A 72,089-nucleotide genomic window follows, 5' to 3' on the forward strand; every position below is an offset into this window, starting at 1 on the left:
TGTCTTCCCACGGGCCACATGCGTGGCAGTAATGGGCCGGGCAAATAAATCCTTTACCGGAGGCACCGTGAGTCGTAAGTTGGTTGGCAGCCAACATCAAATGGATGAGATTGTTTTGAGATGTAGCAGGGATAATAAAAGTGACCGTATGTTGCAAAATAACAGCGCAAAACCTATGATGACAGTTGCATATACACAGAAATACATAAACTAGTTTAAAGTTCAAACTACTTAAGCTAAAAAGTCAACATAATCTATATAGTATACCAAACCCAAAAAAGCCAATAGAAAACAGACCCGAGCGAAACTGTTGCTGCAACTGAAACCCAAATCAATGTAAATTGTAGAAGCAGCTAGAATCTAACAAAGTTATTAAGCTAACAAATTCATTTCCCATATACGTAACATGAAAAAAGGAAAAAAAATATCGTTTGACTATTCAACTGTCAATGTCAAATTTTCTATAATAAGTTTGTCTAAGATACTTTCATGTTACGTTTAATCTGGTCAATTTACCTTTAAGTGTGTATATAAAAGTATGTTAAAATCTTGACCACAATAATTATGCTTACGGTGATGAAATTGATGTGAAGAGGGCCATAAGAATACCCAAGGTACATAATCAGATAATACATTTACAGTTATAAATGTTATGTTTTTTTTATCATTTGGGAAACATTGATATTATTGAAAGTGTATAACGTTTGCAGGATCAAAGTACCAAGGGCCATTGTGGAAATGGTATTATAACTTTTGCAAATAACGGTAATTCACTCGAGACTGAATAATCTTATAAGCTTGATAAAAACTTCATCTGTAGATAATTTTGACAGCTAATTTTGACAGCTGGTAATTAACTAAATTGCTTATTTATAGATTTTGTGGATGAAGTAATGTTTGAGACCCATGAACTCGGGGGTTCAGAAGTGGTTGTTAACAGAGCAACACCTAAGGTAACATGTAGTTAATATCTTAATAACATTGTATTCTTAACTTATGTCGGCACCTACTGTATCAGCGTGTTAAAAATAATCTGAATCCGAATCCGAATCCGAATCCGTATCCTTATCCGAACTATCCGAAAAACCGAATCCAAACTATCCGAAAATTCGAATTCGGATAGTAATTTTTAGATTGTTCGAATATCCGAACTATCCGAAATATTAAATTTAATATTTTAATTATTATTATATATAAGTAAATATATATTGATAACCCTAAAAACCCTTCTCATATCAACCATTCATCCATCATAGGTCCAATAGTCAGTTTCATATACCTTCTGAGAAACCCAAATAACAGTCATCAATCTTTGACTACTACCAACAATAGATAAAGTAATGGTTCCTTCTCCATAGATGCTTTCCAATTGCAGATTCAATAGTCAGTTTCATAAACCTTCTGAGCATATCCATGGCCGTTAAATGCTTTCCAATCAATATCAAGGATGATTTATTGTTTTTTTATTTTGTAAAAAAAATTTGCATCAAACTTCGTTTGATTTAGTGATTTTTTAATAATGTATTACATGGAGCTTATGCATCAAATTATTCCATCCCCAAAATGTGTTTTTTTTCCCAGATCTCTAAGAAAGTGTTTTTGTTTTTTTTGCTTTATTCTATTTTTTTAAGGTTTCGGATATCCGAGTCACTATCCGATCGGATATCCGAACTTCGGATACCCGAAATTTCGGATTCGGATAGTGAAATTCACTATCCGTAAGGACCGGATATCCGGTTTTGAACACCCATACTGTATCTTATAGCTGATAGTTTTAGTTTGATAACCAGGGACTTAACGAGGTGGTAAAAAATAAAAGTTTAAGTTATTGAGACGTACCTCCAAGGGAGGCTCTGTTTTTACCAGTTTACGCTGATGCGTGGTAGGGAGTTGGGCCTCATGATAGTCACACTCAATTCATGCAATTGTGAAGTACGAGCCATTTTTATTATGTGGTTGTTGGGTTTAAAATAAATTGATATATATTTAAACATAACCATGTGAATATGTCCTTGACAAGTGGCCTCTTTTTTAACCATTTAAGTGTAAGGCCTCGTTACCGGTGCCTCACATTTGAACGTTGGATTTACTCATTCACATAGTTTTAATCATCAGAGTTAATAAAAACATGCACGGAATATGAAAACTTTCATAACATTACAATAATAAGTCATAACATGTCTTAAAACATTCATTTCGTCTTTCAAAATCAAAACACGACATAACAAGTCTTCGGATGCCAGATTCTTATTCTTCTGCCATGTGTCCCGCTCAAGCCCGTTGCCTCATTCTACTCACCAGCGTGCATACTAAAAGTCAGCTACGCTGAGTAAGTTCTAGTTAATAAGGTAACATACAATACGTCCTTACACATTCATATACACGTACCCGAAAGTACATATACATACATAGTTCTTTACCTTCCTTCGTCATTCATACTATCATACCTTCCTTCTTTCCTTTTATACATACACATATACATATACCTCGTCATAAAACATTCGCAAATATTATTAGGATCTGTTCCCTACATTCGCGGATATTATTAGGGTCCATTCCCTAAATTCGCGGATATTATTAGAGTCCGTACCCTACATTCGCGAATATTATTAGAGTCCGTTCCCTTCATTCGCGGATATTATTAGGGTCTGTTCCCTTTCTAACCATACCTTCCATACCTTTCTATACATTCTTAATTATAACTTTCATAGCACATACATCATTTGTATATCATACATATATATATATATCAATCATATCTTTAAACTATCCCTTGACGGTACATGCAATATCCGAATATCGTTCATGCATCATCAAGCATTCATTCATACATAAATCATATAAGACATACACTTTCCATTTAAGGTAAGTGTATTAACTAATCATATCGAGTATGTACACAGCCCCGAAAACATAACATGGAAGTGGGGCTAGAAACTCACCTGAATGCTGTTACGTTCACCGTTTATAGTTATTCCTTTCTTGAGTTGTGCACGACTAACTGTATAACAATTACACATATCAATTACTATTACTATCTATATCACGTTTCCAGTTTAGTTATAACCCACAACGAACGGGGTCCAGGGCAGCGGGGTTCTAGGGGCAGCAGCCCCTAGCGGGGTCTAAGGGGCAGAGCCCCTGGCTTGGGTCCAAGGTCAGCTTTCAAAAATTTTATTTTCATTAACTGTCTTAACACATTTCCATTAGAATTTTAAATTATTTTCTAATTCGCTAACTCATTCTCTATAATGAATTAGGCCTGATTCGTTAACTAATTCGTTACTTTTCATTCCGATTCGTTATCCTTGTTCGTCTTTGATGAATCCCCATTCGTTAACCTGATTCGTCATCTTATCACCATCTGATTCGTTATGTTAGTTTGTTACCTTTTCTGATCAGATTCGCTAGTTGATTCGTTATTCTGGTTCGCTGTCTAGTTCGTTATTTGGGCATAACGAAAGGGGTGAACTGATTTGTTGTTTGGGCATAACGAATTGGCGAACTGATTCGTTATCTCGCCTTAACGAATTGTTTAGTTAATTCGTTACCTTACACCAATCTTATCCAGACTTTGACTCTTGGGTCAAAGTCAAAATTGTCAAGAACAATAACAGTCAACACGAACCAGATTAGCAATTCAGCCTCAAATCTCAACGAAAACACACGAGTTTGGTATCAATCAACTTGGATTCACCTCGCCTACAAACCCTAACCATCCAAACATCCATACATTCGCGTTTAATGGGTGAGATTTGTTCATACATACCTACGGCTCGTTATCAATCGATTAGCCCATCGAATATTAACCAATTTCAGTGGGGTTTTGTTTCGTTGGAATCGTTTTTACCTAATAAACTCATATCTAGGATTATTAAATGAATTCGAACCTATATAAACAAGATCCCGTTATAAACGTACCTTAAACGAGTCGATATACGAACACGAGCTGGTCTTTGATGTTGTTTTGGTCCGTCACGATGTTCCAGCACCAACAAGCTCGGTTTTCTCCCTCGGATCTTGGTTCGGGTTTGTGTGTGTTTTCCAAGGTGTAGGCTATGGTGTAGAGATGGATAGAAAATAGAAAGGTTTAGGGTTTAAGGGGTATTTATACTCCCTTAAGCCCATGGACCTAAGGCCCATTCCATCTTATATTACATCTTCTAAACTCCAAGCCCAACCGAGTACAGTTTATTATCTAAACCGATAAACGACACAATATAAAATAAACGAAATTTATTTTATTATTATAACCAAAAGTAGGATGTTACATTAAGGGGGATCCATAACATTAGGAAGTCATGATTTCTACAATTTCACAATCGAGACCAATTTTAGCTAACAATATACGAAGTTAATTAGTATAACTGAAACAACATAGATGAATGTAATGAATATACAGTGAGAAAGCACAAAATTCCGAATTAAAGTATATTCATGCAAAACATATTCAAGAAGTACATTACCGTACCAGATTTCATGGTGCTATGGTTGGAGGGATGGAACTCATCATTGCAAACATGGGTCATGTCCAGTGGCGAAGCTAGGGCTTAGTCATGGGGGTGATAAAAGTCACAGACTCAAAAATTTTCAGGTCGACAATACGGTTCGTGTCGGTGATTCGGGTCGGGTCGGATACAACAATATGACATCTATATATATGATTTTTCTTCATTTTGTTATTCAAACGATTGTTATTACAGTAAAAAAAAACAAAATAATTTATTAACCAACAAAGACCAAAAATATTCACGATAATGCGAGGGAAAGGTGAGTAGGGATAAGCAAATTCGGTATTGGTAACGTTACCGGTACCGATTTGGTACCATCGGTACCAAATATGTACTAAAGTTTTGAGTTTCGGTACTGTTATTTCCCAAAGTTTACTTTCAATATCGGTACCGAACCGAATATATTGGTATTGATGCCGGTACCAAAAAATTATGATTTTCGGGATCAGGATTTCGGTACCGGTACGGTACCGATCTCATCCCTAAGGGTGAGTACCTAAAAGAATAATTGCAAAGACCTAAAATACATATACAATCAAATCTTTTACTATTCGACTACTATTTTGTAACTTGTGTTTATAAATACTACGAGATTTTATAAAAAAAAAACAAACGATTGGGTATTATATTTTAAAAAAAGCAGTGGTGACCGGTAGCATTTTGGAAAAATACATCGGGGTTGATCGCGCTTAATACCTATATAAATTTTCAGGAAAAATCGCGAAATTTAACATACTAACGGAGAAAACGGCAATGGCCGCTACGCCCCTGATCATGTCAATTGATATAATTTTGGGCAATGAATAACATTCAATTACCAATTCATTAGAGGGTTATTACTCGTTGTCATAGCCGGCAACCATGATTGGAGTCTTCAATCCTCTCATTCAATTCCTCCGATTGATGGTTATTCATAGCTTATTGTTGAAAGTTATAATAATAAACCCTAATTAATAAGTATAATGGCCTGTGATTACTTATCCAGTGTAAATCATATGTATGTATCTATTATATAACAAATGTATACTATTAATGATTATAGTAATATTTATTGCATGAAGTATCATAATAATAATAATAATAATAATAAATATTTTTTATTGAATCACTTGGTGGATCATAATGAAAAGTTACAAAGGATACAAGAGTAAATACACAAAACATAGCGTTTCGTAAAGTTGTATGAGACGCTTGAAACGCGAAACGATGTAATGACAAATTACTTTTTATGCTCATTTATGAAATGACGTTTGTATCCTTGGCCTTTAATTATGAAATGACTCTTTTATCCGTCACTCATGGTTAATAATATATACAATACAATATATATTATAGATTATAGCAATTCAAGAAAATAAAATAACTTAAAATTAAAGTACTAACTATTTAGAACAAACAAATAAATAAATATAACCATTCATAGGTTATACACAAAAAGACCATGGTTATATCTTTTCATTTACGAAACAAATTTTGGTTTTCTACCAAGCAATCATTCATTTTTTCTCCCATTTTGAAATTACACCTATAGCAACCACACCCTTCAATTAATCTTGATCTCCTTTTTCACACATCCTTCAATTAATCTTGATCTCCTTTTTCACACAAGGAATAAAGGCAAACAGTTCCCCACTCACCATCTTCGTCTTTATCATTTGATTTGTGCGGATCATGCCCTCTGGTAAACGTATGCCTCTAATATTATTGCGTCCACCCTTGTATTTATCTTCAAAGAAGAAAGTGTCGTAATCGAAATATGTCGTTATGTCGCAGTTTTCTGGTTCGTGAAAATAAGATGACACAAGCACGCCTTGCTTGGTTAACTTCACCTCATGTTCATAAAAATACATAGATGTGTATACGTCGTCTCTATCAATCTCACTCACAGTGATTGAAAAAGCATTTAACGGCGACAACATAGGTTTTAGAGGGCATATTTCCTTGCCTATAATGGATCGATCAGAGAACATATCTGAAGAAAACACAAACCGAATATTCAGAGTACTTATTCATCCATTTTCAACATATAATTATGTGAAAAGCAGTTAGTTACCTGAGTAAGGCCAACAGCGTTTAGCGGGGATGTCACGTATATTAGCGACTACGTTATCGATGATGCTAAGCATGGCGTCTTCTTTGTTGGCCAACTGTGATCAGCACATGCCCTAGTCATATCCTCCCTTTTTAGTCCAGGCAAATTTAGGTATAAGACAATGTCTTCGTCATTAATCTTTAGTTTTAAGGAACTTATTTCAGCAGTCATTTTCAAACTAAATGACATTAAAGAAATTTCTGCTGGACATAAGATTCTTGGCCAAGATTGATTACAAAAAACTGAAATCAAACAAGATTACTAATTAACATTGAAAAAAATAAAGAGATAAGAAAATAGGAAGAAAACTAATTACTGTCTGCGACTGTTGGCCTAGACGTTGAATAACTTCGGTAACCGACGTCGACGCTTAGAAAACGAGATGTAGAGATAACTGTTAGATGGAACGATCTTGTGACGAGGTTGGAAGCAATGAAGCGCAGTGAGGAAGCCATGCCGGATCTATGAAACCAAATTACTAATGATTATAAGCTATATATTTTATATCACTAGGGAATTAGGGGTTTTGAAGTTTCTTGGAGAACAAGGGACAATTTTTTTTATTTTTAAACAGAATATATTCTTATATAAATCAGATCACTAGTGTATTGTAATTCGTTCGTATCTTCTGTTAAAATATTACCTATACTACATTTAGAATCAGGAAGGAAAAAATAAGTTACCATTTGTAATTTTTATTATTACCGCCAACCTTTTCCCGTTTTTCTATCCTTCACTTTTTTATAATTCAAAATTTTTTTTATACAAAGTTTCGTGTATCAGTGTTTGTCTAGCCCTGTCTTTTTTACATCTTATTTATCCAACTCTTATAACATCACTTTCTTTTTTAAAATATTATTTTAAACATGTAATTCAACATCCCAAACCTATAAATGCGTCATCATATCTATCAGTTCTCCTCACCCAACTTCCTATGTTATAATTGTTATTATAGCCTAAACATAAACAATAATTAAAATATTGGTTAAAACAACAAGAGTCCAGATCAACGACATCATCTTCGGCTCCAAAGTTTCTATACAAAGTTTCGTGTATCAATGTATGTCTAGCCCTATCTTTTTTACCTCCGCTTTATCCAACTCTTATAACAACATCACTTTCTTTTTTCAAATATTATTTTAAACATGTAATTCAACATCCCAAACCTATAAATGCGTCATCATATCTATCAGTTCTCCTCACCCAACTTCCGATGTTATAATTGTTATTATAGCCTAAACATAAACAATAATTACAATATTGGTTAAAACAACAAGAGTCCAGATCAACGACATCATCTTCAGCTCCAAAGTTTTTATACAAAGTTTCGTGTATCAGTGTATGTCTAGCCCAATCTTTTTTACCTCCGATTTATCCAACTCTTATAACAACATCCTTTTCTTTTTTCAAATATTATTTTAAACATGTAATTCAACATCCCAAACCTATAAATGTGTCATCATATCTATCAGTTCTCCTCACCCAACTTCCGATGTTATAATTGTTATTATAGCCTACACATAAACAATAATTACAATATTGGTTAACGGTTAAAACAACAAGAGTCCAGATCAACGACATCATCTTCAGCTCCAAAGTTTCTATACAAAGTTTCGTGTATCAGTGTATGTCTAGCCCTATCTTTTTTACCTCCGATTTATCCAACTCTTATAACAACATCACTTTCTTTTTTCAAATATTATTTTAAACATGTAATTCAACATCCCAAACCTATAAATGCGTCATCATATCTATCGGTTCTCCTCACCCAACTTCCGATGTTATAATTGTTATTATAGCCTAAACATAAACAAGAATTACAATATTGGTTAAAACAACAAGAGTCCAGAACAACGACATCATCTTCAGCTCCAAAGTTTTTATACAAAGTTTCGTGTATCAGTGTATGTCTAGCCCAATTTTTTTACATCCGATTTATCCAACTCTTATAACAACATCCCTTTCTTTTTTCAAATATTATTTTAAACATGTAATTCAACATCCCAAACCTATAAATGCGTCATCATATCTATTAGTTCTCCTCACCCAACTTCCGATGTTATAATTGTTATTATAGCCTACACATAAACAATAATTACAATATTGGTTAAAACAACAAGAGTCCATATCAACGACATCATCTTCAGCTCCAAAGTTTTATAATTCAAATTTTTTTTGTACAAAGTTTCGTGTATCAGTGTATGTCTAGCCCTATCTTTTTACCTCTGATTTATCCAACTCTTATAACAACATCACTTTCTTTTTTCAAATATTATTTTAAACATGTAATTCAACATCCCAAACCTATAAATGCGTCATCATATCTATCAGTTCTCCTCACCCAACTTCCGATGTTATAATTGTTATTATAGCCTATACATAAACAATAATTACAATATTGGTTAACGGTTAAAACAACAAGAGTCCAGATCAACGACATCATCTTCAGCTCCAAAGTTTTCTAATTCAATTTTTTTATACAAAGTTTCGTGTATCAGTGTATGTCTTGCCCTATCTTTTTTACCTCCGCTTTATCCAACTCTTATAACAACATCACTTTCTTTTTTCAAATATTATTTTAAACATGTAATTCAACATCCCAAACCTATAAATGCGTCATCATATCTATCATTTCTCCTCACCCAACTTCCGATGTTATAATTGTTATTATAGCCTACACATAAACAATAATTACAATATTGGTTAAAACAACAAGTGTCCATATCAACGACATCATCTTCGGCTCCAAAGTTTTTATACAAAGTTTCGTGTATCAGTGTATGTCTAGCCCAATCTTTTTTACCTCCGATTTATCCAACTCTTATAACAACATCACTTTCTTTTTTCAAATATTATTTTAAACATGTAATTCAACATCCCAAACCTATAAATGTGTCATCATATCTATCAGTTCTCCTCACCCAACTTCCGATGTTATAATTGTTATTATAGCCTACACATAAACAATAATTACAATATTGGTTAACGGTTAAAACAACAAGAGTCCAGATCAACGACATCATCTTCAGCTCCAAAGTTTTCTAATTCAATTTTTTTTATACAAAGTTTCGTGTAATAGTGTATGTCTAGCCCTATCTTTTTTACCTCCGATTTATCCAACTCTTATAACATCACTTTCTTTTTTCAAATATTAGTTTAAACATGTAATTCAACAACCCAAACCTATAAATGCGTCATCATATCTATGAGTTCTCCTCACCCAACTTCTGATGTTATAATTGTTATAATAGCCTACACATAAACAATAATTACAATATTGGTTAACGGTTAAAACAACAAGAGTCCAGATCAACGTCATCATCTTCAGCTCCAAAGTTTTCTAATTCAATTTTTTTTATACAAAGTTTCTTGTATCAGTGTATGTCTAGCCCTATCTTTTTTACCTCCGATTTATCCAACTCTTATAACAACATCACTTTCTTTATTGAAATATTATTTTAAACATATAATTCAACATCCCAAACCTATAAATGCGTCATCATATCTATCAGTTCTCCTCACCCAACTTCCGATGTTATAATTGTTATTATAGCCTAAACATAAACAATAATTACAATATTGGTTAAAACAACAAGAGTCCAGATCAACGACATCATCTTCAGCTCCAAAGTTTTCTAATTCAAATTTTTTTATACATAGTTTCGTGTATCAGTGTATGTCTAGCCCTATCTTTTTTACCTCCGATTTATCCAAACTCTTATAACAACATTACTTTCTTTTTTCAAATATTATTTTAAACATGTAATTCAACATCCCAAACCTATAAATGCGTCATCATATCTATCAGTTCTCCTCACCCAACTTCCGATGTTATAATTGTTATTATAGCCTAAACATAAACAATAATTACAATATTGGTTAACGGTTAAAACAAGAGTCCAGATCAACGACATCATCTTCAGCTCCACATTCTTCGATCGCCGACTAACATAACTATTTCGGATAAATTGAAAATACGCTAAGAATCAACAAGCAACATGGAAAATTGTTGAAAGGGAAATTCTTAAAATGATTAGTTTGAACTACTCTTTTTCATGATTAGACTAATGTTCTTAAACTTCATAAAATGTCCACTTCAAAAATCGACGGATCAATATTTTTTATCTAATATCTGCCCGATATAATCCAATAAAATCCATTTGCATATTGGTCGAGCCTTTAAGAAAATATGGTCAATACGACAATTTATATGTTGTCCAATCTCTCACCAATTATATGTTTTTAATCTTCTTAGTTTTGTTTTCTCTTTGAAACCTGGCTATGTCACGAGTTGACGTGAATCATGCTAGATATAACAATTTCCGACAAACCATAAACTTACAACATCAACTATTTCTACTGCACTAACCTTCTCTACTTTATTAAAAATAAATTCTCATATTTAAACATTTTTAGAACACTTATAATCCGAACCAAATTTGTAATATATTTAGTTTCACATCCCAACCTTTGGCAAAACATGCTGGGGCGTGGCATAATTTGTATCATAGCTCAAAAACACTAAATGTAATAATAAGTGTCAATATCTAAATTTATTTATTCACAACAATCGTGGACACATAATTCAAATGAAAAGAAATTACAACATTTAACTTTTATATATCATTGGTAGCCTAAGTTATGATCTAAGTTCCCCACTTCGAATCATCTGAAATAACAACCTGCTATATGCGTAAAAATAATTTGGTAACGTCACGTGTTGAGCTAGGTTTGGTGTAAATATAATAATAATATTGAGAAATAAACAATTCCTTGCGTATGTAAATAACATCAATTAATATAAACCAAGTGTCTCTTCGATCATGCCACTAGATGTCGGATATGTCTACTCGTACGGCGTATTATCATACTATGAGGATGAGATATCAACCAACCAAAAATGTAGTAAACACAAAACTCATATAGGAGTCAATAATTAATTGAGCAATATCAGAATCATGAAAATAATGGAATTGGTTTGAGTATATAATAATAATAATAATAATAATAATAATAATAATAATAATAATAATAATAATTTCTAATACGCATAATGCCCCCAAAACAAAAATAGCAAAAAAAACAATATGATTACTCACCTTTAAAATAAGGTAAACGGTAATTGTTATGGCACATAAAAGTTAATTAGTTCTACGGGGAGTCTCGATGATAAGTCCTAATTATAAAAGTACGATTAAATAATTAACCTAACGACACAAACGAAACAAGACAAGTTCGCAAAGATTTATAACGGATTTGGGATCGATAAAGCGTTATAAATATCTTATATTAACTTTATACTACTGAGATAAACACGTAAACAATATGATTACTTTTCGATTTTTAAAGGATAAAAAGCTGAATTAAGATTTAAATAGTTATAAATGAAACTAAATCATTTTGAAAGCTTAGTGTATTTGGTTCGCTTAAACGATTAAACCCACTTTTAGTTTATTTATTTACTTATTTATCTATAAATTATATTGAGCAACAGAAATATATTATTATATATAATAAATACAAAGTTTGGAGACGTAACTGCCTTATTGGGCCACTTGCGGCACCAAACTGATTCGCAAAGTTTGTTTTTGTTTCTTTAGTTCAGTTATCGTAACGAAAATCGAGCGAACACCAATTTTTTTTTGTTTTAGTTCCGGGATCGACAACAATCGGCTTTTATCAATACTCGAGTTTTACCGACTGATGCCACTTTATTGGTCCACATCAACTTTTATACTTTTTTTGCTTTATATTTGGCTTTAATTCCGATACAATAACACACGTCACCAAAACCAACCGAATTTGCGTTGACTTACTGGCTCAATGATTGGGGCCGACAACACTTGAGTTTACCACCGTTTGAGTTTTAATAACCTGTCCGGCGCAATGCGCCGGGTATAAAACTAGTTATATATAATAATGGTGATTTATTCGGTATTTAGAAAAGTTTACGTGATGATTTATCTTGAGATATAAAGTGGCTTGGTACGTTTAATGGTTGAAAATAATACTAGTTACATATAAACACTACGTGAATATTGACCTTCAGCCACACGAAAAAAGTGTGGCCGTAGGCCTTTAGCCACACACATTTGGTTCATGTCATATGTGGCCAAAGGTCGCGACACCGTGTGTATGATATGGCCACACACAGTTTTTAGTGGCCTTATGTGGTAATAAGTGTGGCTAAAGGGTACATGCATTAGTTGTTGGCCATCAAGAAGCCTCTCCAATAAGTGTGGCTAAACGGTAGAAAATGACCACATGACTATTTACTATGAGTGGCCATTGCACGTATAGAGCCACATGAATTAATGTGTAAAAAATTGAGATTTCATACTTATAATTCATATCCGTAACCCGACCCGTTTTATGTTCGAAAAATTTTCAATTAAAAGTTCACGTCTATCGAGTAAATATTATTATTAATATCAGCTCTGACCCGTATCCAGGATCTAATGACCCAAACCCGTGACCCTTTTTGCATACCGTATACCCGTTTAACAATCTTGGACCACAATTCTCGTCCTATTTTTGGAAATCAAAATCATGGACTTGTTAACCTTGCCTAATGCGGCCTACCGACACCCATGAATATGTTACTTGATCAAAAAATGATTCGTATTACCTATTTTACGTGGCCGACACAACCCATTCATGAATATACGATGTAACGACCTCCAAAATACAATTAATCAGATCTGGAGGTTCCTCACATCATCGCAAACCATAACCCTAACACCAATTCCATTATACAAGTCCCTGATGAGCCTTACGTAATCGTTTTCACGCCGACAGTTCATGGTATCGTGCAACATCAATTCGTCAGTCATTAAGGTAATTGATACATGTGTTATGGTCGTTTTTAATCAGTAATCATAAGCCCCAAATCAATTATATCGATCAGTAATCGGATTTGTCAATTTAATAACCTAGGGTTCTTGTTTGAATATGGGGTTTCTGCTTTAAGTATTTAATTAACAGTTTTTGGATGTTAACCAACAAACACACCAGCGCAGATGGATGTTGAGTGTGAGTGTGATGTTCACGTGAACCGGCTATCTGCCCGGGTTCAAATCCGGGCAGAGGCGGTTTTTATTTTACTTTTTTCTTTTTAATTGTTTAAAGGATTAGTTTAATATTAATTATTAAATAAATTTTAGTTCGTTAAAACCGACATCATAGAGTTTATGTTTCTCGTCAACTAATCTCGTTACAAGTTGTTGTGTATATATATATACACGTATTTTAAGTATTTATTATAATAAGTAAACATTATTTTATTAAAACCCGACACCATCATTGATGTTTTCTCTCCTTAAACGTCTTTATAAATTTGTTTATATTAATTATACATATAAGAATATTATATACATATATATATGTACTAGCTTTAGAAACCAGTGTATTACACGGGATAAATTAATGTATAAATTAAAATGAATAATTTAATAAAAATAAAAAAAAAAGATAATTAAGTCTCTTTATATTATGTAAAAAAATGTATTACAAATATAGTCGTTTTATATCATCAAATATATTTGAATTTTAAATCGAAAATGGGTTATTCTACCATCGGTATACAATAATGAAGCAATACCACTGGAATCAACATTTAAAATAATGAGGCCTTTCGATGTGAAAAATGTAGCTGAAGTTTTTCTCAAAAATGTTATACATTCCATACCTGGCCATAGAAAAAAAGGACAACAATTTTTTTTTGAATAATTTTCATGTTGTCCTTATACACTCACTATTGTTCAACTATCCAATAGTCTTATAATAAATATAAATAATGGAAAATTTGTCTATGATTTTTAAGACTAAATTTTTGTAAAAAAATAAAAAATTTGTTATAGTTTTCTTTAATATGAAGACGCCACAAGAAATTGATTGTTAATGTATTCTTTACAAAAACTCTTTTATATATACATTTCAATTTTAAAGAAAATATATTTAGACACGTAATTATTATATTAATACTTTTTTATATTAAGTATAATCAGAATATAATTTATGGCACTAAAAATTCAATCGATGGAGATTGACCAATTAATACGGTATGTTGAATTTATAATCAATACTATATTTAGAACAAAGATTTTTTTTTCTTTTCCATCAATAGAAGGGAAGTGATTTTGGCGGGAATTTGATAGTGAGAGTTAATATCAGAATGCCATGTGTCAGAATTATTTTCTTTTATTAGTATAGGTAGATGTATCATTCTTTAAACAGAAAGTGTAGCAAATCGTGTTTTAAGCGTATTAATTATATTTATAAAATTAGATTAAATATTCCAAGGTATATTTATAAATATATATTTTAACGTTTCTCTTAAACTATTTAATATACAAGTTATACTTGTATATGTACATATTTATAATTGCATTATATTTAATTAAACATTATTTAGATAATCTTATAATTGTTCACCTCATATTTATTTCTTGAAACTAATAATAATAAATTCACAATAACCAATAACCGTAGAGATCAATCGTTCAATCAATAAACATCCTAATCCCAAAATAACTCGAATCACATCAAAACTTTAATTCATTATACGTGTTGTCTCATTATTAATTAATTTATATTACTTATATTTAACTAGGAATCCTTGTCGGTGTATCCCGAAGGGTTCATCGTTCTCACATCGTCACTTATTTCGTTCATCCGATCAGGTGAGTAACCACTCCCCTATTTTACTTGTTTTCAAATGTTTTGGGGACACTTGCGTACCATTTATCAAATTATTTATCTTATTATTTCTCAAATGCAAACTTTGATACTTGTGTTGTGTATCAATTGAATGACTGTTTGTTACTTGCTTACTTGAATCGCATTCGGATAGGTCCACATAATCTCATTATAGTATGATCATACGACCGTCGTAGTGGCCGGAGCCCGATCGCATTGGCAATGTTTTCACCGACACTCATTACTTGCTTAACACTTTCATTGTTTATACTCACAGATAACAGTTTTGCTTATTTTTACTCTATTATTTATATAATTATATATTATCATTTTGTTCGTGTCAAAACTGGTGAATCTACTCACTCAACATGTGTTGTTGACAAATATATATATTTTGTACGCATTTGCAGGTTATAGATTGGATTGCTTATCGAACTGAAGCTCACGTAGAGATGACCTTAGGATGTTAAACATAAACAAGAATAGTTGGTTTTGTATTTGTAATTTTCTTTATTTTTGTTGTATATGAATACTGTTTGATAATAAATAAATTAATTAGATACCGTCGCTTTATAATTTCATGATAGTAACCTTGTGAGCTGTGACAATCAGTTCACGCCCCAGCATTTCCGCCGTAGGTTAGGGTGTGACAGATTGGTATCAGAGCCGAAGGTTTAAGATAGGTCGTTAATAAAGTCCTATAAATATGCTTAGGACCCCATACGTGTCTATTTGTTTACCTTTGTTTACAGCTTGTGTAATTACCTGCTAGACTAAGTACTTATTCAGCTGCTTAGTTTAATGCTTATTTTATTGTCATGCGCACACAACTCCGAGCTCATGTCTCACTCTCAAAATATTTTTATAATTCTGAAGCTATGCTTCACTCTCAAATTATTTTATTACTCCGAGACTGTGTCTCATTATCAAAGTATTTTTATAACTCCGACACAATGCCTCATTCCCAAGATATATAATTACATTTAAATTTTTGTTGATTGTCTTCGTTGACGGGAATTTCTTTTAGGATTTCCTAAGTTTTGTTTTTACCTTTTAAGAGTTTAACGTAATCAGTTAACGATTACATTTTTTTTCCATTGTGTTTTATTGTTATTATTTTATTACATTTAAATGTCTAGTCGCGTGAAAAATCCATGGGACGCCATGAACACGCCAACTAATCATTTTCACAATTATTATATTTACGATATTTGGTTGGAGCATTATCACGCGTGGTGATACATCGATAAACTTACGTTATTTATTATTATTTGTTTATGTATTTGATTTTATTTGAAACAAGTTATCAATTGACTTAATTACTTAATTGAAACTTTCGTTACTTGTTTAGTTGCTTGTACGTTTGATTTCATTCGAAACAACCTATTATATGATTTAGTTACTCAATTACTTAATTATTCAATTACATTGGATCAAGACTTATTGATTCAATTCATTCACATACTTACAAATATTTTTATTCTCATAATGAAGCACAAATCATTCACTCACTGGGACTCTGTTATCACAAGACCATCTAAACAATTTACTATTTAATTATCTAATCGGTTATCTCGTACTCATATTATCACTTTCTCAAATTATCAAGAGCAATTGATAACTATTTTCTCATACACATATTATAACATCATCAAACTATCAAATATAATAAAAGTATTATTAAATACCTTAATATTTAAACAATATCCCTCATGTTCACGATTATCACGTTATCAATTAACGAACTTATCACAAGTAACTCAATACCCCCAATAACTATCAATTACATCTTAGTTATCGCCCTCAAATTTTAAGTATTAATATTTAAATTTGTTATGCTTCGATAATATCTCATATCAAATCACCTCATTGATTATATCATCTACTTAACAACTTGTCGTATAGATTATCTCATTTAAATTCTGACTTATTCTTAAGTCATGATTAACGTTAGCACAACTTATGTCGAATTTCATTTTTTTCCTTAGTAACTAATAAGAGATTTACACAACTTATTATTTATACTCATTTAATCTCAATTTACATAATTATAGAATGATTTCTATAGATCATATATTTTCTACACTCGATTTATGACCATAAGTACAGTCAAAGAGATAGCTCCTGCAATCTTTAGGGCATAAATTCTAACTCAAAACACTAATACAATCCATTTAGTTTTGTTCACTAATTTCTTTTAGAGAAATTTCGATTCATTTACCCATACTCACCCTCATAATAACAATAATAACAAGCGCAAGCTTAATAATCGAGTTTAGGTTATTAAGTAACCCAATTATCAATCTCAACGAAATCATAGTGTCCCAACAAGAAACCTTACACCGGTATACGCTCGTTACGTCTTATTCGCGACTTTCGTCATCCGATTCAATCCTTGTGTCATTCTTACACTAGCTATAACCGTTATGGTTATCCTGTTAACACTTGTCGTACACTGCCTACGACACAAGACATCCCACAACGGTCTATGTCGTCGACTTAGCTTTATACACCTGCTACACGTGCCTTCTACAATTATGGAGACCCTAATCACCTACGCAACGCATTGCTCTTTACTCACTTACGACGAGATTAAACTATACCGGCACAGTACCATACTACCATGCTCATTTAGCTTAAACCTACCAACCCAATACCTATCAGGCTTTCTTCATGTAGCAAGGTCGTTCTCACTTATTAGATTCTAAACCCGCAAGACTTAATTTCATCAAGCCTACCTTAGTCAAACCTCGTTTTCACAAACCTATTCGAGGTGCCTCAAATCATTCAATCCCAATTATTTAAGCTTTCATAAACTCAATTAACAAAGGTGTTTTGAATCAAACCAATCGTAGTTAAGTTTTCACTCAAAAGATTTTTTCGTCGTCATCATTTTTATCTAAACGTATTGTGTATTCAATTATACCTTAAATGATTATTTGTCAAAATTAGTTATTTTGGAACAAACCCAACCTGGAAAATCCATCATTTTAAGTATCTTTTTTCTCACACAATGAAAATTTTCTTATCTTCCCAAGGATCAATATCGTTGGTAGTCGTACTTATCTGGTTTTTATTTAATCAAAAAAATCTTAGGAGTTGATTCGTTAACATTATGTCAATTAATCAAAATATTTAGATTCTCATAAACTGAAACAATTCTTCAATTTTAAAAGACAAAATTCTGACAGTCAGTTATTAGTCGATCATATTATTTAAATTGTCTTTTCTCATTTATTTTATTATTTCAAATTATTGAAAGCGTGTCAATTTCTACCCTCAACCTCGATTATTAATATCTTTGGTACATCATATATTTATTGATGTTACACAATTTATCATTCATTTAATAATTTTCGGCGTTGAAATATAACTGTTGTAGTTTTGTTATTAATTGAATTATTCATCATTTAACCAAAATTATCTCCACCATGGAAATTTTCTCTCTCAATATTTAATTTAATTTTCATTACTAAAAGGAATTTTTCATTAAATTTCCATGACCACTCGTTTCGGTTATTGACATTTTCACGATTTTTGTTGAAAACCTGCGGGGTTCGTGGATATTTCAACTCTTTACTTAAAATTTTAATACATTGAGAATCTAAAATATTTTGATGATTTCTTTAGTTGTTATTGGAATAGTCATTGTGGTTCATGCATATCCAGCTCCGCGTTTTCTTCTATTTAATTATATTATTTCTCAACTCATCTCTATTTTCCATTATTACTTTAATATTCATTATTTATTTAACCTATCATGATAAACTATGAATATTGCAACTTCTTTATTTTAATTTAAACGATTCTATGGAGATAGGAAAATCCCTTGTAATATGGGGATATTATAATGACCCACTTTATACGATATATATTTTTTTTTAAATTTAATTGGAATAGGACTATCTCGGTGATTCGTGAATATTTGCTTCTCAATTTCATCTATTTATAGTTTGTTTGTACACATAAATTTTTGCATTAATATCTTTGCATACTCAATTACTACTACCAGTACTTTAATATTTTAATTTACCTCATCTTAAATACACAATTGCAATATTTCAATGTTGTATAAAGCTCTCTTTAAATTTTATAAGCTTCTCATTTAACTAAACTAAATCCCTCAAAGTCTTCGTTTAATCTTGTTCAAATTTGTACTCTCGATCTTATGAATTCTACCTCGAATGTTGCAATATTTAAAAATTTCACAGGTTGTTATTCGTCTACAATTATCAATTAATTCATTCATAAACTTTTGTTGATGTTATCCTTGCAATCATAGAATTTTTGGTAAGTTCACATAAATTTGTTAATTGGCTCGTATCCCCACTCTCTTTCTTCACAATCGATCTTGTCGACGCATCATCTATCCCAACTTTAATATTTCCGTTTCTCTTAACTTTTAAGTTACCATAATAATTTTTTACTAATTTCATTAATCAAACATGAAAGTTCACCTAAATTGCGTTACTAGAAATATTTTATATAATCTTCTGATATTACACTTATAATAAATCAACTCCCAATGGTCTTATAATATGTTAACACTTTCCTCATATTTATAATAAATTAATAACTTTTCTCACAATGTCATGTTTTCAGCATAATTTGCAACCAACACGATGGGATGAGTTATGTGGACCATCCGACGATCGAGATAATTATGGTCCGGAATATAATTACCAAAATCCTCGCATGGAAATCATAAAACGTACAATTGTGTGGCATAATATAGAATCGAAAATAGTTGGGATAATGGTACAAATGTAGAGATGATAAGGACATGGTGGATACGCTGCTGATACATCCTATATATAAGTGTTCTTATCGAATCTTCATTTGGAGCGTTTTTCTGACTATTCAAAGTTCTGTGTTATGATACAAATTTAAAATTTTAATTAAATTATTATTTTCCTCAAAATTTAATGGTGTTTCTATAATATTCTTTAATTTCGGGACGAAATTCCCTTAAGTAGAGGAGACTGTAACAACTCGAGATTTCATACTTATTATTCATATCCGTAACCCGACCCGTTTTATTTTCGGAAAATTTTCAATTAAAAGTTCGCGTCTATCGAGTAAATATTATTATTAATATCAGCTCTGACCCGTATCCAGGATCTAATGACCCAAACCCGTGACCCTTTTTGCATACCGTATACCCGTTTAACAATCTTGGACCACAATTCTCGTCCTATTTTTGGAAATCAAAATCATGGACTTGTTAACCTTGCCTAATGCGGCCTACCGACACCCGTGAATATGTTACTTGATCAAAAAATGATTCGTATTACCTATTTTACGTGGCCGACACAACCCATTCATGAATATACGATGTAACGACCTCCAAAATACAATTAATCAGATCTGGAGGTTCCTCACAACATCGCAAACCATAACCCTAACACCAATTCCATTATACAAGTCCCTGATGAGCCTTACGTAATCGTTTTCACGCCGACAGTTCATGGTATCGTGCAACATCAATTCGTCAGTCATTAAGGTAATTGATACATGTGTTATGGTCGTTTTTAATCAGTAATCATAAGCCCCAAATCAATTATATCGATCAGTAATCGGATTTGTCAATTTAATAATCTAGGGTTCTTGTTTGAATATGGGGTTTCTGCTTTAAGTATTTAATTAACAGTTTTTGGATGTTAACAAACAAACACACCAGCGCAGATGGATGTTGAGTGTGAGTGTGCTGTTCACGTGAACCGGCCATCTTCCCGGGTTCGAATCCGGGCAGAGGCGGTTTTTATTTTACTTTTTTCTTTTTAATTGTTTAAAGGATTAGTTTAATATTAATTATTAAATAAATTTTAGTTCGTTAAAACCGACATCATAGAGTTTATGTTTCTCGTCAACTAATATCGTTACAAGTTGTTGTATATATATATATATATATGTATATATATACACGTATTTTAAGTGTTTATTAATAATAAGTAAACATTATTTTATTAAAACCCGAAACCATTATTGATGTTTCTCTCCATAAATGTCTTTATAAATTTGTTTATATTAATTTTACATATAAGAATATTATATACATATATATATGTATGTATCATTCTTTAAACAGGAAGTGTAGAAAATCGTGTTTTAAGCGTATTAATTATATTTATAAAATTAGATTAAATATTCCAAGGTATATTTATAAATATATATTTTTACGTTTGTCTTAAACTATTTAATATACAAGTTATACTTGTATATGTACATATTTATAATTGCATTATATTTAATTAAACATTATTTAGATAATCTTATAATTGTTCACCTCATATTTATTTCTTGAAACTTATAATAATAAATTCACAATAACCAATAACGTAGAGATCAATCGTTCAATCAATAAACATCCTAATCCCAAATATAACTCGAATCACATCGAAACTTTAATTCATTATACGTGTTGTCTCATTATTAATTAATTTATATTACTTATATTTAACTAGGAATCCTTGTCGGTGTATCCCGAAGGGTTCATCGTTCTCACATCGTCACTTATTTCGTTCATCCGATCAGGTGAGTAATCACTCCCCTATTTTACTTGTTTTCAAATGTTTTGGGGACACTTGCGTACCATTTATCAAATTATTTATCTTATTATTTCTCAAATGCAAACTATGATCCTTGTGTTGTGTATCAATTGAATGACTGTTTGTTACTTGCTATTTGCTTACTTGCTTACTTGAATCGCATTCGGAGAGGTCCAACATAATCTCATTATAGTATGATCATACGACCGTCGTAGTGGCCGGAGCCCGATCGCATTGGCAATTATTTCACCGACACTCATTACTTGCTTAACACTTTCATTGTTTAATTCACAAAACCTATGTTGCCTCTAGAACTTAGAGAGAGAATCTTTCTCTTTAGAAATGAGGTGATCAGAAAGTGGCGCCAGGAGGAACAAAGGCAACCGTTTATTGGAATTTTCAAAAGCACAATGAAAAGATGAGCAACAAGATATGAACGATGTTTGGGCTGCAGAAATTGGTCTCACGAAGGAATATATGGAATTAGTCAAACCCAATCCCAATGTGAATATACCGAACTAAAGAGAGTAAGGGCTATTAGGCTCAAAGCCGAATGATCCATTAGAATTATAATTTATGTTCACAGCAGGGTTGAGGAAGAACTAATCCACATCTGGGATAAAACCGGTCTTGACGATCTGACCTTAAAAGAGTCATTAGGATTGTTAAAAAAATTGATGCTTCATCACACTTTAGGACGAAGAATGGACCAAGAGCAAAAAAAGAAGAAAAGATTGAAGAAGAAGCTCAATTAGTCGTACCCCTCCTAAAAACTTCTTTGCCAAAATACCCGACAAAACCTATCACGCACATACCAAAACCTTTGGAAATATAATATCTTTTAACGTATGCAACACTTCACAAAGTGGTTGGAGAATTGATCTCTCAAGAAGCATATTCTATGTAAGTCATATCTTGGCTAAAAGTATTTATACATACAACATTACGCGTATGTCCAAATATAAGGCGAGTGTGTGTGAACATTGCGAGCACGTGATGTTTTACATAAGATGAAGCTCATAAAAGCAAACCATAGTTTAAATATCACTACATATACTAGCAACGTTTCTCTCTTATGATTACCGAAACTTTCTGAAATTTCTAGGGATGTTTAGCTTCGGTTAAGGTGTTGTTCGAAGAATTTGTTCAAAGCTTGCTTGATGACAAACAAAGTTCAAGTGTCGGGAGATTTGATATATAAGAATTAATACATCTCCAAATAAGCGTAATATCGTCAATTATATTATAATAAATAACCACTAATGTTTATAATTTCTATCTATTGGTAAATATAGCCCTAAATAATAAAACAAGCTGATATACGAATAAAAACGGAGATAAACGGTGAAAGTAGACTCAACAAACCCCATGGTGAATCAAGGCATGGCCATGTCTAGAGCATATAAAGTAAAGACAAATTCAGGAAGTGAAAACATGGCCATGTTAACCTCAACACACCCATGTTATTAAGAACAAGATGAATATACAAAATAGAAGGTTCCGAAGCTTAACATGGGCTACTTTGTCAAAACACACTCCATGTTGAAAGTACGAGAGAAAAAAATAAATTTGAACTTTTCTGGAGTTAACACGGACGTGCCCAACTCACCATGGCCGTATTAACCCTTGTTGTACGACCTGATGATGAGCATTTAATGCAACTGGACAAAAAAGTCACCTTGGTCGTGTTTTACTAAACACGGTCGTGTCTTAGGCACGTAATCAGCCTATAATTTGAATGCTCATCTTCCACATTCAATATACCTTGAACCTCATTTACTGCACTTCAACCACCTCTTTTCACCACCATTAACAAGGGAATTATCTCATCCATCCAACCCTTGAAGATTAAGGAGATTAAGCACTTGGAAGAAGTCACTAGCATCAAGGATTAGTCATCCAAATTGGTTAAATTGTTTTAATTTGATCATGTTTATATCTATTACTGTGATGTATAATGCTATGCTTACTTTTGGCTAAACTTTTATAGTATAATTTTGGTTTATAATGAAATCTTAATTTAAGTTTAATAATATTAGTTAAACATGTGATCGGTTTTTAATAAGTAAAGGTCATGTTGCAATTATCACTTGATGATGAATGTTATAATACTCTTAAAAGATACCCCAAGTGCTAAGCTTGATGATAAGTCGAGAAATTGTTGGTCTTATGAGGCCTTGGCGAACCTAAAAATAGACACCAAGTTCCAAGCTTGACAATAAGCTGAGGATCTGCCACTCTTGTAAGAGCTTGGTTGATAAATTATGACTCTTTAAAAGAGTCACCAAGTTCCGAGCTTGATGATAAGCCGATGAATTGCCATTCTTATAAGGTTTTGGTTGGGAAAAAACATAAATCCTAATATGAGCATAAACCAAATGAATTATTAGTAGTAACTAATCATTTTAAAATGAGATTTATTGACAATGTTTGTGAAAACGGATTGTTGATGTTCATCCACTAAAATCGATTAATTACTTGTTAAGTGAGTGTGCAACATAACCTACTTTAAACAACTCTCGTTCTATAATTGTTCAAGAGTTGTGCGGATTAATACTTGGTAATGCAAGGTTAACCCTTTACAACTCAACTAATCTTAATTGGTATTTTATGTATGGTACCAAGGTTATTTTCACTAAAATATAAAATGCTATTCACTTAGTAATTTAAGGGATTGTCTCATCTTTAAAATGAGTTATCTTATGAATATTATATTTATTATAAACCACTTGCTTACATAAAAAGATGTTTTAGTAGAGATCATGAAGTTATGCATATCTCTTTCTTCAATTATCATGGAACAACATGACTTATGAATAAAATGTTATTCTCACATTCAATCACCATAGCAAACTCACATCACATGTTTACTAACTGATTGTTAAACCTAGTTAAGAGGAGTTTGAACCAAGATGATACAATTTAATCTTTGGTCTTCTATCTATAAGTATAAAAACCTAAAAATATTGTCTTCAATTTATGTCTTTAATTACCTTTTAAAATTTACTTGTCAAACCAAAACCAATATGACATTCACTTCCGGTTGAAATAAATACAATATGTACACTTGCTTATTTGTGTGAGTTTAGTTAAGATAATAATCGTTTTTATAAATTTAAAACTAGAGATTCTATGAACAAAACTTTGAAAATTTAACACCCTTTTCATACACCATCTCACACACATTTACTAGTCTCTTAGTCGACCAATTCTCTTCATGCACACACATTTAACATGACTGCACCTCGTAGGAACCATATGTGATAACCAAGATTCATCATCAAATCCATAGCCAAGTTCACAAAAAAAAGGTAATATATATCAAACCCGATTCTTGATCTTTATTTTTAATTTCACAGACATTGGAAGTTTGAAACCGTGTCTATATCCTAAAACCATCTTTTAAGATTAAGCTTAGTAGGTTCTAGGCTTCTAGCATTGATAATATGAATTGAACCCCATCTAAGGGTTGTTTATAACATTGTTAATCTTACAACTCGAATCTATGTCTATACCACACTTTACACTATGTTCTAGAGTCTAATTTATAGATGGAAAGGAAAAGAAAGGGGAGAAAATCATGAAAATATGGTGTTCAAGTAAGAGAAAGAAAAAGAAAGATGAAGCAAAATGAGTGTATTATTTTTCTTTTCAAATTGGAAAGAATTAAAGAGAAAGGAAAGGAATAAGATTTGATCAAACTTCATGTAATCAAAATTACCAAGCTACCCCCAATTTATCTATATCAGTTTATATGTTTGGTTTATCAAACCTAATTGCCGTTCATCAGCATCATCATCGCAAGACTCCGCCGAAACGCCCTAAGCATACTCCCAAGCCACACCTGCTTCTCAACGGTTGTTGCATCCCTTCTTTTATTAGGTATTTTTAATTGAATTTCTATCACTTTGTTTTGATTTTACATCTTGGCTTGTAGCACAGTTAATTAAGTATGACGGACAGGTAGCTTTGTTAATTCTAATTTCTCTGTGTTGATTTCAAAGACGGAATGACTGTGCTTCATTATTAATTTTGAATTAAATATCTTTATATTCAAAGAAATATGGTTGATCATATTTATGTTTTGTGCTTTTTTTATATAATACCTACATATGCTTTGAAATTGTAATTATAAATGTTTGATGTTTGGAATTGCAATTATAAATGTTTGATGTTTGGTTATAATAACTGTTTAGTTATTTAATTTGGGTGTGGCAGACAACGACAAGTCAGCTGTGGAGTATTATGTTCATATGGTTTTGGGGTGAAATATAAACAAATGCTAGTTTAGAAATTAATAATGAAAGATACGAAGAAATCAGTTAAGGTAATAATACAAAGAACATAACTGCAAAGAGGATATTGTTGTGAAACCCAATCTTCCATAGTTTTGATTGGTATATGCTGGAATGTTATCACATCTAATTTTAATTTAATTTCCTTTAAAGGGTATAATAGTAAAAACAACATTTTTCTTTCTTTTCCTTCAATCTCGGGAACACATAAAACGTTTCATTTCCTTTCTTTTCCTTCAATTTTCAATTAACTCAAGAACACAAGATAAAACCACATATTTTGCTTTCCTTTCCTTTCTTTTCCCTTCTAATTTCATTTTCTTTCTTTTCTCTTGTTAAATGAAACTTGGGAACACAGTTCTAAACTCATTTTATCTTTTTCTATATAAGAGCATTCACAATAGATCCTTTATATTATGTGGTCGAGTTATCTATTTTTTAGAGTGTGGTTGTCAGTGAAGAAGAGAGAAAATGTTACTATTCATGAAGAATTTGGTAATTAAATAATTTCTTATACATTCATTATTACTCTTTCGCTCTCATGACTCATCCACTTACAACTACTTTCCACAAAACATTTAAAAATTATAGAGGATGAATATTTTCGTTTTAACTTCATATAAATGCAATTTTAACTCAAAAAATAACTCAGACGTAAATAATTCTATTATAAAATGTAACCCAAAAGTTAATCCTTAATAAAAAAAATAATACAAAAGCACTCGAATTTCAAAAAACAATCCAAATGTTTGCTCGCTTAAATGTTAATCGTTAGGTTAAAAGTAATTTAAAAAAAATATGTGCCGCAAAATATAATTTTCTATTGGATTTAAAACCGGTATCTTAGAAAAAGTTCGCTAGTTCGATGTTCTAGTAATCCGTCCAAAAATACCGGGCTCAAAATGCAGGCTATATGTTTGAAACCCAGTATTATCGGTTCAACCGGCTGGTATGAACCGGTTTTTAGTACACTGCATTTTTATCCCCAAAGCATTCCCATCTATTCCTCTATTTTGAAATCCAAAATTACACTAAAAAATTATATTTTCTTTATTTTTTTCAACTAAATACTATTTTTTTATACTTTTATCATTACCTTTTTTTTTCTTCTCTCACAACAATTTTCAACAAATATCAAAAATTATATATGATGAACAGTAAATTTTTAAATACATAGAAAAATCACTCTCTTATCAACTCATACAACCCTAACCCATTATTTACATTATAAAAACAAAACTCATAAAATATGATAGATAGGATATGAATGCTCCGACACATCTCATTCTCCAACTCTTTGTAATCTTTATTTATTTATTTCTTCTTTTTTAAGGGTTAAGGTACAAACCATAATACTCGTGGCCTGTACAAGCCAAAATGCATCTTTATAATTTCTTTAATGCTTAATGTATAAACCATAATACGTGTAGACCTAGTCTACACTTTTACCACTGGTTCACACATGAATTATACCCTTGTGCACCTACTAAAGCTCTAGGTTTTACATCCTAATACAACATTTTTAGTAGATTAGTGTCATTATCGGTGGTCCTAAAACTTGTTATGAAATTGCCCTAATGTCACAATTAAGGTCACTGCTTTTTCTAAACGAAATGTTATGTAAAGAATATAATATATATATATATATATATAATATATATATATGCATAATCAATTTTGCTTCATATATTTTAAATTATTTTATATGCAAGGTTTAATTAAATGAATAACATTTAAATAGATAAAATCCATTTATATATATTTTCTCATTCTTCCTAAATTTAAAGAATCGGAATAATGTTGATAAAAATATTACAAATACTGTTAAATCTATTTTAAATAACTAATTATATTATTTTATGCATTGTTGGGTTCGAAGAGTCCCAAAAAGCCCCCATGAGCCTATTAAACATTTTGGACAGCAAACTTGGACCAATAAACTTTTGAATGTGAAATACTTAACACCTTTACTTTTGAGTTATCAATTTTACTTTATATACTTACCTTATCACTGAAATGTTACGTTATTTTGAGCATTATTTTGATAGATTTTCTATAAAGATGAGCATAATCGTTGTGACTGGTGTCAGATGGAGACTATTAACTTATACCCTTTTAAATATGGACTAAGATGAAGTTGGTGTAACCTTGAATACAAACGGGATCATTAGACAATTTTAGTTATTGTTTAGTGTGTAACATATATAATTTAGTTATTAATTCCACTAATTCTGTTTTGAATAAAATATATAGTTTCATAAAAGTATATATTTATTTCTTTAATCATTAATTTTGTTTTATGAAAACAACTTTGTATCCAAACCTATAAAGAGATAAAGCAGCTTCAAAAAATAATCTCAAAACTACTTTAGCATATTAAAATATCAATACATCATGATCCTATAGATGAGCCAGTGGAGCATCCGTACCTACCGATAAATTCGGTATTTCAAAAGTTTGATATTGGTATTTTTTACATCAATTTCATCCCTAAGGGTGAAGGGAGTGATTCATCTCACCATTATCTCCTTCACGTAAGTGTAATATCAACTTTTCACCATTCCTTTGAAAGGCGGGGTATCCAAATCCATCATTCACTATTAAATAATTAGAATTAAAATAAAAAAAAACATTTATAGTTATTGTAGGGGTATGGTATTAAACCCGGTTTTACGATCCTAAATTTATTATGTTTGGCTTATTTTATTATATGGACTAATACAATGTTATTGGGCTGAGGGGGTTTTATGGAGGTAACCCTAATTGGGCTAGGCCCATTAGGGTACCATGATGGTGGCCATGAGACTCTCTATATAAGGAGGTCTCCACCTCCTTATTAGAGGTCATGCTCAATAAGAGCCACCACCACTTTTTTGTGTCTGTGAACAAGAAATCCTCAGGATATCTTAGCAGTCACATCCACACCTCCAAAAAGCCATCGCAGGTCTCAAGCACAGCCGAGAAGAAGATCAAGACGTGGTCCGTTCATTTCGAAAATCCGTGAAAACATCGTCATGGATCAGGTTAGATTCATTTCGTGCTTCGACAGTTATATTAAAATAAATCTATTCATTGGTTTTTTGTACCATTGAAATTTCATTATTATCTTAAAAAAAATTTAATTGTCTGTAACAGTCATATTGAACATCAGGGTAATCGGCTTCTGGTTACCGTTCATGATGAATTTTGATCGGCCCAAAACAAGCGTTGTTTCTGTCAGCACCAACCGATACGACCCCGTTTATGACCCACTTTGTCCATCCTAAATAATACTATGGTAAAGGTACCGATATATAAAAACTTAAAAACACATAATAAGTGTCAAATTTAAAAACTCAATGTAATATGGGGTTTGAAGTGTAACTCACAAAGCTGAGACATCAGCTCAGTTTCAAGTTTCAAGTAATCACATCAATTTTCGCCACAACTTTTTTTTTTTTTTTTATTTTTTTATTTTTAAGCTTTCCTCCTACTATTTACATTAAACCGCCATTGCCAGGAATCGAACCCTGTACCTCTCACCCAAATGCCAAAGCCTTTACCTATCCCACCAAAGTGAAGATGGCAAGGTGTACATCGTTATTATCATCATCATCATCATCATCATCATCATCATCATCATCCAACATGGTCAAAGCTATCAGAGTTCATGAACTTGGTGGTCCTGAGGTCTTTCCTTAATTCTTAATAGTACCCCCAACAAATACGGTCAAGTTTTTGACTTTTTGATTTTTTATAATACGAATTCTTGCCGTTGCATCTGTAAATACCTATAATTGTTTTGGGTGATTATTTATTAATATTATTATGTCAATGATTCATTCATTTGCTTATTCAGTTATATGAGCAAATTCCGCCTAAATTTTATGGTCTTCATTTATACTGATTCGGGTCCAGGGGGATTATTTAACTGCTTTATTAGAGACGAGAGTTAACACATGCATCAAATATGAATACGATTCATCCATTTCTGTTAAATTTTATGTACTGGTAACGAGAAATTATGTACAAAAATAAAAAAAATCGCATAGTGAACTTTTTTGATTAACATGTATAAATCATGTCTTAAACATGTGCCCAATTGACAACCCTTATGCTAATATATTTTACCAGTTCTCAGAATGTGCAATTCTATAGGTTTGAAACATTCCTTCAAGTTGATTGACGAATCTAATATTAGCAATTAGAATGAACAAAAACTCCAGTAGTTCTGCATTTTGATATCAGAACGAGTTTCGTGATCATACATGAAATCAAACATTTACAGGTCCTAAAATGGGAGGATGTTGAAATTGGAGACCCGAAGGATGGAGAGATTAAGGTCCTTAAGGAACAAGGCCATTGGGATTAACTTTATTGATGTTTATTACCGTAAAGGCGTCTACAAGGCAGCTGCCATTCCATTCACACCAGGTTTGATGTTACATTATTTGTTATTATATAGTGATGCCAAATTCTGAGTATATGCACAACACTATATTATTACAATTTACGACTATAATCTTAGCTTTTGTTAACAAAGCAATTTAGAAGGTTTTAAACTTTTAATACATTTTGGACCAAGTATATAAGTTTATTATATTCTGGGTGAAGGCATGGAGGCAGTGGGAGTTGTGGCAGCTGTGGGCCCAGGAGTAACCGGGCAGCAAGTTGGAGATGTTGTTGCGTATGCAGGGGATCCAATGGGAGCATATGCTGAAGAGCAGATACTTCCTGCAGATAAAGTTGTGCCCGTTCCGTCTTCTGTTGACCCGATTGTAGCCGCTTCAGTTATGCTCAAGGGAATGACCGCCCAGTTCCTCCTCCGCCGTTGTTTTAAGGTCAACTTTTCATTTAGTATTTACTTATTTTGTCTTCAAATATTTTGTATATTGGTAACTTTACATAATAGTAACCAAGTTTCCCAAATGTCCACTTTCTAACCTGTTTATCAGTTATTTAATATCTTTTCAACAGGTGGAAAGTGGACATACGATTCTTGTGCACGCAGCTGCTGGTGGAGTCGGATCATTATTATGTCAATGGGGAAATGCGCTCGGAGCCATTATTATTGGAACCGTGTCAACTGACGAGAAGGCTGCACAAGCCAAAGAAGACGGGTGCCATCATGTCATTGTCACCAAACAAGAAAACTTTGTTGACCGTGTTGCTGACATCACATCCGGTCAAGGGGTTGAAGTGGTATATGATTCTGTTGGGAAAGACACATTTGAGGGATCATTAGCCTGCCTAAAAACCCGAGGACATATTGTGAGTTTTGGGCAGTCATCTGGTACGCCGGACCCCGTACCGTTGTCAGCACTTGCAGCAAAATCGTTGTTCTTGACCAGGCCTTCTCTCGTGCACTACACTTCCAAACGAGCCGAGTTACTCGAAACTGCTGGTGAAGTGTTTGAAAATATAGCAAGTGGGGTTCTACGGGTTCGGGTTAACCATAAATACTCTCTGTCTCAAGCTGCTCAGGCCCGTTTGGATATTGAAAACCGAAAGACCACAGGGTCAGTTGTGTTGATACCTGATGAAGTTGACCTGTGAGGGGTTTTTACTTTTTAATATGTTTGTACTATGTGAAAGTATATGAAAGTGAATTCTTTTTTAAATTTTCCTCATAAGTTATAAGCACTGTTTGTGAGTTGTAATTTAATCCAATTCAAAGTTTGTTTCTGTCACTTAAAAAGTGCATACATGTTTTTGTGTTTTGGCAGAATTTTGGAAGGTATCCTTGGCTTTACTTCACGGGGTCCTTTTTTTATACCCCCACTTCTAGTAAACATACACCTCTTTTTGCTGTAAAATGTAGTTTATACAAGAGTAAACTACTGTTTACCATGTACATTTTTTTGTCTTTGCCTCCTTAGGGTGTATGAAAAATAGGATTCTTTCTTCCTTTTTTTTTATAATAATAATAATGTCATTTTTCATTATATAAAAACATAATTACATCAACATAGCAGGTAGGCGGGCAACAAGCTCCGCCGCCACCTCTTTCTGACTCTATACAAATAACGTGATTACCCTACAAATTTAATCATTGCAAACTCTCCAAACTCTTAAATCACTAGCAAACCTTTCGTATCTCCGAATCTTCGAATTTTATCTTTCTCAAAAACGAACATTAAGATATTCACAAACCCTTGAGATTTATACCACCCTAAATATTACGAATTTAAAAAAAGCTCAATTACAGTGTCCTTCACCGGTTCACCACCATCCAATGCTAAATCTCTTGCAAATTTAAATTCCGTATATAGATTAGACAACTTATTTTTTTTTAATTTGCATAAACGTTAGCTTTTTTATTTATTTATTTTTGTTTAAAGTTCACTATGAAAATATTTCTTTATTGCATAAACATTCATGCCAATCACTTTATGCCCTCTTGAAGCTATTGTCTTATGTTATGGATATATTTACATGTTTTTTATATGCTTCGGATATAACCAAACTTACTTTCTCACTTACAAACATGTAGTCAAATTAGAAAAAGGTGTATTTTATGAACTTATGATTAGACATGTACAAATTGGTCAATAAACCCAAACCAGTTCCGGCCAGTTTGAAGGGAGAAATGTTCAACCATATCCATGGTTTGAATTGGTTTTTTGTCATGCTTTTTAAAATTGTAACGGTACGAATTGGTATTTTAATTAGCGGGTACCCAATCCAATCCAATTGTTTTGATGAAGTGGTTTGGGACACAAATCGGTTGGCAGGCCCAAACCAGTTTTATTTGTACTTATGATCATAAAGGATCCTATAAACCAGTAATGCAAAGCGCTAATGGTCAAAATCGGTTTAGCTTCAAACCGGGTTGGATTATAAACTAGTTCTGGATAGAAACTGTTCGAACCAGTCAATCTAATTTGGGTTAGTTCTTAAACCGATTTGAGGCAAAATAAACCGGGTTTTCTCCAAATCGGTTCCGTTCTTAAACCGATTTGGTTATTCAAAGTCCGGCCGGGTCGGTCTGAAAACCGGTTTACCCCAAAATGGCTTTGGGTTGGTATCAGTTTGGAACCAACTTTTTTTTTTTTTGTTCTCTCTAATTATGATCACCTACATAACCCAATAAAAGGTTAATGGGCTACCTATAGATTTAAAATAGGCCCAAAATCCATTCCAGAACCGGCCATACCTCTTTTTACGATACCTTGTCTTAAAAACCCTAATCCTAATAATCCAACCATACATTTAATTTTGTAACGCCGGAATAGCAAGCAGATCGAAGACCGGCAACGATGGGTAAACTAAACACCTCTTAACTTAATCCTACCAAATTCCTACATTTCTTTATCTTCATTATTTGTTAACAGGCGCTTACTCGTACGTGTCGGAGCTATGGAGGAAGAAGCAGTCGGATGTGATGAGGTTTATGCAGCGGGTCAGGTGCTGGGAGTACCGCCAGCTTCCTTCCATTGTCCGGGTCACTCACCCTACCCGACCCGATAAGGCCCGCCGTATGGGTTACAAAGCCAAACAGGTAACCTTCATTTCTAGTTAGATTAGTTAATTAATTCTTTTGGTAGATTGTTTATGTTGATAATGTTGGTTTTAAAACAAGCTCCTACGGAGCACACTGCTTTGGTTTTATAAAAAAAACGTGCATCACATGGCATGATTCTGTGATGAGATCAAATCGCACGATGCGATTTCATTAGGCGCACATTGAATGTTGAATGACGGTCTGATGTGTCAGAAAATCCGACCGTGTGTTGCAATGGGCTTTAGGCTTTCAAATCTATTGAACGAATTTGGCAATTGATTGAGCAAACGAGTCAGAGATGATGAGAATATTTTTTTTAATTACAGTGTTTAAAAGTTAACAAGTTCATACATTATATACAAGTATGATTTTTAGTATTTTTTTTACAAAATATTGTCTCGCATTCGTGTGTGTGCGCTTCCTGCATTGTGTATTACTCATTACGTTTTCGGATCAAAATGTATCCAACTATCCACATGTATTTTAAAAACATGCTGGATGCTTGAGGCGCAGGAAAAAAATAACTTAAGGCTTAAGATCTTGTGCATCAGGGTGTTGTGCATACATGTTTGTATATTGAGTTATAGTTTATTTAGTGGTTAATCATATGGAAATTTGGGGTACACGATAGCAGAAACCTATTTTATATATAATTACTTTGCGACACAGCTAAAACTACTTTCACATGAAAGAAACAGTTTACTCTTGTGCTGTTTAAGTGATGATATTTATTTGCTAACTGTAGCATAGATATTTTACTTTGTGCTTACAAACAAACACACAGTTAATAATTAATAATATCTATTATTGTTAGGGTTATGTGATCTATCGAGTACGTGTAAGGCGTGGCGGAAGAAAGAGGCCAGTTCCAAAAGGTATCGTGTATGGAAAGCCAACCAACCAGGGTGTGACTCAACTGAAGTTTCAACGAAGCAAACGGTCTGTTGCTGAGGAACGGGCCGGCAGGAAATTGGGAGGCCTCAAAGTTCTCAACTCATACTGGCTTAATCAGGTATGCATCTGTTTTATATATGCATGTACTCAATTTTAAACTGAGTGTACACTGTGGTGAACATTGAGTAAATATGCTGAATGCAGGACTCAACCTACAAATACTTTGAGGTGTTCTTGGTGGACCCCGCACATGCTGCCATTCGCAACGATCCAAGAATCAACTGGATCTGCAACCCGGTGCACAAGCACAGAGAGCTTAGAGGACTAACATCGGCTGGTAAGAAGTATAGAGGACTGCGTGGAAGGGGTCACTTGAACCACAAGATGCGTCCGTCAAGAAGGGCTACTTGGAAGAGGAATAATACACTGTCTCTTCGTCGTTATCGCTGATTTATGCATTGTCATGGCTTTATTATGTATCAAATTGTTATTATCCTCTGTTTGAGGGTCTGAGACTACTAAGAATGTTGTGTCCATTTTTTATGGAAACTTGGCTTTGAGTTTGTTGTTTGAGACGTTTTCTTTGCTGCAACATTTTAGTTTTTGTGGTTTATGTGAGCATTTCAGGTATTGAAAAAGATTTAAAAGATATCAAAATTTCATATCGTTTGCTTTTAAACTATTACAAGCTCCGCTTGTTTAACATTAAAGAGCTTGAGCTTGGCTGTTTTGTGCTCAAGCTTGCTTATGAGTTATTTTTTAGCTCGATCTTGCTTTTGAGTAATTTTGTTAACTTCACTTTGAGTTGGCTTGCTTACTTATTAAGTAATTTTATTTACAAAATGTTTATAATTATATGTATTTACAACTTTAATTTTATGTGGGAAAACTAGATTTAAATAATTTAACTATAGACTATTGGCAAATTGGCAAATGTCAGTCTCAAGTAGACGTGCACAAATCGGGTACACTTGGAAAACCCGAACTGGTTCGGAACCGGTTTTTTTCAGACCGGGTAGGAAATGGCACCGGTTCCAGTCAGGAACCGGTTCGGTTCCCGACCCGAACCGATGCCCAGAAATGCCAACTTTCAGGAACCGGGTAGGGTAGACGTGCACAAATCGGGTTCACCTTGAAAACCTGAACCGGTTTGGAACCGGTTTTTTTCACACCGGGTAGAAAATGACACCGGTTCCAGTCAGGAACCGGTTCGGTTCCCGACCCGAACCGATGCCCAGAAATGCAAACTTTTAGGAACCGGGTAGGGTTGGAACCGGGACCGGTTATTACGTAAAAACCGGTTCCACTGGTTTTTTTTGAAATTCAAACATTATAGCCGTTAGAAACCAGTCCAACGGCTATATAGCCGTTTTTGACCGTTGGAACCGGTTTTATTACTATATTTAGCTAATTTTCATTCTATAAATATCAATGTATGAGCGTGTACTTGTTAAACCACTTCCAAAACTATAAAACACACTCCAAAACACAATTAAGCTTAAACCGATAACAAATGGCAACTAATGACGACGTTGTTATGGTGATCGAAACAACAAGATGCCCTGATGTTTGGGTTCATTACGATTTGTGTCTGATGACCGACTCACATGAGATGGCACGTTGCAAATATTGCTCGAAGTTTCTTAAAGCAGGGTCCAACTCGACATTACGAAAACATACGAATAAGTATTGTCGAGAGAAAAGAAGTTTGGATGCTAAAAAGCGGAAGTGGGAGAATCGTCCGGTTCTACAACCCAAAAATAAGTATTCCCGAATTAAAACGACGGACTTTGTTTTTTAAGTTTTAGTTGTTATGTATCGTTTATGTTTTAATAATGTTTGTAATAGTTATTGTTTAAATAAATAAAATGTTCATCGTTATTAAAAAAGTAACAAAAAATTAATCATGAGTAACAAAAGTAATTATAATTAAACAAATCAAAACTAAATATTAGTTGAACAAGTTACAAATAATTTTACTAAAACAAATAAAAAACACAAATTACAACTCTTCTTCGTCTTCATTCTCGTCTTCACCCTCGTCTTCGTTATCGGAAGAAACCCCGTCCTCCGCCTCCTCATCATGAATATGACGCTCTATTGGTATTTCGTCTTCAAAGTTCGCCTTGTGTTGTACACGATCCACCGCATCCAAATGGTCCTTTAGGCAAATGCAAACCTCTAGAGACTCGGGAGTTAATTTTGTTCTTCACATAGATAACACCCTCCCACTAAGAGAAAAAACCGATTCGGAAGCAACCGTTGAGGCTTGTACGGCAAGCAAATCACGAGCCATGGCGGTTAGAATGGGAAATTCGTTTTGTTTACCTTTCCACCAAGCCAACAAATCAATATTGTGAATTTCGTTGACCGTTGCGCCCTCAACATAGTTTGCTCCACTATATCGACCAAGTTCGCTAGTTGGTGTGTTTCCTCTTTGCCTCTTAGATGCCGATTCACGAATCCCATTCATCAAGTTTATAAGTGGGTCATTGCACGGCCTACTAGTTGTTTTTTTCACAAAAGACGATCTCGTGCTTGGACCATACATTTGAAAATAATGGTCATAAAGGTCTTGAAGGTTTTTGTTGAACTTTTCCTTCGCTTCCGTCGACAACTTCGGGTCGATCTCGTGCATACCTAAGTTGTCGAATATTTCCTCAATCGTTGTCTCAACCCCATTAACATTCCAATAGGGGTTTAATGCGGTGGCAAGTAAAGACCGGCGGTATGTTTTCAAAATATTTTATGAACTTTTCCTTCATCACCGCAACAATATTCTTGAAGAGTTTGTTCTTCTCCGCAAAGCTTTTAAAAACACAAGACATATAGTACAATTCTTGCAAAACCCAACAACTAGTAGGGTAATAGACTCCCGATAATTTTGTTGTTGACTTTTTGGACACGTCAAGATACTCCAACAAATAACCGACTTGGACCCAAACACTTTCCGGAAACATATCGGCCTCGCGTTCTTTAACAAGATTGTTATGAAAAGCTTTAATAGTGAACCACATAGTTTGCAACGAGCCTTTTGATAACCTTCGTCATCCACAATCAAATCCCAAATCTTCCATATGTCTTCGTTGCGGTTATGGTTGACTACCGTAACAACCCTTGGGTCCTCCGTAGCATGAACGGGGGCAACAAAAACACTCTTCTTAGCCTTCTTGTTAGTTTTTTTATGGGTGCCATAATAATATTTAGTTGGATGGTCGGGTAACGGAACGGGTTTGCTAAAGGAGTAGTATTTTAGTTTGTTTTTGAGTTTGGTGGTGAAACAAGTAATGGAAAACAACTTATATATAGTTTTTGGGCTACAAGAACCGGTTCCAACGGCTATATTACCGTTGGAACCGGTTCCAACGGCTATTATTTGTCTCAAAAACCGGTTCCAACGGCTATATTACCGTTGGAACCGGTTACAACGGCTATTTTGTGTCTCAAAAACCGGTTCCACCGGCTATATTACCGTTGGAACCGGTTCCAACGGCTAGTTTGACCTGTGTTTGACTTTTCAAAAAAAACCCGCCGGAACCGGTTTTTTCGGGTAGGAACCGAACCGGTTACAATTAGGAACCGGGTTGGAACCGATAGGGACATACAAATAGGAGAACCGGGTACGATTTTCGGGTACAAAAATACCCAAACCGGGTATTGGGCCAACCGGGTAGGAACTGGAACCGGTTCCGGTTCGGTTCCACCAGTTAGGTTCCGGAACTGGTTTTTTTGTGCACGACTAGGGTAGGGTAGGAACCGGGACCGGTTTTTACGTAAAAACCGGTTCCACCGTTTTTTTTTGAAATTCAAATATTATAGCCGTTAGAAACCGGTTCCAACGGCTATATAGCCGTTTTTGACCGTTGGAACCGGTTTTTTTTTACTATAATTAGGTTATGTACATTCTATAAATAGCAAGGTATGTTTGTGTACTTGTTAAACCACTTCCGAAACTATAAAACACACTCCAAAACACAATTAAGCTTAAACCGACAACAAATGGCAACTAATGACGACGTTTTTATGGTGATCGAAACAACAAGATGCCCCGATGTTTGGTTTCATTACGATTTGTGTCTTATGACCGACTCACAGGAGATGGCTCGTTGCAAGTATTGCTCGAAGTTTCTTAAAGCAGGGTCCAACTCGACATTACGAAAACATACGAATAAGTATTGTCGAGAGAAAAGAAATTTGGATGCTAAAAAAGCGGAAGTGGGAGAGTCGTCCGGCTCTACAACCCAAGCATCTACCACCGGTGACAACGCTTAATCGTTGTAGATCGCCGGATTAAAACGATGGACTTTGTTTTTTTAGTTTTAGTTGTTATGTTTAGTATCGTTTATGTTTTAATAATGTTTGTAATAGTTATTGTTTAAATAGTGCTCCACATAGTTTGCAACGAGCCTTTTGATAACCTTGGTCATCACAACCAAATCCCAATTCTTCCATATGTCTTTGTTGCGGGTATGGTTGACTACCGTAACAACCCTTGGGTCCTCCGTAGCAGGATCGGGTTCAATAAAAACACCCTTCTTAGCCTTCTTGTTAGTTTTTTTATGGGTGCCATAATAATATTTAGTTGGATGGTCGGGTAACGGGTTTGCTAAAGGAGAAGTATTTTAGTTTGTTTTTGAGGTTGGTGGTGAAACAAGTAATGGAAAACAACTTATATATAGGTTTTGGGGTACAAGAACCGGTTCCAACGGCTATATTACCGTTGGAACCGGTTACAACGGCTATTTTTTGGTCTCAAAAACCGGTTACAACGGCTATATTACCGTTGGAACCGGTTACAACAGCTATTTTGTGTCTCAAAAACCGGTTCCAACGGCTATATTACCGTTGGAACCGGTTCCAACGGCTAGTTTGACCTGTGTTTGACTTTTTAAAAAAAACCCGCCGGAACTGGTTTTTTCATGTAGGAACCGAACCGGGTACTATTAGGAACCGGGTAGGAACCGGGTTGGAACCGATGGGGAAATAAAATAGGGGAACCGGGTCCGATTTTCGGGTACAAAAATACCCAAACTGGGTATTGGGTCCATCGGGTAGGAACTTGAACCGGTTCCGGTTCGGTTCCACCGGTTAGGTTCCGGAACCGGTTTTTTTGTGCACGTCTAGTCTCAACTAATAAGTTGGCTGAACGGTCTCATCTTTTAACATATTTGTTCCTAGCGAGCCACGGCTAACTAAAGCGTAACTCCATTAGTCTCGGGTTGCTGGAAAACGTTTTCGGCCAAAAATCTTTATTTTTTTTTTTGGAAAACTCAATCTTAAGCAATAGACATGCTTACACCCTCAAGCTTAAGCAAGTTCCAAATCTAAAGATCAACTTTTGCTTTCCAAGTGAGTTCAACTTTTGGAACAAGCGTGGATTAGAGGTTCGAATAATGTTTTTAGTGAGTTTATCCTTATAATTTACTAGCTGGATTATGTAGAATTAAAAATACAAAGCTGGTACAAAAGGAGCAACAAATGACATTCTTTATCAAATGAAAAGAAACAATGACAAATCTTCAATAACAGACCATATTACATGAAGTTCAGAAGTTTTTTTCTGGTAAAGAAGCCCAAACTGTTTTTAAGGAGAAGAATGCAAAAAACAATCACGCCACTGGTCAATAAAAGGCAACTCGTCCGGATTCAAGCTTGGGAGCTCATGATCTTGAAGGATATTGATTATCTGCATAGTCTCACCAAGAAGTTGGGCTGCAGTTTGTACACTCTCCTCCCTTTTCTCTATGACACTTGTGTGGCATTTCATTGTTATGACTCGGGGTAGGTTGGTGAGACAGGCAGCCAATATGTCAGAGATCATTAACGATAATTTCACAAACAGTTCCTCATAGCTAACATGGTCGATGCTGGCATGGTAGGAAACTAGGATCGTTTGGGCGATACGATACATAGAGTTGGCAGAAACTGACATGTGGAGTAAACTGCCATCTGAGCTTTTTATATCGTTACGTTCCACCAGAGTGGCCATGTTTTTAGCTATGTCACTGAGCCATTTAACATTCTCTTGTGTTGTATAAAATTGATGAGCAAGGTTCTGCACCTTGATTCCTAGCCATTTGTGGTAAACTTCAACTTCTAGCCACAGCCTTCTAGCAGCCTTTTGAATGATTGCATACTCGTCACTAGAATTGAGGGTTTCTTCTACATGTGTGACATATGTAAGACCTTCACTCACACTTCTTAGCAATCGATCAACCATATTGTTTTGGATGCTAGGAAGAGATATGGCAATGGTTTTCAAGGTTACTATCGATAAGCTCCAACAGTCTACATATTTTTCTTCAGTTATTGGTAGGATTTGAGGCACGTCGTACTTTCCAACTCCTTCAAAACCACTAGATTCCTCTAGAAGCCTCATTAGATTGTTAGGTTGTTGCTTTTCGGCTCTTTGGATCACACGGTTCACATATATTGAAATGCTTGTCAATGTTCTTTCAGCAAGCTGCATATCATCTTGAAGTTGCAGAACATAATGGCTGAGATCTTTAGTGTGTTGTAGGCGAGCAGGAGTTTTTACTGACATGTTATATGAGGCACCAAACATGACCTTTAACCACTTCCAGAAATGGAAACAACACAAGACACCAATTACAAAGAAATTTGGGATCAATGCTGCCATCTTGCATGCAACTACAACCATAATCTGAACATCGATACAAAAGTCCAAAATAAGGACCTTTAGATCATGGAGGACCATCTTGTATCTGCGGCTACTGAATTTCAATGGCACGCTACTCTGTTTCCAATCAGGCAGCTTGTGAGTATAGTAGCTCTCGACTTTAAAGACCCTGATATGGTTCCAAATCCATTTTATGGACACTTCAAAGCAATATCAATATTATTATTTATATCCAATATAAATATAATCCCGTTAAGCGGATTTTGCTCGTTACCCAAGGTGTAACTCTTTACGGGTCACAACCCGGTCGGCCGCGTTGACCTAAGCGGCCCAGTCCATATTTCCAACAATAATAACCTAGCACAAATGGTTCCCGTTCACATCAATCGGACACCTCGGTGCCGTTCCATGCATTTGCTCGTTGAATATCGTCGGCGCTTGTTGAATATTGACGACAAGCATAGGACTAATAGATCGTTGTTCGACTCAGTGGAACAAAAAAAGCATGCCATATCCATAAATACTGTGCGGAAACCGCTTTGAGGGCGTAGGGTACTAATGCCCTCCTCGCATGAATTGGTTTTGCCACTCCGCTGGACAATTTTGCCAAGACCAACGCGTACAGTCGATGCTTCCTATCATCCCTAGAAATCCATGGAGTTTGTCATGCGCCTCGTATAAAAGTTCTATGTTGTGTCTGGTTGGTTTACACAAATACTCTTTGTCGCATAAAATAATTATAGCGTCACAAAAGTATTGTAAAATGTTGCACGACGTTCTTTCTGACATAGCTAGTATCTCTTCGTATGCGTCGGCAACAACCCCATATGCTAGCTGTAGAATAGTAGACGCGCACATTTGAAGGCATGAACATCCTAGTTTCCCCCTAACATCATTATGTTGCTGAAAATAATCAAAGTTTGCCTCCAAATCGGCAACAATTCTAAGAATAATGGCCACGACATCCGAAACCTTCGCCTGAAAATATCTTTGTTGAATTTTGGAAGTTTAACAAAGTAATCACTCATTAGTTGTTTGTGTCCAGCTTTGTGATCTCTGTATATAAAACCTCTTTTTTTCTTTGGGTCGAAGAATTGTTGGAACTAAACTAATGAATTTGATGACCGTATGTTCGTCATCGCTGGAATCTGAGCTAGACAATGGAATATCAAATATATCCATTTTTGATGATATGGGTAGAGAATTTTTGAATATAGAGTAGAGATTTTGGTGTGAAGAATGAGTAATTTGGTTGGTGTAAATATAGATAAATTATTAAACTAATTTAATTGTTTTTTTTAATCCAAACGATCATATGACCGTTATAGAACCATTTGAGGATGGATCAAGCGGGGTGGGGTGCTGCAACTATTAAGACCATCGACAAGTTTTTTGGTATCGCTGGAAACGGGGCGGTGTTCCCGTGGGTTCTGCACGACACCAAACGTGTCGTGAGTCCCATTGCCACCACCCTAATCTTGGTTAGTAAATGTGGTTGACCTTTTGGAATTAAGTAAGATCTGGTTAACTGTGACAAAAAGTAAGACACAAACATATGGGTTTGCAACTTTTTTAGAAGCAAGCCGGTTGATTTATATAAAGCAACCAATTTTTTTTATCAAGTAAAACCATAAATCCTGAAAAATAATACGTCCTTACACATAAAATATGAACTTTAAAATATGAGTAAAAGATATGAACTATATACCCGACTCTCAGGGCCGGCCTAGACCCAATCCTGGGCTGGGCGACCGTTTAGGACACGGTTTCAGTGAAGTGCACAAAATTTTTAAATTTTTTAATATATATATATGTCTATATTTATGTTTTTTTAATCATTAACAAGTGTAATTAGAAGGAAAAGAAAAGTTGAAAGGATAAAAAAAGACAAGAGATATTGTCGGAAAAGTTTTCGATCAATATTAAGTTGGAGCAGCAAAACTCAAAAGGAAATGTATTTGATCCTTTGGAGAAGACAAGAATTATAATATAATAAAATATGTACCTTTTTACTTTGTTCTACACACACGTTCTCTCTTGTGTTATGACTTTTGTTTTTTCTTTTTTTTTTATTTATTTGTAAATAATTAGGGCCTAATAATTTCAGTTGGGCTTATTTCTAGAACCTTTTAAATGCCCAATTATTTTGTTTAACTTTATTTTATTTATCACTTGGCTTTATTTTTATTTGTTTACATTATTGTTACAATAACTTTGTTTTGTTTATTGTTTTTATAATTATAGATCTTTTGAAGAAAAAAATTTATTTAAGGTTCATCTTTCATACTTGTCTTGGGCACTTAAAATTTCGGAGACGGCCCTGCCTACTCTAAGCCCAAAACCAGGTGCCGCAACCTCCCCTGCCCCTAATATGGTTCGCGCACTTACGAAGGATGTAGACTCCACACAATTAAAGTATGAAATATTAATGTGAAAGTGATAATCAACTAGAAACTAATTAATTTTATGGACAATAGATACATAAAACTTTGATACAATGGACTTAGCCAATTATTGTTAAGTTATATTAAAGTACATTAATCACATGCTAATTTCATAAAAAAAAAAACAATTAGGTATTAAAATAAATTTTGCAAAACTACATCTATTAAAAATATTTTTACTTAAAACATGCCAACGATTGTGGACAAAACTGTTTAAATGGGTGGGTTGATAGATTTTACTTCTATATATGATTAGAGTGAATTATATATACTCACTGTTAAAAAATTGAGCAATTGTCGCTGAAAATTGCTATCGAAAATTACCGGTAGCAAATTTGCTACCGAAAATGCCAATTACTTGCTATGGTGGCTAACCAGTCGAAGTTTTTGCAACCATTTAATTTTAGTGGCTTGGCGGTCTGAAATTTTGCGACGAGTGGCTAGGCAGACTGAGTTTTTGCAACCGGTGGCTAGGCGGTCAGAGTTTTTTGCAATCATTGGCCAGGCGGTCGGAGTTTTTTCAACTTATGGCCAGGGGTCGGAGCATTTGCAACAGGTGGCTAGACGGTTGGAGTTTTTTCAACCAGTGGCTAGGCGGTGGCAGGTTTTTTACAACCGATAGCTAGGCGGTGGGAGCTTTTTACAACCGGTGGCTAGGTGTTTAGAGATTTTGTAGCCGGTAGCCACGCGATCAGAGATTTTGTAGCGGTGCTATGCGGTTGGAGTTTTTAACATTTTATTTAAAAAATTGATTTGCGACCATAGTATTAGCGGTAGCAATAGGTTATTATTAATTAAACAGGGCACCCGACTTATGCATACCACATTTTGAATAACCACTGATTCAACGTTTATTAATACCAACACTTAACATTGCGCTATCTTAAGATTAAGATGAAGGCGAGTAAAGTATTTGTTGAATTTGTGTATAAACACAAATACTTAACAACATACCGTTATTAACATACCTTCATCTACAGCCGTTTGTTTATTTATGAGATGTCAATTGATTACATGCTTAATTTGATTATGATATTTTTAGCTAGGTTTATATGTGATTATGTGACTTAGGTGATAGAAATTTCTTTGTTTGTTCACTTATTTCAATTCGATCGTGCATACCATGTGTTTGATGAAATGTCCAAGTAATATTTTAAATCAGAAAGTGTTTTAAAAGAAACCCGAATTAAAAAATAATCTTTTTAGGTTCATTTAGGTAGAATCAGAAAATATCCATGAACTTTTTTTTTCATCATTTGTAGGTCGGTTATAAATAAACTACCACTCAATATTTTTCATGATAATCACTAACTCAAACTTTTGCTTTATTAGAGACTTTTAGTAATTCTTGTTTCCAGACATAGTAATTTTTACAGTGTAATTGTTGAAGTTTGAAGGTTGATAGTTTCCAAAAGCTTTGATTTGGGATGGCATGGTACGCTGGTTCATAAGTGGATATGTGAAAGTATTGATAGTGACAGATTTCTTAATTCTGAATATTGTGACAACATGGATTTGTTTTTGGACTTTGCATTGTCTAATGATGTTGTTGATACGAGGTTGAATATTCATGGTGAGACCATACGTGACATAAATTGTCCTTGTTATAAATGCCAAACTATAAGTTACAGAGACGAAGGCACTATTAAAAACACTTGTATCATGAATGTTTAATGCTTCGTTATAAAACATGGAGTGAACACGGTGGAAATTTCATTAGTGACATTGGACAATCTTCTACTACATTGGAAATTGATTATAATGATGGCAGATACAAACACATAGTGTTAGATGACATGTATGCATGCGATTATACTTCAAGTACTTTAGAAGAAAATGCACCAAATCCAGAAGCCAAAAAATTCTATAACATGTTACAAGCTACTGATGAACCTTTATGGGAGGGGAGAAGGCTAAGAATTGTTCCAAGTTACAAGCTGCCACGAGTTTCTTGACATGGAAGTCACTTTCAATGTGTCCACTGCAACTTACAACTATAACATTTCCATGGTTAAGGCATTGTTACCTTAAGAGAATAAGCTCCTGAAATGCTTTTACGATACAAAGAAGAGTTTAGAAAAGTTAAGTCTTCCTTGTGAAAGAATTGATGTTTGCAAAAATCATTGCATGATATACTATAAGTAAGACAAGGCATTGACACAATTCAAATACTGTAAGGAATCCCATTATAAGAGTGACCGGAATAAGGTACCTAATTTGGTGATGTCTTTATTAGATGTCAATTGGTCCTAGACTTAAGAGATTATATATGTCTACAAAAGCAGCCAAAGATATGACTTAGATCCATCACCACAACACAAAGAAGGGTAGCATGGCATATCCAAATGATGGCGTGTCTTGGAAGCATTTTGACTCAGAGAATCCTAAAATTGCGAAAGAGATTCCAAATGTTCGTCTTGGATTATGCACTGATGATTTTTTTCCAAATAACTCCAAATCAATTCCATAATCATTGTCACCTGCTTTTTTTACATTGTATAATTTACCTCATTGGATGTGGAAAGAATCGTTTATTGAAGTATGTTTGATTATTCCTGGAGGAAAGAGTCCGGCTTAGAATATAGACGTGTTTATAAGAGCATTTCTTTCATGAGAATGAAAGGAAAGAATGCAACATAACAAATGATCTTTTCCCCGTCTCTTTTGCACATGAGGATGGAATGCTAGAAGAAGTAGAAAACATTGATAATGATGAAGAACTTGAGTTTGAAGCCACCCATTTAGCTGAAGAGGATTTAGATGATAACAACGAAGAAGTTGATTTTGGCGATGAAGATTCCGAAGATGAAGACTTTAATGAAAATTGTAACAATATAAACATAAAACCTTCTTGTTTTGAGATTTATAGTTTTAACTGAACATGTGATTCGGTTTGATTATTCCAAACATAGGTTATAGTATTAGCTGTTATTTTGGTACATATTCAAAAGGTTGTCACGTGATTAGGCACACAATAGTATTAATATATGCAATTAATTGTGATTCACTGATTCTCACTTTCATAGTAGTTATGTGACCAAAATCAAAAATATAAATGCAAATTTTGATTATTTAAACAATTTGATAATCCACCTTTGTAGGAAAAAACACTTGGGCATGAACTATGTAACATCCTACTTTTGATAATAATAAATAAAGAAATTTCGTTTATTTAATAGTGTGTTATTATTTAGTTAAGTTAAATAAAATAGTAGAGTGTGGGCTTGGACAACAAAGATGAAATAAGGGATAGTGACAGGCCTTAGGTTAATGGGCTTAAGGGTATATAAACCCCTTAAACCTCCGTAAAACCCTCATTTTCATCTTCTAGCCTCCATAACACACTCAAAAACACACACAAACACCTTCCTCATTCCAGACCTAGATCTGAGTTAAAAAAAGGTTGTATCTCGTGTTTTATATCATCATACAACAAGGTAAAAACGTCCAGATCCCCGTACTGGATCCAAGCCAAAGCAAAACCTAACCTACAAGGTACATTTTAGATGTAAAGGTCTAGTTTTTGAGGTCGGTTCGCCATAAGATTTGATACTAAGGCAAATCGGGCCTTGTTATGTATCAAAAATGTGAACTTGAAGCGTAAATGAGATGTTTGGAATGAAACAAGACAAACGGGTAACGTTTGGACCAGGTTAACGCATGAAAATGTCATGGTTATAGACCAAGGATCGTTTCTTACGCCATACGGGCAAAGAGGGTCGAAAAGAGAGGCTGGATGGTGATAAGTATGGAAATCATATATGAATCGAGTCTTTTAGAAACTTGATTCAAAAGAAAAGGTAATCGAATCGCATGAGTAAAGTAATTCGAATCTCAAGAGAAAAGTAATCGAATCACTTGAGAAAAGTAATCGAATGGGCCAAAAAGTAATCAAATGGCATGAGAAAGTAATCGAATCTAGTGAGCCAAAAATGTCACAACCCAACCTACGGCGGAAATGTTGGAGCGCGAACTGATTGCTCACAGCTTTTCAAAGGTTACAATCATGCAACATTATTTATATGACAATATCTATTAATTAAATTAGGGTTTCAAATAAATCAAATACATAATCCATAATCATACAACAATACAACTTATATCACAAATGATCTTGATTAATTATTCTCTAACTTAAATTCTTCACTAAGTCTTCACCAACCTGCATTAAATTTCTACGATAACCTGCATATGCGTATAAAATAGAATTTTGTCAACAACACATGTTGAGTGAGCAACACACCAGTTTAGTTGTACATATAGTATATATATAACAAAATACATAGCTGCAACAAGTCATATGAGAATAACAAATTAACCAAATGAGCAAGTATAACTTATATGTCGAGAAGCACAAAGGCTAATGACTGGCGTATGATCATACTATTCTGAGATTATGCTGGACCTCTCTGAATGCGGAAGCATAGAAAGCAAGTAAGCACATAAACAAATAAGGTATAAGTTGTTAACACATAAGACAATAGTTGCAGTTTTGAGTATAAGTATATATAAGAAATATAATTTACGCATATGTCCCCAAAACGTGGAAAACGAGTAAAAAGAGGGGAATGTGGTACTCACCTTAGCAATAAGCAAGAGATAAATGAATAGGCAAGAAAGCGATAAGACAGGCTCTTCGGGATTTACCGACGAGAATCCTAATTAAAGTAATTAAGAAAATAAATATGGATTGTATAACAAAGCTAAAACTAGATGGAGGTTTGGGATTCGATGATCGGGTGCGTTCTTGCGGAAGTTAAATATGACTTAGATTTATTATAAATTTATTGCTTTTATTTAACAACGGTTTATCATAAATAATACTATTTTAATTATACAAAACTACGTAAAAATACTTAAGTAAATATTAATAGAACTTAGGACAACTTATATATAGAAATTTCAATCTAAAAAATACGTTAAATGTATTTATATATATTTTTATTATTAATAAGGATTTCTTTTAAATAGATATTGTATATATTAGAGAATAAATAATAAATAATAATATCTATACAAATTATAATTTTTCGTTTGTATAGATAAAATCCAAAAACTTTAAAAATTTAAAAACTTCAAAAATAGTGTGTTTTCATGTCTTTAGTTTTTATGTTTTAAAATTTGAAAAATCCAAAAATATTTAAAAATTTTGAAAAAGACAAAAAGATTGTGAAATTCTTTATATTTTATTTTTAAGAAAATTCTGAAAATTCAAAAAGATTGTGAATTTTTCGTTTGTACAGAAAAATCCGAAAAAGACAAAAAGATTGTGTTTTTTGTTTGTAAAGAGAAAAACCAAAAAGATTTTTGCTTACGTTCGCTGAAAACTATGTCAATCACGTCTATTTGAAGGACATATACCTGTATATGTTTGGTCCTGATAATTTCTTGTAAATGTTCGGGATAACCATTCACCTGACAATGGAAAGTATTTGGGGTTTTCGTTAAGTTTTCTACTTTATTTTCTCGCTGAAAATTATGTCAGTTATATAAGTTTGTGGAGCATGCTTGCATGTTTTGGTCCAGTTATCTACGTGTAGATTGACAGGATAGCCGTTAATTTATAAACTTAAAGTAACTGGGGCGATTAAATTTTATTTTTGTTAATGCTCCTCAAAATTTTGAGTTTTTGAAGCATAAAGAGAAAATGATAGTACATTGATTATTTGACCCCAAATCCAGCAAGAAATAAGCTTAAAAGACTGAGTGCTTAATTGCATTGGTGCATTGATAGGTCATAAACAAGTTGTTAGAGTAAAGTAAGTGATATAAACATAAAGAAAAGCCAAATTAAAAGAGGTGTTATAGTCTCTAGCAAAAATCTTGGCGAGGATGACAGAAATGTAATAACCGGTCATACTCAAGCCTTGTAGATGTTGATCACCCAAAAATATAATAAAGCAAATAACAAGCGTTAGGCTTCTGCAAACTGTGAGTTTTTATGTGGCTTAATCATCTGGGTATTCATATGCATGAATATTTCACTCGCTTTTAGAGCAAACCCAAAGTCATTAAACTTGATCAATGTTGTACTTCGTACAATCCAAATTACTGACTTGATCAAAATGCGCTGTTAGTCATACAATTGTTCCTCCCATGCGCGCGTCTCATTACCAATAAGAAACGGACCCCAGGGGATACAATGTATGTAAGCCAATAGATGGACTCGTGCATACTCACTCACAGTAAAGGAAACTTGGTGCATTGCTCAAATATTCTAAAAATTTTTCAAAAATTTTGATCAACACTATAACGGTTTAAGTCAAGTTGGTGTGATTTGGCAAAAATGAAATTAAGCTTGAACCGAGATTAGGGGCTGATGGTTTCTGATATTCTGTGCGCAAATTGAACTATTAATCATATCACAAAAATACTTGAAGGCTTGTTATAAGATTTAAGTGGACAACAATATCAATGACCGACTTAACGCCAGTCATAATATCACTGAAATATAAAACTGTGATGGAAGGGTATTTTGGTCAATATGATTCTCTGCTCAAACTCAACAAAAATACAAAAATATGTATTGCTTTTGAAAATCATATAAAACACAAAAAGATTGTCTATGTCTTGGTTCAGATATTTTTCATGTAAATACATTCTTTAAATATTACAAAACACCAAAAATATTTTTCATTTTCGTTTTACATTTTATTTAACTTCTTTAAGTTAAGTGTTTTTTAAAAGGAAAAACACGTTAAGGTATTCGATTATCGAGATAAAGGTCCTCGGTAATTCTTTTAAGTTAATATTATTTATTTAAATTCTTTTAATTCTTTAAACAATATTTATAATATATTTAATTCATATACTTAATTTATTTATTCATTTAAAATTAAATAAAGTATAGTTCGTTATTTATGATTAACGAATTAGGTTATTCTAACGAACTACATCCTAGTTTGTTACCCTAATTCGCTTCCGCACTCTGTAACGAATGACTTCAATTCGTTATACATAAATTAATGAATTAGACATGAATAAAATCTGATTCATGATGACACGTGTTAAGCTTAACTTAACGAATCACTTGATTCATTAATTCAAAATTCAAACGAATCATCTGATTCGTTACTTTGGGAATCGTGCAATTTCAGTGTATATAGGACGACGTGCATACGAACCGTCCTACTATTCACTCTTCGTCTTCATGTTATACTGTTATGCTGCCCAAATTTCCATTATTTTTCGATCTTCTAATCTCATACTTTTGACCATACCACTGTGTTAATAAGGTATAGATGAGCAGATCTTTGTGTTTTTCCGTCAAATTTAACATCGGTTTGATGGGTTAATTATGAGATTTTATTCTCGGGTTTTTAAGGTTTATGTAACCCTTAATCTTTAAGCTGTATTACATATATTAGACCATAAATTTGATGTCATTATCATCGGAATGTATTTCCGAGTTCCATGGTAGTCTTTTATCAAATTTTGATTATGGATTGCCGGGTTAATGATTGATTGTTGTTTTCGGGTTTTTATACTTTGTTCAAACCCTTAAATAACTTGTCTTATATTATGTTTTGGATCTTCAAATCGATACCATTTGAATCGCTATGAGTTTCCGATACCTTTATGGTCGTTTGTTCGTCTACTCATTGAGAATTATGGAGTAATTGATTTCTAATGTGCAATTTTGACTATCGGTGTTCTTGGTTAATTTTGACCTTGACCAGCGAAGTCAAAGATTAAGTCTTTTATTGGCCATTCGTTATACTTAGCGAATTGGAACTCATACATGTCCAATTCGTTAAGTAAATCACATGAACTAGATTAGCGAATCCGTTTAATAACAAATCAGCTGTGCATTCGTTAAATGATAACGAATTAATTGTTAAATTATAACAAACTAGTTCTTAATACGTCATTTTTCAAATAGTAATTCGCTAACTCTGGTTCGTCAACAATTTACTTGATAGCGAATCAGTTGATTCGTTATAAATTGTGTAACGAATCAGACTTACTCCTTAACGAATGACAGTTTAATTATGTTTATAATCATTTTTTTAAATTATTTAAATAACTACAACATTTATTTTATCATGATTAATTGTTACTTATTCTCGACTTTACTTATACAGTATTATGGCTGAACAAATGGATCAAGATCCACCTGTTGCTCAACAAGAACAACAACAACAAGAACAAGAAGAAGTGCCTCTGCTGCCATATGACAAGAAACACAACATTTGTGCCTTTGTTGGTCCAAACGTTGCTGACAAAGCAGTATTTGGGGATTTGCTAGCATTCTTATGTCGTTCGGTGATACACTTTGCTATAACTGCTCGGCCCAACGTTTATCTGAGCATCATTAGACAACTCTGGAATACAGCTGAGAATGTTGAAGTAGAGAATCACATTCGAGCCACAATCAACCGAACTCCTATCATCGTAGATATAGACGTGATTAGACGTGTTCTCCGTTTTGGGGACAATATGGATAATCCGTGCGAGTTTGATAAACCATTGATCAAGGGTTTGTTTTGGCGTGTATTTTATGGTGGTGACATTGAGGATTCTATGTACAATAAGAATGGAATGTGTCCTACTTACAAGTATCTCCTCCATGTATTGATCCACTGCTTGGGAGGACGCAAAGGAGGATTTGATGAATGCCGTACGATGCTGAAGTCAGCTTTTGTGGCACTTGTTCTGAATAAACCGTTTAATTTATCTAAGATGATCTTTTATCATCTTAAGGAGCAATGTCAGCAAACGGCTCAGAAAAAGAAGTTCTTAATGTATCCAAGAATTCTACAGTTAATTATTCAAGACTTGATTCCCAACTTGGTTATCGATTAATCATTGGTGGACGATGTACTTCCTTTGGAACATATGAAGGCTGATACTGTGCGAAGAATGATGATCTGTCGTAAGGATAAGCCGAGAACCAAATGCCTGATTGGTCATATTATTAATCCTGATTATGTATGTCCTCCCGAGGATCGCTGGATCCATGATGATTCGAACTCCGAGCGTGAGGGAGGAGAAGGTGGGAACGATGGAGGTGATGATGGTGTGTCATACCCTCAAAAATCCACTAACGGAGTTTTACCGTCAGAGGGTGTGAACTAACAGGATCGGAATCATTAGTTATAATCAAACACCATAAACAAAGTTTTCAAACAACCAAGACATCAAGTCTTAAGTAAAAATGCGGAAGCGTAAATCGTAAACCAAAACAGTTGCGCCACACAGGACGACTTAAAAACACAAGTTGTCAAGACAAAAATTAAAAGCCGTTTTTGAAACAATGGTGTTTAGCGAATGCATGTCCTAAACCGCGCGCCCGCCTCGGATACCTGAGAATAACATAATAAAAGTGTCAACACAGGGTTCGTGAGTTCACAAGTTTATATAAATAAAGTGTTTGCGTTTGCGTTTACGTTTTGCGTTTCGTTTTGCGTTACCAGATAATGTTAAGTCATTTTATATATAAATAGGTAGCTAACCTATCAACAAGTATTACTAAGTGTTCGACACCGAAGCTGACTGTTTATCAATTGCCTTGCCACCATGTCAACCACGACCATGGTAATGTGTTAGCCAAGATTACACCCACTCGACCTACAGTCGAGTTTAGAGTTGGGTGGGGTTTGTCAAACCCAGTAGTACTACTCAACAATGACTCGCTATTATCCAAATATTAACCGGTTCAATGTTATGAAGGACTTTAGTTGGTTTGTTTGCCACTTAGCCTTACAAGTGATATATAAAAACTAACAAAATCTACAGTGTTGGAGTATGTTATCTCCCCCAAATAAAAGCGTTTAAAAAGAGTAAAAGGGGACGTGAAACTCACTGTTTGCGAAGATAACCAAAAAGATCTGAGAAAAGATGTGCGTCACAGAAAATCCTCACTAGTGCTCTAAAAACAAAAAACGAGATTTTCTAAGTATTTAAACTACGAGTGAGTCCCTAGACTCGACACCGACAACTTATGCATGAGATGCGTTTCGTGTTTCGTTTGTGAAATAAGTGCGACTCGACAAACACGTTGGTGATACGTTAAATGCGTGAACAACTACTTAAGTGTCAAATATTAACATTGCACATTACTAGAAATTATCCCCCACAAGGGCAATTTGATCAAAACATAGCAAACATCGATCGGTTATGCACTTTTCATGACAATTCAAGTAATACATCAGCTAAATTATCCAGGCAGATTTTCATTCGACAAGATTACTCTTATTAATAAATCCTAACATGTCAAATAAATCGCCAAAAATTATCACAGAAGTACACGTGGGTTAGGTTTTTAAAAATATTTTTATTATATTTTTATCATGTATGATTTTATCACAATGATCAAAACATCACAGCAAACACACAGCAATCGTTATCATGCGCAACAGAATGTTATTTGTGATTCCCGTTAAATGACAAATCCAATTAATGCAAGACCAATTTTGCTTGATTTCTAACTCAATATTTTTTCTTCCAGAAGTGGAACCAACCCATTTGGTCTTGTAGTTTATGAGATATCTTAGTCGCAAAACAGCCTAACAGCAGATCTCCCAAATCAGCCTTGCACAACAGTTTTGTAAAATAATAAAAACAAACTTTTATACGTCCAAAAATTACAAACTCGGACTTTTCAGAAACTAGACTCGACCTAGTATATTATAGAATCAACAATCGCATCAAAACATAATATTAACATCGAGTTACAGTCGTCCAAACACGAATTTCTGTCCAGCATCAGTTTTCACCAAAACTCAATAAACAATTAACCTATGAACTAACAATCATGCATGTAACCCTAAATCATCAACAAAAAACATATTTAATACTTAGGGTTTATAATTACAGGTTTAATCATATAATTAAATGATAGAATAAATTAGATATGGTGTTTGTATTACCTAGTTAGCTTCTTGAACCTTCAATTCTTCGCAACAATCTTGAAAATTATCTTGTATGTGTGTGTGTGTGGGTTTACGATCGCCAAAGGGAGAGAGAGGAGGGAGAGCAGCCGTGAGAAAGGGTGGGGGATTAGGTTTAGGACAATTTAACTTATTTATATATTTATCAAATATAATACATGTTACACTTTATCCCTTGCACTTCTAGTTACTCGATTTCTAGCACAACTTAGTTAATACCATTCATAATTAATTTCATACACGTAAATATCAAGTAACACATAACTTAACACATAGTTATCACATACTTGTTCATGATATTTATTGTTCGTTCACCAACGGTTTGAGTCGAATCGTGTGTGTTTCGGTGAAATTCCGAAAGACTACTTGTGTGTGGATTGCCATGCGTCATTTAAAACCTAATTTTAAATGTAATGAGATATGCGTTACAGTTCATGAATTAACGGAGTTCGGATTAACGGAGTTAACCTGAAATTGACGAGTGTCACATCATTCCCATGTTGAAAGAATTTTCGTCCCGAAAATTTGAGTCAAGTCGCGATGGGTCTCTGAAAAAGGCAAAAATTTTCATTTTGTCATATCATCCCCTAGTAGAAAGAAATTTCCTCCCGAAATTTAATTCATACCTTTGGTGATTTCTGACGGTTTGTCTGCTTTCGCGGTTTTCGGTGCTTGGTTAGCCCTTCAAAAAGGTAAGGATACTTCTTCATCATTTGATCCTCGCGTTCCCACGTGAACTCTGGTCTACGTTTCGAGTTCCAACGAACTTTAACAGTTGGAATTTTGCTGTGCTTGAGTGTTTTGGTTTTCCAATCCAAAACTTCGACTGGTTCTTCGATGAAACGTAGCTGTTCATCAACTTGCAACTCGCCCAGAGGAACTGCTTGGGTTTCGTCTGAAAGGCATTTCTTCAAGTTGGATACATGGAAAACGTTATGTACGCCACTGAGTTCTGTTGGTAAATCCAATCGGTATGCTACCGGACCAACGCGTTTGGTTATCCGGTATGGGCCAACGTACCGTGGGTTGAGTTTGTTTCGCTTTCCAAAGCGGACTACACCTTTTCAAGGTGAGACTTTGAGTAAAACTTGGTCGTTCACTTGGAATTCCAGAGGTTTTCGGCGCTTGTCGGCGTAACTCTTTTGGCAATCTCGTGCTACTGCCATGCGATTTCGGATTTGGACAATCTTTTCTGAGGTTTCGAGCACTAGTTTGAGACCAGTGATTTGGCTATCACCCACTTCTGCCCAGCAAAGAGGTGATCGACACTTTCATCCGTACAACGCTTCAAACGGCGCTGCTTTAATGCTTGCGTGGTAGCTGTTATTATACGAAAACTCTACCAAGGGCAAGTGGGGTTCCCAACTTTTTCCGAAATCCAACACGCATGCACGCAACATGTCTTCCAAGGTCTGAATGGTGCATTCACTTTTCCCATCCGTTTGAGGATGGTATGCTGTACTCATATCAAGGCGGGTGCCTAGTGCGCTCTGTAGTGACTCCCAGAAGTTCGAAGTGAAACGTGAATCTCGATCAGATATGATTGAGACAGGCACTCCGTGTCTGGACACTACTTCTTTCATATAGATGCGAGCCAGTGTTTCCATTTTGTCCGATTCCTTGATCGCTAAGAAATGCGCAGACTTAGTCAACCGGTCAACAATCACCCAGATGGTATCGCATCCCGTCGGTGTTTTGGGTAATCCCGTGATGAAATCCATGGAAATGTGTTTCCATTTCCACGCTGGGAGTTCCGGCTGCTGTAGCAAACCAGATGGTTTCTGATATTCCACTTTGACTCTTGCACAAGTCAAGCATTTGCTCACGTAGGTGGCAATGTCGGCTTTCATGTTTGGCCACCAGTATAGTTCCTTTAGGTCATGGTACATTTTATCTGAGCCAAGGTGAATGGAATATTGGGACTTGTGTGCTTCGTCCATCACTAGAGTTCTCAACTCTCCGTATCGAGGGACCCAAATCCGGTTTTTGAAATATCGGACCCCGTCCGATTTGGTTTCAAGTTGCTTGTTCATGCCCCGCATGAGTTCTGATGGGAGATTATCGTCTTTCAAGGCTTCGAGTTGAGCATCACGAATCTGATCAGGTAAGTTGGCGTGAATCGTGATTTGTAATGCTCGCACCTGTCTAGGCTTATCGGTTTCCTTTCTGCTGAGAGCATCAGCCACTACATTGGCCTTGCCCGGGTGGTACTTGATGGCACAGTCATAATCCTTAAGTAGCTCGACCCAACGACGATGTCGCATGTTCAACTCCTTTTGATCGTAGATATGTTGGAGACTCTTGTGGTCGGTGTAAATGGTAAACTTGGTACCGTACAAGTAATGCCTCCATATCTTAAGAGCAAACACCACAGCTCCGAGTTCCAGGTCATGGGTCGTGTAGTTCTTCTCGTGGATTCGTAGTTGTCGAGAGGCATAGGCTATAACCTTCTCGAGTTGCATCAACACGCAACCGAGACCCTGTATCGATGCGTCACAATGCACCTCAAAATTCTCCGTTCCCTTGGGGAGGGCTAGGATAGGGGCGCTACAGAGTTTGGTTTTCAACAGTTGGAAGGCGGATTCCTGCACGTCACCCCAATTCTACTTAGTACCCTTGTGTGTCAATGCGGTGAGGGGTTGAGCAATCTTAGAAAATCCCTCAATGAATCGTCGGTAGTAGCCAGCCAGTCCTAGGAATTGTCGCACCTCAGTCAGAGTCTTAGGTGCTTCCCAGTTTTTGATGGCCTCTACCTTGTCGGGATCGACATGGATACCATTCTCATTGATCACATGCCCTAAGAAGTGAACCTCGGAAAGCCAAAATTTGCATTTTGAGAGTTTTGCGTACAGTTGTTCCTTCTTTAGTAATTCCAGAATTAACCTCAAGTGTTCTTCATGGTTAGTCTTGTTCTTGGAGTAAACGAGGATATCATCAATGAAAACAATCACAAACTTGTCGAGGTACGCCTTGCATACTCTGTTCATGAGATCCATGAATACGGCTGGTGCGTTGGTTAAGCCAAAAGGCATAACTGAAAACTCGTAGTGACGTACCGAGTTCTGAAAGCCGTCTTTGAAATGTCTTCTTCGCGCACTCTTAATTGATGGTAACCAGATCTCAAATCGATCTTCAAGTAGTAACTCGATCCTTGAAGCTGGTCGAACAGATCATCAATTCGGGGTAGGGGATAACGGTTCTTGATTGTCACCTTGTTCAGCTCTCGGTAGTCGATGCACATGCGGAAAGTTCCGTCCTTCTTTCGGACAAATAAGACAGGGGCTCCCCATGGCGATGAGCTAGTTCGGATAAAACCTTTATCCAACAAGTCTTGCAATTGAGTGGACAACTCCTGAAGCTCCGCCGGTGCGAGTCGATACGGGGCTCGTGCTATGGGTGCTGCACCGGGGGCCAATTCGATTTGGAACTTGACTTGTCGAATATGTGGGAGTCTAGGAAAATCCTCCGGGAAGACTTCCGTAAAATCTCGCACAATCGGTATGTCTTCGATTCGCTTCTTCTCCGCGGGTTTCTTGACAATATGAGCTAAAATCGCCGGATGACCCTTTCGTAAATATTTCGGCGCCTTCATGAGGGTGATGATGCTAGTGGTCATGCCGCTCTTCTCGCCCTGTATCGAGATGATCTCGCCTGAAGGGGTAGTGATATGGACTATCTTGTCGTAGCATATAATCTCAGCTCGGTTCTCGGATAGCCAGTCCATGCCGACAAGGACATCGAAACTACCAAGCGTAAAGGGTATAAGGTCCATATCGAAAGTATGACCTGACAGTTTCAACTAGCATCCCGCTAGTACATGAGTTGTTTCTATAGACTTACCGTCGGCTAACTCAACAAGAAACTTAGCATCTAACGGGGTTGGAGTTAAGTCTAAGAGTTTACTAAAGGCTTTCGATACAAAACTCCTATCAGCTCCAGTGTCAAACAAAATAGAAGCAAAACAGTCGTTCATAGGGAACTTACCGGTAACCACATTCGGATCGTTGCGGGCCTGGCCCGATCCAATGACGAAAGCTCTACCTTTACCACCGCTCCCGCCACTGTTGTTGCCTCCATTACCCTCATTCTGCTTCAGTTTGGGACAATCCTTCCTGAAGTGACTCTCTTGACCACACTCAAAGCACCCTTTAGTCCCTGTAGGCTGTTTAGGAGCACCCTTAGCCGCTAGGTCTCCCCTACAGTCCTTGGCCTGATGACCCAATTTGCCGCATCGCAGACACTTGATACGGTCACATGGCCAGCATGGTGATAGTTGCACTTGTTGCATTTCGGGTACTTTCTAGCATAGCCACTCGAACCCTGTCCGCCACCATTGTTGTTATTGTTGGAACCCTGATTATTGAAGTTCTGAGCGGGTTCGGGTTTACGGTGGTGTTGTTGCTGTGGAGGGTTCGACGACGAGGACCTGGTGTTGTCAAACTTTCTCTTTCCATTCCCAGAGTTGATGGTGCTGTTGTCATTGCTTGAGTTGTCGCGGGTTTTAGAGGTGGAACCTCTAGGTGGTAACGCACCTTGTGACACTGCTTGGTCCGTCAGCTTGTAGGCTATTCGGATCGCTTGCTGAATAGTGGTTGGTTTAGAAGAAGTCACCATACCCTGAATCTGGGGTACCAAACCATCGATATACATCTCGATTCTCTTACTTGGTGGATCTACCATCCATGGGCACATCACTGCCAGCTCATGGGAACGGGTGGTGTAGGCTTCAATCTTAGAACCCACCATCTTTATCGCCCAAAATTCCCCACTCCAACTTCGAGATTTCCTCTCTAGGATAATACTCTTCTCGCATCATGTTCTTGAATTTCTCCCAATTCATAGCATTTGCCAATTCCAACCCAAAAATTTGCACATTAGAGTTCCACCAGGTGAGGGCGGAATCTTGCAATGTTCCAGCAGCAAACTTGACCTTACTAGCTGGTGGACAGTTACACATCTCAAAAGCTGACTCTGCCTTCTCGGCCCAACATAGGAAACCTATGGCTCCCTCAGTTCCGTCAAACGAATTCGGCTTGCAGTCTAAGTAGTTCATGAAAGTACAGACTGCTTGGCATCCTGTTCTTCTGCGTTCGGGTTCTTCCTCGAGATCTTCTTCGGGTTCTTCCTCGGGATCTTCTTCAGGATCCTCTTCATGTTCTGCTGCGTTAAGGGCAATTCACGCCTCTAGTGTCTCACAACGAGCTAGGGCTGCTGCTGCAAGGTTTCTTGCTTTCCAAACTTCGTCTTGCCAGTCTATCATCTCTGACTGTATTTTGGTCATTACTTTCATTTACGGCACATGAGCATCCTAAACTTCTTTCATAGCTTCAGTCAGGTAGGAAATTCTCTTCCTAGCCTCAGCTCCATCCCCTATCAATCCAGTAGCATTCGCTCTCGTCGAGTACATAATGTCGACTTCACGATCCAAACAGGAGCGAGAGCTGCGAAAGCACGCTCCGTTGGTTCGGTTATGGGTGGTAGGGTGTTGGAGGATGTAGGACAGCCCGGGTGAGGTAGTGGAGGAACTTTCTCATGGTAAACCATATGCTGGATCAAACTCGGGTACCAACTCCAACTAACGTTGTCTTCGTACATGTCTCCAGATAGGCGATACCTCTTCGGTGCAGGGGCTGCTAGTGCTGGGACTACTCGGGGTGGCGATGAGTTAGGTAGCTGCGGTTCCTTTCCAGGGGCATGAGACACCGGGTCGGATGATGATGATGATGGCGTGAGAAAGGGTTGGGGATTAGGGTTAGGACAATTTAACTTGTTTATATATTTATCAAATATAATACATGTTACACTTTACCCCTTGCACTTCTAGTTACTCGATTTCTAGCACAACTTAGTTAATACCATTCATAATTAATTTCATACACGTAAATATCAAGTAACACATAACTTAACACATAGTTATCACATACTTGTTCATGATATTTATTGTTCGTTCACCAACGGTTTGAGTCGACTCGTGTGTGTTTTTGTGAAATTCCTAAAGACTACTTGTGTGTGGATTGTCATGCGTCATTTAAAACCTAATTTTAAATGTAATGAGATATGCGTTACAGTTCGTGTATTAATGGATTTCGGATTAACAGAGTTAACCTGAAATTGACGAGTTTCACATGGTGGTGGTGATGGTGATGTAGCTCTTTTAGAACAACAAGATGCAGTTGAAGCTGCGTTAGCTGCTACAATTTCAGCTCAACGTAAGAGAAAGGGTAAACAATTGGCAACTGAGAGTTCAGCAAAGAGACGTGTGTCAGCTGGGGATGGGGTTTCTTTTGGTGTTCAACCGTATCATCCTACAACTCCTCAACGCCCGGCAGTGCCGCTTACTACTAGCACTCCGGCGCTTACTTTGACGACGACGATGGTTCCTCACGACAGGCTTGGTATGATTCCTCAAATGGCTTTAGCTGAAATACCAAGGCCTTCTGTTATTCCTTCTACTGTTCCTCCAACACCGTCCATGAGGTCTCCTCCACCTAGTGATGTCTCATTTATGAGAATTACATGGCCTCAGGGACCAATCCAGCCAGTTCGTAAATCTCTCTATAATATGCCACCGAATCGTCAACAGACATGCTTTTGAATCTTCTTCATTTGTATGAAAACCAAATGTCTGCTGACCGCCTAAATCAAGAACGCCTCATGGAAAATCAGAAGAAATTGATGAGCTATGTCTCCTTCTGCCAGAAAGAAATGAAAGCCCTACGTGAGATTGTTACGTCTCAGGGGTGAAAATAAAAGAGCAGGAGTAACTTATCTTATAATTAACTTGTAAGAATGATGCACTAAAAAGACTCAAGAATGATGACGAAGATCCTGATGAGTCTGGTGCAGGTGGTGAAACGAAACAAGATCACGACTCATCATCTGTTGCATGTACTAGTGGAGCTGGTGATTCTGGCAAGGAGATTATTGTTTATCATGATACGACTACTGCAAAACTGATTGAGATGATCGAAGTTGACACTGTAATACTTTTTGATGGATCTGGAGTGGTCACTGGTCAAGAGTATGGTGAACCGGAATGAGATTGAAGTTGGGCAGTTTGTGCAACGGTCTCTAACACGAGAGCAGATTTCACTACTGCTTGGTTTGAATGATGAACAGTTGACCGTGTTAGAGGCAGAGCTGGATGTGGAAGTAGAGAATGAGGAGGAAATTTTGAATGATCCGTCTATTCAAATGAATACGGATTTTATTTATGAAGATGAGGAGGTCGAGGTTGAAGATGTCACAGCTGAGGAGTATCCTGACTTGTTTCAACACACAAATGTTGATCAAGGTGCTTCAGTATTTAATGAGGAAACGTTTAAAGCAGCTGAGGATGATCTGGAAAAGAAATCGAAGGGTAAACGGGTGGTTGATACCAGATTTAATTCACTTGAAAACCCGACTGATGCTGATATTGCAAGATGGTTTGGGTATCGTAGCAAGAAAGCTCGTAAGATTATAGATGCGTATCGGTATGTGGATCAAGAACAGAAGGATGAAGCTGGTGCTCGTGCTAAAGCCAACCAAATGACTTCATTCAAAACCGTGTCAAAGGTTCAAGGTAATATCATTTCTTGGTTGTTTGATTCTGATCTTAAAGTATACATTGTGAAATGGGAAAAGGGAGTTCAATATTATGAGAAGATAATGGATGTTCTCACTTTACCACGTTGGGATGTTCGTACCCTCGCGTGTCGTCCATTTATCAACCGTGGGGGTGATCGGATAGCAGATTGGTTCCATCAACATCTGTTATTTGAAGTCGACCATGGATTTAAGTTCCTCAAGCCCTAGGTTCCAACCCGAAAACGTATAGACGAAATTGATCCAAGAACGGGTTGGAGGAAGTTGATTCTCAAGGTTAAGCTGCCAAAGACCATGAAGCGGGTACCAGTGAAGACTTTGAACCAACACATGCATCTATCCTTCAACCGCTGGTATTACGACAATCGAACCGGCGAGGCCGTCATTGTCCTGGGCAAAGGTTTGAAGATCGAGCTGATCAAAATCATTGACATGATGGGGCTGGTTAATTTAACCGAGACTGACAATGACGTGCTACACAAGAACAAGATTTTGTTTGAGCGCATTGAAGACTATGATCTGGCTATGCAATTCCAACGTATTGTGCGTGTATGTTATGAGAACGGAATTCATAGTTGCAGAGATTGGCAGTCCAAAGCGTTTCAAGTAAAGTAAAGACAAAGATCTCAAGACGAGGGGGTGTCTGTTAGTACACGGTTTTGTGTCTCAAGTCTTTGTATTTAAAGTTTATGTATTTGTCGGTTTTTATGTAATAAAGTATTAATATTAAGTTAGTTCGCTAAAAGTATAGTCTAGTTCGCTAAGGATGTTTAGCGAACTAGATCTAAGTTATTAACACTCCTGATTCGTTAAGGGTGTTTAACGAATCAGGGGGTGATTCGCTAAGTTATTTTATTTAAATGTATGTAACGAAGTGGACTCTAGTTCGTTATGGAATGTTAACGAACTAAATCCATCTTCTATATATAGTGGCTTCAGTCCACAGTTAATTTAAGTTTTGGAGTTTAATTATCGAGCCTCTTCCCAGATTCACTCTCAAGCTTCATACTAATATTATCACACACACACACACACACACACACACACACACACACACACACACACACATATATATATATATATATATCTTTAACGTATAACATACAATCAAGAGTAATTACGAACTAGATCCGTATTAGGTTAATCATACATAGATCAGATCTGTCTTAGTGTTTAACGAGTTCAAACAATAACGAACTATCGAAATAAAATTTGGGTAGTCGGAGTATCTTGTGAACCACCACGTTTGATTACTCCAACAAAAATACGAAAACAAGTTAATAAATTGATAGTATGAGTGCCCATGGGTTCCATGGATTTTTCACCCAACTAACCATTAAAATAACGAAACACAATAATCGAGAAAACCGTGTTTAGCCACGAACCACCGTGAATTAGGTTGAAAAACATCATAGGGATGCAACCACTAATGTGATCACGGTGTCAGCTTAGGGTGTCGGTCATATGGCATTTACGGGTCTCGCTCGGGTCCAAAGGGTTAAGTACTGTGGTTAGGTTATCACCCAAGTAAGAAATAGTGTCTTACCTTTGGTTCTTGGAACCGTTTTGCCAGTGCCCGACTCACAGTTTCTCTTCCCCTTTCATTTATCGTAGGGACATGCCACATAACCTAGCCTTAAGGTGTACGAGTGAAAACAACAGTTGGGAATTCTTAAGGAATTTCCCGAAAATAAAAGCAATCTAATTTTTAAAAAGTTTTCTTTGAATGTTGAGGCATAGCCTCGGAGTTTGTGTATGTGTGCATAACAATACAATATTTAATCAATAATTATCTAAGAAAGTTGTAACAATTTAAAATTGAACACATAAAGGTAAACAGAAAGGCACGTATAGGCTTCTAAACATGAGTCTAAGGCAATTTCTAACGACCTATCTTAAACCTGGCTCTGATACCAATCTGTCACACCCTAACCTACGGCGGAAATGTCGGGGCGCGGACTGATTGCTCACAGCTTTTTAAATGTTACTATCATGCAAAATTATTTATATGACAATATCTATTAATTAAATTAAGTTTTCAAATAAATCAAATACATAATCCATAATCATTCAACAATACAACTTATATCACAAATGATCTTGATTAATAATTCTCTAACTTAAATTCTTCACTAAGTCTTCACCAACCTGCATTAAATTTCTATGATAACCTGCATATGCGTATAAAGTAAAATTTTGTCAACAACACATGTTGAGTGAGTCACACACCAGTTTTGTTGTACATATAGTATATATATATATAACAAAATATGTAGCTGCAACAAGTCATATTAGAATAACAAATTAACCAAATGAGCAAGTATACATAGCTGCAAAAAGTCATATGAGAATAACATAGACGCTCAACCCTGCACCTGAGTTACAATTAACCCATGAATCATAATGAAACAACATAAGATCGTCATCACCAGGCTCGTATACCTAGCACCTATGAACCCCAGTCAATCAAACATCTAAACATTTCGTCTTAATGGTGTATTTGATCGATATATCTAGATGGTTCAATATTCGCTTAATTAACCTATCAAATGTTAACGAATTTCAGTGAGAATCGTTTCGTTTGATTCGTCTTTACCATTTATATAGATCTAGGAATACTAATGAGCTGAGCATGAACGCAAATTTTTTCGTTATAAAACGTACCTAAGACGAATCGGTTTCACGAACACAATCTAGTCTTTGTGTACGTCTAGCTCTTCAAGATGCTCTAATGCCCACGAGCTCGGGTCTTTTCCTTCGAATCTTGGCCCGAGATAAATGAGGGTGTTTGTGTGTGTTTTTGAGAGTGTATGGAGGCTAGAAGATAAGAATGAGAGTTTTAAGGTTTTAGGGAGGTTTAAGGGCTTTATATACCCTTAAGCCCATGTACCTAAGGCCCGTCACCATCCCTTATTCCATCTTTTAATGTCCAAGCCCACACTCTAATATTTTATTTATCTAAACTAAATAATAACACATTATTAAGTAAGCGGAATTTCTTTTATTTATTATTATTATCAAACGTAGGACGTTACATATTAGGTTTTAGATAATAACATTTATTATATAAATGCTAATTATGTTAAACTAGTTACAATTAGTAAACCCAATGGGCCACCAAGTCCATCTCTAACTCCAAATCCCACTCTATATAAGTTTATCTCGTTAATGTGTCAATCCCGGTTAACTAACTTAAGTGGGTGTTTATATTCATTACAAAATGTGTAACTCTCACGGGTCACAACCCGGTTGGCCGCTGATGTGCTAAAAGTAGTTAAATAATTAGTAAATAAATTACGCTAAACTAGACACTAATAAGTAATACTCTAGACTCTTTTAAAACTCGACTAAACTACTGACCGACAAGTGAACCGATCGACTCTAGTAAAGCTAAGTATGTCCGGATATCGAACCTACGATACTCTTTAAATTACGTAAATTAATTAGTCAGACTCAATTGACCGACAGGACTATTTATTTTATAATTATTAAAAGGGGGTTTTAAATTAATTAATATTAAACGAATAAAATAATTAATTAAGAAAAGACAAGTAATAAAACACAAAGAGAATTTAGTTCAACTGATTCAGATGGTGATGAAAAACCACCTAGGCTGGAATACCCAAAGTTTCAGTTATCAAATAGTTGAAAAATACTTGTTATGGAACTGGGATTGTAAAAATAAACACATAAAAGAAAACTCGAACATGACCCTGATCCTTCTCAAGAAGACACCTATGGGTTTCTAATAAGTTTAATGACACACTAGTTTTATATATTAAACTCTCTTACGGTTATTTCAATAATTATGAACGAGTACCTTTATAATGAATTTCTACCTTACATAGCGGAAACCAAAGGTAATTTTAATAAACTCAATTGACTCGCTAGACAACGTTAATTAATAAAACCTAGACGGACTCCTTACGAAAAACAAAATCTAGCAATCTTAATTAACAAAGATCTAATAGTATCACCTTACAGCTTTCTAGGTTAGCAGCACACTTTTATCTGTTTGACTAATAATATTATTCCTATGATCTTATTCGAATTCAATCACAAACTAGTAAAAAACACACAGTAGATGACCTAACAAAATCCTATCATTTTGAAACAATCACCAAGGATAATGTGGAATAATAAAATTAAATCAAACAATACCAAGTAAACATATGCATCAATTAAAAAAACCAAACAATTTACTGATTCATAAAACCATAACGAAAAGTAATAATCCAACTAAAATCAAACATTAACGAAGGTTCATCGATAGCCTAGACAGTCTATAATATTTAGCCTAGCATTGGAAATAGTAATATTCAAACAAAATAGTAATAGAAGAAATCATGGTGAAAATATTGAAAACGAAGATTAAAGGTGATAAAACACGTAGTCTTCAATCTCGAACATAAAGCTCTTCACTGGATGATTCCTATCCTTCAAAACTGCCAAATAACTCAAATAATAGCTCCAAGAAACTCCAAATTCGTCTGGTGGTCATAGGCTATTTTTCATGTTAAGGTTAAGGTTAAGGGTGTTTATATAGTGAAACTAGGCCCAAAACCCGACAAAATGAAATTTCTGGAATATTTGACCTCTAGGCGCTTCGCGACCAGAAGGCACAGGGCTGACTGCGCTGCGCGGCGTGCCCTGTTTGACCGGCTTCGGTCGGTCCAACCGGCTATCCTTCTGGTATCTTCCTGAATCGTTCCGGCTTCTCTTTTTTGCTTATTTTGACTAGTTTTTCGCCCTTTTCAACTAAGTCCAACTTTCGAAACCCACAAACACAAATATGTTAGTAGTATGCAAATCTTAACTTTAACTAAAAACGTGCAAAAACTAATAAAATAATACAATAAATATGCAAGGGAAATGTAAAAAAATATCAATATTTCAGTCGTGTTGACTTAACCGCGCCAGTCCATTATTCCAACAGTCTCTCACTTGGACGGTCTTCAGTTAAGTTTCTCAACGCTGACAGCCAACGGTGCTCTAGCTATACATGGTTGTTCCCAATAGGTTGTGACATTTTTTATTCGTTAACCAAAATATTTTTAGAATACATTATTGCAAGATAATGACCTTATGATAATAGTTGTCATCTATCATTTATGTATAAGACACCAATTGAACAATGAAACATGGATCAGATTCAATATCATATGGCGTTCAATCATTATTGTTCTCGATCTAGAATCAAAGTGGTCCAATCAAACACACAGTAAGTTTGGGTGAGGCCCCACATTTCACCAGTTTGAATCAACAAGGGCTCCAAGATGTCTAAGGGGCTGTTTGGTAAACCTCTGAATTATTAAGAGCTGAATGGGTAAGAGGTCTGAATGGGTAAGATGATCTGAACCAGTAAGAGCTGAATAAAATGTATCTGTTTGGTTATACATATGAATAAATGTGCACATTTACTATTTTACCCCTCTACGTAGATTTGATTTTAATCTCACTCAAGATATTTAAAAGATTTTAAACAAACTTTATAATTATTAATGAAAAAAAATAGTTCTCTACAAAAATCTAGAAATTATAATAAAGTATTATCCATTAAAAGTTAAAATTATTAATGAACTCTTTTATCTACATGCCGTCTATTCCCTTTCCTATCTAAACCTAACTCCTCCATTTTCAATTTTTCATCTTCATTTTTGTTTATAACCGCCGTTCAAATCGCGACATTATTTCGCTCAAGATCCGTGGCAATTTGGCCGATGAAGATGTCTCTAGCATGGTAGAATTTGGCGAACCCGCTACAACCGTGGAGTTTTTCAATGTTGTTCATGTCTCTTCTCCATGGCGGTGGTGTGTGTCGTACACTAGCAGATCAGAAGAAGAAGGGTGCATGACTACTAGGGAGGGTAATTTGGTCTTGATGCCATTCAACAACTATTTGTTTTCATTCAGCATCTATTTCTCGCAGAATCATTCAGAGGCTGAATGTCTGACCGAATCAGACCTAAGGGTTGAACCAAACGCTCCGAATCTGACCGATTCAGACGTTTACCTCTTAATGGGTCAGATTCAAACCTTACCAAACAGCCCCTAACTGTTACATATCATGTAAGAGTACAAAACCCATCTAAATTACATACAACTCCCACTGAACTTCAGAATATTCCCAACCAATGCTTTTACAGCCAACAGTTACGCAACAACGGTTGACTCTGATCAAAGAATAGCTTTTAGAAAACGAAAGTTCTAGTATGTATCTCTAGTCTAAGGATACTAAATAAGTATACCAATATCAAAACATCTTATGACTAAAATACATGAAGATGATTTGATGCGAGTTACATCCAAAATCATTCATAATGAGCTCTGTGAGTTTGGAAGTCAACTCCTTGAGTCCAAACTCTGAATAGTCTTAGTTCAGAATCGTTCCCAGGAGTCTAACCGACTACAGATAATTCAAAATACAAAATTCATGGATTAAACTTATTAAAATGAACACAATTATAATATTCAACGTTTGCATTTAACCATTAAATCAACAGTGAACTCAAAAGTATAACTGTTTAAATGCTCATACATCCAAATACTAAATATAAACAAATGACTAGCTAATATAAGACCAGTAGAATCCCTGTGTTGGTCATGCTTGTGCTGAGTCATCAGCTTAGTGAACGGGTCTGCTAGGTTTTGATCTTTGTCTACTTTGCTTATTATGATGTCTCATCGTTCTAGTATTTCCCATATAGGGTGGAACTTCCTATGAATGTGCTTGGCACTGCGATGAGATCTGGGCTCTTTGGCCTGAGCAATAGCACTTGTGTTATCATAGAACATCTCAATTGGTTTATGAATACTCGGAACCACACCGAGGTTAGTGATAAACTTCTTCATCCAAGAAGCCTCCTTAGCAGCATCTGATGCAGCTATGTATTCAGATTCAGTGGTGGAATCCGCCACCACACTATACTTGGATCTTTTCCAGTAAATAACTCCTCCATTGAGAGTGAATACAATCCTGATTGTGAGCGAGAATCATCTCGGTCAGTCTAGAAGCTAGAATTAATGTAACACCTTATAGTAGCTCTTTTCCATTTTTCCAAACACTAAGAACATATCATTGTTCCTTTTCAGCTACATTAGAATGTTCTTTACTGCAGTCCAATGGGCAACGCCAGGACTTTGCCGAAAACGGCTAATCATGCTTAAAGCATACGAGATGTCAGGTCTAATGCATAACATAGCGTACATGATAGAATCAATCGTTGAAGCATATGGAATTTCTTGCATGTGCTTAGTTACAATGTTCGATGCCAGAGATTGCGATTTGTTCAACACGGTTTCTTTAGCAATGGGAACACCTCCTTTCTTGGAGTCATCCATTGAGAAGCGCGCCATCACTTTGTCTATTTATGTACTTTGACTTAGCCTGAGAAGTCGCTTAGACCTAACTCGGTATATCTTGATTCCTATAATATAAGCAGCTTCTCCAAGTTCTTTCATTGCGAAACAATATCCCAAACGGTGCTTAACTTCCTTAAGCATAGGAATGCTATTTCCAATGATCATTATATCATCCACATACAGGATGAGGAAGGATACAGTGCTCTCACTAGCCTTTACGTAAACACAAGACACATCTTCATTTTTGATAAAACCAAACTCTTTGATTTTCTCATCAAAATGTTGATTTCAGCTGCGAGATGCTTGTTTGAGTCCATAAATGGACTTATTCAGTTTGCACACCCTATCAGGATATTTAGAATCGACAAAACCTTCAGCCTGAACCATATAGACATCTTCGGAAAGGTGTTAAGTGGTTTTGACATCCGTATTCCATATCTCAAAAATAGTCATGAGGGTGAATAAGGAGTTATTATCAGTTGACATTTGTTAAATAAGCAAAAGTAATTTAATTAGTACTTTTGATGTTATTATTCTTATTATCAATGACCCAATAACATTAATAAATAGGAACTTGAGAAACTGGATTCCAGTTAATAATGGTAGTTGTAGCACACAACATTAGTAAGTGGTTAGGCAGACTAAAAACGATTGCCAATTGTGGATAAAGCACAACTCTCGTTTATGAGGCCTATTAAGAGAACACTTGCCTAAGTAGACACGCTTAGCTGCATCTATGTCCACCTTAGTCTTTAGACAGCTGTAGCATATAACAAAAGAGTAAAGTAATAGTCTCCATAGTACAGTCACTTGTGAAAGGTCCGGATGTGTCAACGAAACCCTTTCACCTTGAAGGACTAGGCTATAAATCAAGTCCGGTGTCTTAGCTCCAAACACTTGAAATTTCACAGTATGCCTCAAGTGTGGCTTATAGTAGGATGGCATAGACTATTGATTTTAAAATTAAGATTAATTATAGAATTTACCGAATAGAGTAAAATTCCAGTTTTACTGTAATAATCGGGACAGCTTGATAAACCCTTTCATCTCTCAGTACACTTAGTTTTAGATGAACTATTAAAACTTAGTTTGTCATGATATCACTAACCAATTTTAAGTTAATAGAGAAATCTATCAAGTTATTAGTTTTTTGAAAATTAAGTGACATTTAATTTGCAAAAAAAAAAAAACATAATTGGTTAATTTATTTTAAAATATTTGGTATTAGGTTGGTAGTATTATAAGTTAATATAGAAATATGTTAAGTTATTAGTTTTTGAAAATTAAATAAAGTTTAATTTGCAAAAAAAAAACATAATTGGTTAATTTATATTAAAATATTTGGTATTAGGTTGGTGGTATTATAACCTGTTATAATAAAGCAAGCAACCACAATAGGAAACAAGAATATGTAAATATTAAATGGCCAAGATTAGTGATTGATCTTGCTAGAGCCTATAGCAAGATCAATCGGATCAATGGGTCACAACACAAAACAATCACAAGGATGGACTCTTGGTGCATCCCGTCATCTTTGGTAACTTCCTCTGACTTCAAGAGCTCCATGAGCTCGTCCTCGGTGTTCCTTCGGGTCTTCTTCATTACAACATTCAACTAATACAAGTAATGAAAAACTAAACCCTATCTATTACAATTTTGAACCATCAAAGTGGCCAAAAACCATAAAATAAAATTGAAAAATAAATAAAATTTTTAACCATCCATATGGCCAAAAGCCAAAAAATCATTCAACCAAATAAACAAGGTCAGGCCAGAATTACATATTCAACGAAAAATGAAATCGGGCAATATTTTGGTCTAATAAAAGAAATAAAATTTTGACCAAACCAAAATTGCCTAAAATTTTATCTAGATCGAAAACTTCAACCACCTTGAAGATTATGATGTTGAGCCGGTGTAGATACCGGATTCGACTCGTATGTTGTAACCAAGGCTCTGATACCACTTGTTGTGTTCCAGTGGTGATCAGTCAACAATTTAACAATTAAACCACTTTTTAAGTGAAAAGTTTCATAATTATTAATCATATTGATAAAAAATTACGCAGCGGAATATTAAAGTTAATCATCATCACTTTTAGGAACCGTACAGGATTCGGTTACAAACAATACAAGTACGAGTCAAACTAAATAAATATAATTGTAAACTAAAAATTAATTTAAGTTTATCTCGATTAATTAATAACCGGTTGAGACACTATTGGCTAACGAACAACGCTAGGTGAGTAATTACAATTAGTTAAACCCAATGGGCCACCAAGTCCATCTCTAACTCCAAAGTCCACTCCATATTAATTTATCTCATTAATGTGTCAATCTAGGTTAACTAACTTAAGCGGGTGTTTATATTCGTTATCCAAGATGTAACTCCACGGGTTATAACTCGGTCGGCCGCGTTAACTTAACCGAACCGGTCCATTATTCCAACATAATGCTCTGTCCAAGGAAAGGAAACGGTTATTTGAAATAAGTCCAAGGGGTATACGCAGGGCTTAAAAGCTGTGGTAATACATTAAACAATATAGAACGATTAAGTGTTTATGGTTAACAACTAGATGATTGATTATGTAATTTCGTATTTTAAAAGAAAGTTATATTAGATGATTAGAGTAAAGTGCATATGC

General features: G+C 35.1%; 2 protein-coding genes and 1 pseudogene across 3 annotated transcripts; 2 read left to right on the forward strand and 1 right to left on the reverse strand.

The window, feature by feature from the left end:
- The first annotated feature begins 29,770 nt into the window (after positions 1-29,770).
- LOC143578099 (uncharacterized) lies at positions 29,771-31,923 on the forward strand (annotated as a pseudogene). The gene is made up of 4 exons (XR_013143214.1): positions 29,771-29,812; positions 30,411-30,556; positions 30,737-30,963; positions 31,100-31,923. The product of XR_013143214.1 is annotated as an uncharacterized LOC143578099 (transcript).
- A 1,414-nt stretch (positions 31,924-33,337) lies between these two features.
- Positions 33,338-34,985, forward strand: LOC143578103 (large ribosomal subunit protein eL15-like). Its single transcript, XM_077061767.1, has 4 exons — positions 33,338-33,385; positions 33,457-33,623; positions 34,441-34,638; positions 34,725-34,985. The coding sequence occupies exons 1-4, from the start codon at positions 33,382-33,384 to the stop codon at positions 34,968-34,970; spliced, it is 615 nt and encodes a 204-aa protein (XP_076917882.1). The 5' UTR covers positions 33,338-33,381; the 3' UTR covers positions 34,971-34,985.
- Positions 34,986-40,104: 5,119 nt separating this feature from the next.
- On the reverse strand, positions 40,105-41,238 carry LOC143578100 (uncharacterized). Its single transcript, XM_077061765.1, has one exon. It carries the CDS (start codon positions 41,236-41,238, stop codon positions 40,105-40,107), a length of 1,134 nt encoding a protein of 377 aa, XP_076917880.1.
- Between the last annotated feature and the right edge of the window lie 30,851 nt (positions 41,239-72,089).

This window comes from Bidens hawaiensis, unplaced genomic scaffold (assembly GCF_021521415.1).
Source record: "Bidens hawaiensis isolate Kalapana, Puna unplaced genomic scaffold, B.hawaiensis_p1.1 tig00029018_1, whole genome shotgun sequence".
Classification (NCBI taxonomy): Eukaryota; Viridiplantae; Streptophyta; class Magnoliopsida; order Asterales; family Asteraceae; genus Bidens; species Bidens hawaiensis.

What these genes read in the sequence shown, in the direction of transcription:
- LOC143578103 (XM_077061767.1), top strand. An exon ending in TGGGTTACAAAGCCAAACAG is followed by an intron (nt 33,624 to 34,440) that starts GTAACCTTCATT and finishes TATTATTGTTAG; the next exon opens with GGTTATGTGATCTATCGAGT. An exon ending in ACTCATACTGGCTTAATCAG is followed by an intron (nt 34,639 to 34,724) that starts GTATGCATCTGT and finishes TGCTGAATGCAG; the next exon opens with GACTCAACCTACAAATACTT.
- LOC143578100 (XM_077061765.1), bottom strand. Translation starts at nt 41,238, where the DNA reads ATGGTCCTCCATGATCTAAAGGTCCTTATTTTGGACTTTTGTATCGAT.